The sequence below is a fragment of the Quercus suber genome, unplaced genomic scaffold (assembly GCF_002906115.3).
Source record: "Quercus suber isolate HL8 unplaced genomic scaffold, Cork oak 2.0 scaffold_81, whole genome shotgun sequence".
In the NCBI taxonomy this organism is placed as follows: Eukaryota; Viridiplantae; Streptophyta; class Magnoliopsida; order Fagales; family Fagaceae; genus Quercus; species Quercus suber.
Window position 1 is genome coordinate 1,631,859 of NW_027069546.1, and position 65,023 is coordinate 1,696,881.

Below are 65,023 nucleotides of genomic sequence, written 5' to 3' on the forward strand. Positions count from 1 at the left end.
CATCGTTACTGGCGCGATTGGCCGACATACAATTCAAGCTAAAATTGTACAAATCTAAGGAAAAAAGGAAAAGCAGGCAGCGCGTACACAAATAAGCAATTCAAATAAAGGGAGATTAAATTAGCATTACAATAATGAGTTCGTAAAAATTGCATGGCAAGAGCCACAGTACACAGAGGAGAAGCACAACAAAATAAAATAACAACGTGAAAGTAGGACTAGCCGAGATGCCGAGGAGCCTACTCCTTTTGCTCAGGCTGGACAGGGGCAACCCCTGACCCCTCTGAGCCCTGGCCTAAGGGGACGGTCTGCGGGGGTATGGTGAGAGCAGCCGCTTCCTCAGTGGCGGGGGCTGGATCATCGGAAAGGACCTCCACTATCTCTTGGGGCACCTCCTCACCCGAATGCTCCCCCAGTTCAACTGCCCACACCTCTTCAACAATCTCCCCAGCCTTAGGATCCACAGGGACGGCCTCACGGATAGCAAGGGGATAGTACACGTTCTCTGCCTTCCATAGGTCGGACGCGGCCTCCACCCCAGCTTGTTTGAGGGCCTCAGCCTAGACCTGGAAACAATATCGCCTACACACCCCCGAGACTTGAGCCTTGTAGGCGGCCTCTACCGAAGCCATCCCATCAGCATAGGCTGCGGTCTCAGCCTCCTCCTTAGCATGTTCGGCCATCTCCCAGCCATGGTCAGCCTCGTCCTTAGCCCGCCGAGCCTGGTCTCTGGCCAATTCGGCCTCCCTCTGGGACTCCTCGGCCTTTGTCACATTAGCCTGCAGATCAGCGATTAGACCCCTCGCAGTCCGCAATTACTCCTCCGCCTCGCCCAAGCGCCTCGTCTGCTCATTGGCCTGGGTCTGGGCACCCTTGAGACCTGACAGGGCATTGTCCCGCTCCCTGGTCACCGCCGTCAAAGCCTCTCGGGCCTTGGCGAGGTCAGCCTCGGAATTCTTCAGGGCCCTGGTGGCCTGGTAGCGCCAAGCACGCTCCCGTTTGAGGTCCTCCTTCTGGTCATTTGTCGCCCCCTCCAACCTAAAGATAGCTTGGACAGCCTGCCAGAATAACTAGTGTGCTATGAGCCCAATAAGAGGAAAAGAGTGGGAGAAGAGTTGAGGTTGTAGCCCTTACCATCCCCACATATCGCTTGAGGCTGAGGAAGACCTGCTCGCTCGTCAAAGAGTTAAGCTCAGCCATGTCCGCCGGGAGCAGCAGGCTCCTCTCTAGTGCGTCTGCCACGCGCGTACCTTCGCCCTCGTTGAAATCCCTGAGGGAGGCGTTATCCCTCAAGGGCTCCCCACAGAGCATCGGGGTTGGGAGCCAGGCTTGGACCTCGGAGGAGGTGGTGTCGACGAGCCGCCTCTCCTGGCTCTGGTCGCCTATCTTAAGCTGCTTGGACGGACGTAGAGTAGTGTCCTCCTCCTGTGAGGACACCATCCTATCCTCCACGATCCTTTTACCTTTATCCTTCTTCTTTTTAGGGCCAGCAGACATGGACCCAGAGGGCAAGCGCGTTTGAGAAGGAGAAGGAGGGAGCTTTTGCCAAGCGGAAGTCGACTTAGCCTTCGGAGGAGGAGTATGAGTTTTCTGTTGGGACTCCCCCGGCTGGCCCTCAAGCAGGTCCAGCAAGTTGGTGGTGGGCTTCCTCTTGTAACCCATTGTCGGCCGAGGAGGGGCTTCTGAAGCAAGGAAGCCTGCTTCGCTTAAATTGGGATCACCCAAGTCCCCGGGAGGATCCTCGGACTGATCAAGTTGAGCGAAAACATCAAACACGTCCCCTTTCCCCTCTGGAGCTTACTCGGCGGCCTCGGCAAACAGTTAGGAAGAGGAGGGGACGGCTAATGCGACAGCTTCCTAGTCGGAGGGCTCCTCGGGGAACGAAAATCCATCCTTGGTCATAGTAATCCTCTGAAGCCGAGGATCGTTGGCGAGGATGACGTGCTTCGGAACGGGGAACGATTTCTAGGTAGGTGTATAACCCAAAATTATGTGGGCGGCCCTAACCTGGTTGTCGTCCTCGTTTATATACACCGGCGCCCTCAGCACCTTTTGCAAATCTTCCCGGTTAACCAGATGGAAGTGACGTTGAAAGGCGTGCGGGTCTGCAAACGGAAAGCACCACCGCGTTAGTAAAAAAAAAAAAAAAAAGGGTAAAGAAAAAAGACGAGAGCTTGAAACCCTATCTGTCTCCCACTGCCCCACCTGGTGTTCCCTCTGTTGTTGGGCAGTGAAGGCCATCGTGCCACTCCCCTGACACGATGAGGAAATCCTCATAGAACCCCTTGCTGGACTCGGGGAGGCACTGAATGAGCCGCACCCTGTCGTCTCTCGCCTTCAGGTAATACGACTTGCCCTTAAGAAGCTGAAGGTTGTAACACCAGTTCACGTCATGGTGGGTCAACCTCAGCCCCATCTTCTCGTTCAGGGCGTCCACACAGCCCAGAATCCTAAAGACGTTTATCCCACACTGAGTGGGGGCCAACCGGAAGTGCATAAGGTAATCCCTCATCACCGGCCCCATGGGGATCGTCATCCCCCCTTCAAGGAAGGCGACTATAGAAATTACCACCTCGCCCTCCTGCCTGTATATGCGCCACTCCCCGTCCTCACAATGTCTCAGACTTACATTGCCGAGAATTTTGTAGTCGGTGATGAATTTCTCCATCGCCTCCTCAGTATCGACGTATTTCTTAAACCTACCCATCCCAGTAGACGCCTAAAAGAACTAAGAAAGAACAAGCGAAGTAGAAAAAAGGGTAAAGAGAAAAAGAGGCCAAAGAGAGACAGAGCGACTTACAGGAAAGAGGAAGGGCTCCTCGGACAAGCTTTTGTGCTGGAGGTGCTAGTAAGAGTGTGGCTGAACTCAGGAGGGGCGCACGAATGTTCTTGATTACAAATGAGGAACCGGAAGAAGCGGTTCGTACGGGTATTTATACCCCAAATCGAGAACCATGCGGGTTTTCCCGCTCATAAATGCAAGACGAATCTCCACCGTTGGATGGGTAACGCCTCATTGGACGTGGGGAGCACAGAGCCGCCTGAATTTAATGATGGACACGTTACGTGCTTCGAAACGTCAGTGTCGTGCCCTTGGCAGGTGAATGGACCCCAGCACTGATGAGGGGTGGGGGAGAGGGGTGAGGCCGAGGATGTCAAAATCCTTCTCCCCGCCCGAGGATGCGTGCAGCAAGATTTTGAGGGGCTATTGTGGGGCCAGAAAATCGAGTAGCCAAGGCCCACTTCAATCCAGGCCCAAATGGCCCACGCCGAGGACGCACGATGGGTCCAAGGATGACCCTATCCTCAGTCGTCCGAGACCTCGGTGCGGAGAAGGGCAAGCTCTGGGCGAACCGTCACCTCGCCATTGAATACGTTCACCTAACCCCTCTGGTCGCATTAATGGGGATGTAACCCCTTGCCAGGGCAACATCGATCAGGGTGAACCACTTGAGCACGGATATGACCTTTGATGGGATAGACGGTCAGGAGGAAGGCCAATAGATGATCAACAGGAGGAAGAAGATGAGGATATATAAGAAATGTGAGGAAAATGTATTGAGGGGGGGGGTTTTGGGGGAGAGAGGGAGAAAAGCCTTCTCGGCCATGGGCCGAGGAGCATCCCCCAATTGTAAACTGTTCTAAGTATTTTTTCAATAAAAGAGAAAGGACTTCATGTTTTGTGAACGCCGGCCAGCGCCTAAACCTTCGATCCACTCTCTATAAATTCATTATTCTGGGTTCGTTGGGCCTTTAACCCATATCCTTTGAGCTTGGGTTACAAAAACAGACCCCACAGTTTTAATTTTTAATTTGATCCTAAAGTTTTTATAATTTCATTTTAATTTTTATATTTTTAAATTTGTTGTCATTTTGGTCCTTATCATCATCTCACTTACAAAAAACACAATTTTAAGCTAGTAGTATAGTCCATTAATCATATAAGCCTTTTTATTTTTTAGTGAAATGACATTAGAAATCAAAATGACAGAAAGTTTAAAAATATAAGGACTAAAATAAAGTTATGAAAAACTAAGGACTAAATTGAAAACATGACCAAAATATAAGGACATACAAGGTATTTCCGTCTTTTTTTTTTTTTTTTATTTTTTTGTGTGGGTTTTAGAATAAGTCCATGGACACTTTCTTCTGCGTCCTGCTGTACCAGGTTGTAAGCAATTAAATTAAAGTGATGTTTTTGTCTCTCCTTTACTATTTGTTCTCTCCAAAGTTAGGCTAAATTTATAAAATACACCCTACAACTTTTTAAAAAAATTCAATTTAGTCCCTTAACGTCACTTTTGTTTATTCAGCCCTTACCCCTCTTAAGTTTCCAAGTATTTTCAATTTAGGCCTCCCATCCACTTCTATTAGATGGGTTGTGTCACAAAACAATGTTATTTTGGGTATCGTTTAGAGCAAAATTTTTATTTTACGGAGACTAAAGAGAAGCCTAAATTGAATAAACTTGAAAGTTATAGAATTGAATTGAATGAAAGTAGAGTTAGGTAATTGAATTGAATTTTAAGCAAAATTAGAAGTGAAATTTGTAATTTAGACAAAAAGTAATGTATATAGCATTTTTTTTTTGGCAGCTACGACTCTAATGATTGCTCTAAACTATATAATTATTATTATTATTTAAGTTTGGAGTCACCCAGGCTGTTTAATCAATTAAAAAACAAAAAAATTTAAAATTAAAACAAAATCTTTATCAGTGGAACTTATCTTACCAGCAATTTGTAGCATTAATGAAAGTAGCAAAATTCTTTGTGCATCAAACTGTATCTTATGCAGTCAAAATAATGAACAAAAATTTCTAGCAGGGTGATCCACATTGATGCCACTTGCTCCCATGATGCTAAGGATTGCAAAAGTCTAATGATTCTGATTTAAAAATAATAATAATAATAATAAATAAATTATCAAAGTAGGAATCAGTCTGAGCTGAATCCAGGCTTATCTCATTTTATGGAACTGAACTGGGTTAAATTTTGCTAAAGCCAATTAGCTGCAATTTTGTTTATTGTTAGTTTTTGTTTTTAGTGCTTCTAATTCATTCTGTTTTCAATTACAAGATTTAGGTGACACCTACTTTAACCCATGGTAGAACCATTGCATTATTGTTCAATTTTTTCTTCTTCTTCTTCTTCTTCTTCTTCTTCCTAAGAGTATGTTACCATTTACATATCAATATATGCACGGCCTTACCAGGGATAATTGGATATCATCTTCTTAGGAACATACGATATGGACTGCAATTGAGAGGGCAGAAGCTAAGTGATGAGTAGGTTTACGGCTTGCTCAAACTTGCAGACCTTGATTCCTCTTTTTACAGTAAGACTGGTGGTGAACTATCTGTTGGTCAAACACAAAGGGTTGCTCTTGCTAGGACCTTAGCTTATAAACCAGAGGTAACCCTTTACACATGATCTTGGACGATTTGCAATCAGCATTGTTAAATATTACTAGCATGATATCTTATCATTATGTGGTAGTCTAATGGCACTTTGAAATGTAGAAAACACTTGCCCAATAATTGGTATTGCGATTTCATGAAGGAAAATAGCAATTTTAAATGAAAATGTAAAATTTTTTAGGATAAATTTCACTAATTATCTCTAAGGTTTGGGGTAATGCCAAGCAGGTTCCAAGTACCACTTGATCTCTAAACAGACTTAACAGACATTATTTTTTAACTCTCCATTCTCTCTCTTCTCCCCTCTGACCTAAACTTCTCCTCTCCTGACCACTCTGTAAAGCTTCGATGGTTTTGGAGGGGAACCCGCTTGCTTCACTGGGATAGGTTTGGGACTCAAAAAGCTGAGGGTATTTGAAGAACAAGAACCATGTTGTGGCTGTTGATTTTGTGAGTAAAAGTGTTGGTTTTGGAGGTGGATCTGGTGGATCTGAGATGGGGTTAGTTGGTTTAGCCCAATCGAACGCGGTTGCTCGAAACCTATAAGGTTTTGAGTCAAGAACCCATCTGAAAACATGTGGGTCATCGAGGTGGAGCAACCATCTGGGTATGAAGAAGAGGGCTGGGTCTGGGTTGGGACTGAAGGAGAGAAAGAAAGATTGTTGTAAGAAGGAGAAGAGAGAGAAGTTGTTGAAGAAGAAGATCAGGTTTCAGAGGGAGAGCTTGTTGTCGGTGTTGAGGAAGTACTTTTCTTAAAAGGTTCAAGTGCTTCCATTAGCTCACCCCCAAAGGGTACTGATGACCGAAGAGGACTGCTACTGTAGAAATCCATCGTAGCTGCCATGCCTTCAAAACGCTCGGAATATTTAATTAGACCAAACAAAGATAAAATAACACCATCCTGGTTCTTATCAAAATTAAAGAACAGGTTTTTGGTTTCAAACACAAAACAGAAAATCAAAATCAAAATAGAAACGTCTGAGATAGAGTGAGAAGAGAGAAGAGAAGTTTGGGTCAGAGAGGAGAAGAGAGAGAATGGAGAGTTAAAAAAACAACTGTGTTTTTGTACTGCAATTTTTTATGACAGCAGCACTTTTCATAGATTTTACCTAGCATTTGTGTTTCTTACAAATCATATTTTCAAAATGCAATTTTTATTATCATTGCTATGTTTTCATACAGCTGACTCAAATGGACATATGTTGCTAGATTTGATCATGTGCTCTGTCTCACAGGTTCTGCTGCTTGATGAGCCTACAATTGCCTTGGATCCAATATCAACGGAAAACATAGAGGATGTCCTAGTGAACCTAAAGAAGAAACAGGGAATGACTATTATTACGGTCTCTCACAGCATCAAACAAATACAGAGGATTGCTGATATTGTCTGTCCCCTTGTGAAAGGTGAAATTGTTGTAGTGTCCTGATAAACTCTCAGAAGCCAAGCATCCTATGGCACTAAGGTTTCTTCAACTCAGCTCATAAATGCTTTTTTATTGTGTATTTTTGTGTGGGGTGCTCTTTAGTGATAACTAGAGAAAATGCCACCTATACCAAAAATCAATTAGTGTCTTAGTTTAATGATAAAAGACAATTATCATTATGGAGTAGATATCATAAATTGAAATTCTATAAAGTGGATGTCATAGCTTAATGATAAAAATCGTTGTTGTATTTTTTTCTTTCTCCATGTTGGTGTAGGCTATATTCCTATGAAGTCTGGACTATTATCAAGATAATATTATGGGTGCTTATCGCCAAACTCGGGCGAGTTATTATCTTGGCATCTCCATAGAGTCTTTTTGAGGAACCGTAAAGGCTAATTTGCTCTCAGGCCTAGTTACTTGCTGTTTAAAGAATCAAAATTTATAGAGCTCAAGAGCATTTCCCCATTGACAATCTTAGAAAAGACTGAAAATTTTATTAAAAGAGGACAGGTACAGAAGACATGCTATGTTTCTTAAATCCAAAATCCTTGAATGCATACATGTCATAAAGGTGATGAATTTAACTATGCTCACTTAATACTCCTAGTCTTAGATTGCACAAAGCATTCCACTTTTCTATTTAGGGATACCCAAGCGTTTGGGTTTTAAGACAAATGCTAACCTCTGTCTGGCCTCAGTCCATCTCCCATTTTTGGAGGCTGAAATACACAAAAGTATAGTGAATCTGGATCCCCAAAAAATAACTCAAACGAACCTAAGTTTAAGTTTGAATGCAGAACTGAGTTGAGTAATTAAAATAGAGATGAATGATGGATCGGAGCCTGCAAAAATGATGTCATTCACTTGAGCAATTAAAATGTAAGTGAAGGACCATATCTAATTATTAACATTGAGGAATCAGCATGAGATGGTTGAAAACTTGAAATCCAAGAGTATCTAAATGAGAGGCAAAACAATCAAACCAAGCTTGTGGAGCTGATTACTCAAGAAATGCAGTACCAACAAAACTACGAGGTTGAGGCTTGTACATCTCTTTGAGGAATCCATTAAGAATGACCAAAGAGAGAACAATGCAAACTGTAGCAGTATTGATAACTAAAAGTTTCCACAAAGCCTTGTTGCTGATGATATCCAATAGCAAAGAGCTTGGACTAATGCGGGCAATGGAACCTTCAGGGGGACGCTAAATTTTATAATCCTGGCGGCAACAAACTACATTCTTGTTAAGAGGGTGCAGGAACCCAGGTCCACATGACATGCCCTGATTTTGCAAGGCAGAAAATTCTTCAAGCATGGGCCATGGCAATGGTAGCATGCCAAACATCAAGCTTGGAAGCAACACTAAAAGAAGTAAATTCAATGGTGGGAGTAACCACGTAGCATCGCTTCTTTTTGGAAATTTCATACTTAGAATGAGTTTGCATAGATGTATGTTACAATGTTAGTAGGGGAAAACGAGAAGGGATCGGAGGGCCAGATGAAGAGGGAGGAAGAGTTGAAAGGGGAGAGGTAGAATGAGGAGAGGATGGGACATGGAGGTAGGTAGTTGTAGGAGTCAAAGAAATAGGGAAAATTATTGCATAGTCCAGGACTATGCTCCCTGCCTCTCACAAAGGGGTGGGCCCAATGGCCCCTATGTGAGAGAGAGGGAGCATAGTCTAAGATTATGCAATAATAGCCCAAGAAATAAATGGATAAGGACTAACAATGACAAGCACTATTTGAACAAAGTTACTCTCCAAAGTAGTTTGGAATAGTTTTGAGAGAAACTCTTCAAACTTATCGTATATTTCTTTTTTGAGTGTAAATTTTAAAAATCTAATCGTTGAATTTCATGTTCCTTATGTTCTTAACATGCATATCAAATTTTGTTCAAATCGGATGTTATTTACTATTCAATCAATAAACTTATTTTTTATACACAATTTTAGATTTCAAAAACTCAAAATTTTAACATTTATTTGATGACATATCACTTGATTTCTTATCTTCTTAAAATTTTGCAAGTGTGAAAGATATAATAAGAGCATGCGAAAGGTGATGACAAGAAACTAGTACTATTATAAGTAATAAATAAAAGAAATATTGGAAGCTCAAGGACAGGGCATTAACCCCATTCGCCTGCCCCCTAGCTCCACCAGTGATGACAAGAAAGGTGAGTGTAAACTAGGACTGTCCACATGTTGATCCAAGTTAGGTTTGGGCTCTACCTAGATTCAACCTGATTCCAGTGGGTGGTAGAATGGAAGACTTGCCACCAACTGATAACTTCAATAGGCCAAATCAAGTTCGTTGTTCCATGGTTTAGATCAGTTTCTATCGAAATCAACGAAAGCGACAACAATCTTGATTTTGATGGAAAACAGCAAAGTTTCAATGAGATATTGTCTGATTAGGTGGAAATCTCGTCAAATCTAGCAAATCTATTGACAGATCAGCTGAAACTCGCAGTATCTAGTGGAAAATTCACCAAATTTGGTGAGATCTCACTAGATCTGGCTGAGATTTTACTAGAGTTTGGTTGGGTTTTCAATTTGTTCAAGTGTTAGAGGAGAGAAATCAAACTCAACTTGTCAAAATCGGATCATGCCATCACCGACCACCACAGCCACTAGATCAAATTGGATTTGGTTGGGTCATTTGTGTCGGTTGGTGCGTCAAATCCCTTGGACAGCCCTAGTGTAACCACAAAATTTTAAATTTGGAAATCAAACAATTGAAAATATTTCACAAATGTAAATTTTTATTGATAAATGAGTGGGTATAATTCTCTATTTATATTCTATTACAATATAATAATCATCTTATTCAATCTTGGAAAAGTCAAGAGTAGTGCTGATGTAGTCTTGATTCAAATACAAAATATCCTCCTTTTTGTTGGAAGATGGATTGAAAGAAATTTGTAATGGAATTGTGATGAATCTCTGGTTGTGTGTTTGTTAGATACTTCTCATTCTTCATTTATTCTTTGAATGTCATTTGTGTGTTCTTCGTCTTTGAAGATTTGTGGCAAAAGTTTTTTGAGGTTCTAAAGCTTGAATTTGATGAATCTTCAATAGATTAGAGTCCTTGGAGTTTTGGGGACCTTAGAGCTTGACACCAATAGAGCTCTAAGACTTTAAAGGAATGTTCATTATATTTGAAGATCTTGATGTAGAACTTCTTCAGGGTTTTAGAGCTTGATCTGACATTGAATTAAAGGTCAAAATATTTTAAGTTCTTGGAGGCTTTAGAGCTTGATTCTAGTAGAAATTTAAAGCTCTGAAAGATGAATGTTCATCCTATTCAAAGATTTGATGTATAAGTTCTTTGATGCTTTTGAGCTTGAATTCAACAGAATTTTGACAATTAAATTTTTTGGACACTTTGGAGCTTGATTCTGACAAAGCTTTGAGACTTTTGAATGTGTCATTCTACAAGGCTAATGAGAGCCTTTATTTATAGGAGTCTTAAGGATGTTTAACAACACATGATTGGTTTTGATTGGTGACACATGTTATAATTTAAATGGAGGAACTCTCAATCTTGCTCTTTAAGGGATACATGACCTCATTTGATTAGCCAAAGTGTCTTAATTTTAAATAACACATGGAAATATTTGATTTAACTGCATGTCTTTGTTTTGAACTAAATTATTAGCATTTGTTGACGTGTGATTAGCTCTTAAATATTCTTTGTAATTTGATTCAATAACACTTGGAAAATATCTACTGCTCTCTGAATAATAACAGTGGTCAGTGGGATTGGGATCTATTAAGTAGCATGAGTACAAACTTAATAGTATGATGTGGATATTTGTGATTGGTCAAAAATTTTCCTTTCTATAGTGAGATAACCAAATACTTTGATGATGTGGAATCTGGAACAAAGAAGAAGAGGATGAGAGAGAAGAAGAGAGGAAAGGAAAAGATTTCTTATCAAAGATGATACGCCATGAGGTGTAAAGACGATTGGAAGATGATCAAGACAATAATAACCTTTAGAATAAACGTGGCATAATCAAAGAATGCACGTTGGTTCAATGATCAAACATAGTCTCTGAATAGGGACATAGTAAAGAGCAATAAGAACAGCCAAAGGCTTTAATGGAGAAATAATTGGGGGGAGATGACAAAGTGAATTTTTTACCAAAGGAAATGTGAATAAGTGCGTGTTTGGCTAGTAGATGAAAAAGTAGGAAAATAGAAAATTGTGAGGATAGAATAGCGGGAGATATAAAATATATATTTTAGTTTTCTCTCATGTATATTTGATTTGGGGAATGGAAAAGTAGAAGGGTTTAAAATTCTTTTATTTGGATGAAAAAAAAAAATGAGAGGATAAAAAATTAGGTTTATATAAATTTACTAACATGCTCCTATTACATTAAAAAAAATGTCTTTTACAAAAAGAAAAATAGAAACTAACATGAAGCGGGGGAGAGGTGAAAATTAGTAATTTCCCATCTTAAGCTCGTTTTCTCCCCAATTTGGGGAGAATACTTTCTTCACAAAATCACTGCCATTCTCTCTCCTATTCTCTCTCCTTCAAAAAACACATCCCAACCATTTTTTTTTAATCTTATTTTCTCTCCTGTCCACAAATCACTCAAATTTTCTCCCCAATCAAACGCACCCTAAAGGTGGCAACAAGTAAGACATTCATTAAAAAGGAAGAAGTGAAGAAAGCATAGTACCAAAATTGAAAAGGAATTAAAGCTCTTCTTTGACCCCTTAAACATTGGAATTTGGAGATCTTTATGAAATACAAATTTGTAGCCCTTTAAACTATCTTTCTCATCCAACTTCAATCACCTCAACTAGGTATCTGAGCTAAAGGTTATGTCAAAATTAATAAGGTTATGTAGTCTAAAATCCTAAAGCAAATTGTATTTGTATTTTTAATTTTTTTGCAAATTTCCTTTAATTCCTTACTTCATTTGGGCTTAAATCAAATCGGGATAAACTCTTTAACTTCATTAAGGTCCTATCAAAATTTAGTGGTTTCTATTAAGGCATCTCAATGAACGAATAATTGGTGGAAATAATAGCTTCCCCCCACAAGTTCTACGATAATCAAGAACTTATTACATTCATTGAGTTATTTCTCAACTTCATTCTTATAATGAATGAATATCTCTAATGCCTCATTCTTGCTTACTTAATAAGCACTCATAACAAACTCTTGTGCATTCCAAAACATTAGACAACTTAAGCATATCAACTAAGGCATGTAACAAATACTTCAACCAAAGAAATATAACAAAAATATATTGGGATTAAACACATTAATATCCAATCAAGCTCACACATGCCCAATATATATATATATATATACACACACACACACACACACATATATACATGTATGTAATTAAATAAGGCTATATGTGCTCGAATACAACAATCATGTGTCCTTCATATCAATACTAACAATTGAGCCTTAAATTTTATAAATAAATAACACATTTGGCCAAGGGATGAACTGTACACTCTCTAACTTAGAGTGAAACCCCATAATTACAACCCCACTAATGTGCAATTGGTCTCATTCTTGAGCTTAAATCCACACATTTGAAATTATTAATAATAGCTCTCATGATGCTATTTTAATTATCAAATAGAGGATCACTTGATGAATTAGTAAAGGCTAACCAAAAACTAAAAAATGGCAGCCACGCCCAAAATTGAATGCAATTAAATGGATTAAAATTTTTTTGCCTCCATCAAAATTTCCAATTTCCTTTATTCATCTAGCCTATACACCATTGCACATAAAAAGGCCAAAAACATCCTTTCGAACAAGCACCACCAAATGTGGTCGTCGTTATAAAGTTTAAGGTTAGATATCAATATAAATAATTTATCTAACAAATAATCATTAGCAAAGGCCAAATGAAAATAAGCATGTCATCATTTATATATACCAACATACATGACAATCTGAAACAATTTTAAAGAATCATATCTCTTAATCAAATTGTTAAATGCCAAAAATATATCAAATATCATTATCCTCACAGATTTACAGCACAATATCTATATCTCCAACCAAGATAATCTTTATTGATACATTCACAAACACAAGAGTATTTAACATCTTAAGAATTAAAAAAAAAAATTCTTAAGAATTACTAGCCAAGTTTAAGAAATAATTATAAATATATACTTTCAACCGTTACTGTGCAAAAGAAAGTCAAGGCAATTATCACACCGAATTGTAGAAAAGGAGCACGCACGGTACAAACAAACTAAACAACAGCCTGAACAAAACCCAGCCAAGCAATAATTCAAGTTTCACAAATATCCTAATATAATATAATTTAATTAAACCCACCACTACTGTCAAGCATCAAATCAACTTTATCACATGCTTAGAAAATATGACAAATATGACACAGAGCAAACACTAGCAAATATGACAAAAGTCCTCATCTAATAAAATAATCAAGGAGGAAATGTCAACAATAAAACAGTATATACAAACAAATTCTGCAGTCAAACACAAAATTCAGCGTTTTCAAATATTAAAGTTCACAGTTTTAATGGGCAAAATGGGCTTTTGTCATTTTTGGGCAAATTAATTAGTTATATATATATTTTTTCAAACTAAATAGGAAAATACTCTTCTTTTAAAACTCGATTAATGATAAATCAAGTTAGAAAAAAAAAATTAAAGTCTTATAGTGCGTTTTAATGAGCCTATAGTGACGTTTTTAAGACCTATAATGACATTTTTTAACTCGACTTCAATGAAATCGAGTTATAGGCAATTTTTTTACCTATAACTCGATTTCATTAATGTCGAGTTAAAAAACGTTACTATAGGCTCTTTAAACGTCACTATAGGGCTTATCTCAATTTATGATAAATCGAGTTTTAAAAGAAGAACATTTCCTTTCTTAGTTTAGGAAATAGAGTATAAAGCTAATTAATTTGCCTGAAAAGGGCAAAAGCCCATTTTGTCCCAATTTTAATAGATAGATATACACGACAACCGATAAACACAAACCCAGTTTTACCAAAATTTTGCGCAGATTAAAACCAATTGCTGATAAAGTGGTTTTAATAATCACAAAAATCATTTCACCGTGAATCACAAAAATAAATTAAAATAAATTTTTAAATTTTGCTTTAAGACAGTTGATTATATTTTAACAACTTACTTTTGTGATAAAAAAAAAAAAAAAAAAAAGAACAAAAAAAAGAACAAAACATAGATCTAAGAATAAGTAATAACATAAATAGATATGATAAGCAAAATCAATAAATAAATACTGAATATATATAAGAAGAAATTTGCAAATAATTAAAAACTCACAGACCAAATACATGAAGAATGAATTATTCAAATCAAGTTTTGTGTTTAACACAATCTCCTTAAAACAGATTTCACCTCTCACACAATCACTGTGATGCTTTGAGACTCATGGACATCTGCCTCCCAGAATAAAATGATCTATAGCAAGAAAATGAAACACACAAGGTCGTGCTCTGCGAACTACTCAATGTCTCTTTCTCTCTCTTTAACAAAAAATGAATGCACAAAATATTATCACTAGGAGAATTTTAGAATAATAAAATATTATTATTTTGACAAGTAGGCCTAGTCCACATATGCCCAATGCCCAACCTAATGTCCAACTCATGAGCATATAAACTCATATATTATCTCTTTCCTTTCTTGTGTGGGACTTAGGATTTTTACCACTTTTAATAACATTTTCAAGTGAACATAAAAAAATCAATTTCTTATTCACTCCATTCTATTTTTCCAACAATCCCCCACATGAATAGAAATTGATAATCACAATGCGAATGATGATGCAAACACAGAGAGAGTAAAAGAAAAGTTACTGTATCGGGAGAAGTAGTTTATGGCTTTGAACTTTCCTTTATGAAATACTATCGGATATACTAGCTAACCAGTGAACATGATGTCTTGAACTGTTTAGCCGTTTATGTATACCAAGACAATGGAATTCACACAACTCCTTTTCGGACATATTTCGTTCTTATAGTTGTGTTCATTTCGGTCCTGAACATATCTTGGTGAATTCATGAAGTGCTTTAGAGAATTTAGTCTTAAAAACTCTCATAGGAGCAACCCACTTCACACTCATATAGGTGACTCTTATTAAGAGTATCTTGCTATACCCCACTTGGAATTCCAAGATATAAGAATCATTAAAAGGAAAGCTTACTTTGAACATCGCTTACAGGCATCACTATTTCATCATAGGAATGGGTGAGAGATGTAACCTCCATAGTGATAAAAACTAGTCTCCACAATTTTGTTGTCCCTTTGAAAACCAAGATCTTGGGATCTCTAGTCAACTAGGTGGGGTTACCGTCATGGAAACTTTAGGTCATAGGCTTTTACCCCATTCCCCTCGATGAACACGTAGTTTATTTGCTCTCCACTCAAAATTGATTACGGATCTGTTTTATAATCTGGAAATACTTCCATTTGAGAGCAACTTGTTAGGTTCTAAAGGTTTAGGAATTTATGTATTTAGAACTCTAATTTGTAATATTGGCAAACCATGATCAAAACAATATGTTTAGTCTTGTTATAGTGTGCTCAAAGTTGTTTAATTATTGTAAAGTTGGAATCGAGAGACTGCAGATGCATTGGGGCATTTCGGTCTGGCTCGATCGATCGATCGAAAATCGACCATATTGCGTTTTCTGCAGAATTTCCAACTCAGCCCTAACTCATTAAACGTTTAAGGTTTTATGTTTTTGCCCTAGGTATATAAGGTAAAACCCTAGCCACGTTTTTAGAGTTGCTCCAGTTGTATTATTGCTCATATTGCTGTTTATGTGAATCTCTTGTGAGATCTTTGAGGAGCTTTCCTTCACATAAACTTAGGGTTTTCAAGGTAGAGATAGTATCAACATCTTGATGATCAACTTGGTTGCTACCATTGAAGCTTAAAGAATATCAAGCGTGGGTGCTTGTACTTGATTGAAAAGTCCAAGAAAGAAGGAGTCCATGGATTCGGAGCTTGCACGTGGTCGTGTCAGTAAGTTCTACTGGTGGGTAGCATTAGGAAGTCAAGTGGGGAGCTTGTAGTCCTTCTGTATGAACTTCGATTCTTTCACATAGTGAATTCAGATTTACCTTGAGGATAGCTAGGTCAAATCCTCCCCAGGTTTTTACCGTGTGGTTTCTTGGGTGATCATATCATTGTCTCTTTTATTATTTTGCTGCTTTATTATTTTGATATGATTATTTGATTGCTTTAATCTAGAATTGCATAATTTGACTAAGTAACAATTTGGCTAATTAATCTAGGCTAACCAATCTGGTTGTGTTTTAAGGGGTCTAAAACCTTACAAGTGGTATCAGAGCAGGTAGCTCTTTTGTTGGAGATTTCTTGATCTCTGAGCTGATCCTTGACCCCTGTTGTCATGGATTCTTGGAAAATCTTTGTGCTTAATTGTCAACTTGTCTACTTGCGGTCTTTGCCTTTTGTTGTTTTTGCTAAATCTTTCCTTAAGTATCTTGGCATAATCACATGTGATAAGAATTATGTATATTATACTGCTTTAACCGCCTTAAAGGCACGTGATTCTTGTCTTTGGTATTTGGATAGTGATTGTTCCAGGCACATGACAGGAAATAAAGGTTTATTCAAAACACTCTTCGAAGGAAAGATTGGGACAGTCACTTTTGGAGATGGAAGTAAATCTGTGATCAGAGGCATTGGTACTGTGGGCATTCCAGGATTGCCAATGTTTGAAGATGTTTGGTATGTTGATGGATTGAAGGCCAATTTACTCAGCATAAGTCAGATTTGCGACAATGGACTGAATGTTCTTTTCACCAAGTATGAATGTAAGATATTTGATGGAGAAGGTGACTGTATGTGCGTTGGTGTAAGGACAGCTGACAACTGTTATGGCATAACACCAAGTGCTTTAGTGCAAAGATTGATCAAGTTGATTTGTGGCATCAACGGTTGGGGCATGCCAGTCATAAGCAGTTAGAGAAGATTTTCAAGTGTGAGGCACTTATCGGTTTACCTAAATTTGAGAAGATTGATAAGTGCATTTGTGGACCATGTCAGATAGGTAAACAAATAAAATCCAAGCATCCCTTTGTGACTAGTGTTCAAACTTCAAGACCTTTAGAGTTATTACACATTGATCTCATGGGTCCTGCCAGAGTTCAAAGTTTGGGTGGAAAGAAGTATATTCTAGTTGTTGTGGATGACTTTACTAGATATACTTGGGTTGTGCTTTTGAAGGATAAAGCTGAGGCTCCTGAAAAGATGATATATCTATGCAAGAAATTGCAGGTTGAGAAAGATACTGTGATAGCCAGAATCAGAAGTGATCTTGGAAGAGAATTTGAGAATACCAAGCTGGCTACTTTCTGCAATGATCAAGGCATTCACCAAGAGTTCTCATCACCCAAGACACCTCAACAGAATGGGATTGTGGAAAGGAAAAACCGGGTTGTACAGGAGATGGCTCGAGTCATGATACACAACAAAACTTTGCCAAAATTCTTCTGAGGAGAAGCAGTTAACACTGCTTGCCATACACTCAACCGGGTGTATTTTAGACCTGACTCCAAGAAAACTCCCTATGAACTCTGGAGAGGGAAGAAACCTGTTGTCAAATATTTCAGGATATTTAGCAGTGACTGTTACATTTTGCGTGATAGAGAGAACCTAGAAAAATTTGATTCAAAGAATGACAAAGGATACTTTCTAGGATACTCTTCCACCAGTAGAGCTTATAGAATGTACAATCTGAGAACCAAAACAGTCATGGAATCTTCAAATGTTGTGATAAATGATGAAGTATGTGCAGAAGCATCTTCAGAAAGCACTGTTCCTGCTCAAGATAAGTCCCTAGAAGTTAATGATTCTTTTCCTACTGAGTATGTTGGGAAACTTAGTGAGGAAGAGCTGTTGGTGTTGAATGATACAGTCTCAGTACCATCAAGTTCAGAACCATCCACTCCGGTTCGTGACACTCGACAGATACAAAGTGAGCTCAGTCCTCCATCTGAACAGAAAGGGATCACAACGTCTCTTGTCAAACGTCTATCCTCTAGAGTGAGATTGAATCATCCTTCCACAAATATATTGGGTAGTCTGAATGATAACATGAGGTTGAGATCAAAAGCCTTGAATGTGATCACTCACTCATGTTATCTGTCCCAATTTGAACCGAAGAAGGTAGATGAAGCATTTCAAGATGATGATTGGGTAAATTCCATGCATGAAGAACTTCATCAATTCATTCGGAATGATGTGTGGGAACTAGTTCCTAGACCGGAAAATGTAAATGTGATTGGAACTAAATGGATCTTCAAGAACAAGTCAGATGAACATGGCACTGTGATCAGAAATAAATCAAGACTTGTTGCACAAGGGTACACACAAGTGGAGGGAATTGATTTTGATGAGACCTTTGCACCAGTGGCTAGGTTAGAGTCCATCCGGATATTGTTAGTCATAGCAAGTCATCTAAACTTCAAGCTATATCAGATGGATGTCAAGAGTGCTTTCTTGAATGGAATGCTACAAGAAGAAGTTTATGTTGAGCAACCTAAAGGCTTTGTTGATCCTCACAGACCTGATGATGTCTACAAATTTAAGAGAGCTCTCTATGGTTTGAAGCAAGCTCCTAGGGCTTGGTATGACAGATTGATTGCATATTTCACTGAGCATGGATTCAAAAGGGGATCTGTAGATACAACTCTCTTCATAAGAAAGGATAAGACTGGTTTTGTTGTAGCTCAAATTTATGTTGATGACATTGTTTTTGGTGCTACTAATGATTCTCTTGCTCATTCTTTTGCAGATGAAATGAAGGCAATGTTTGAAATGAGCATGGTTGGTGAATTGACTTATTTTTTGGGATTGCAGGTGAAGCAAACAGAGTCAGGAATCTACATCAATCAAGCTAAATATACAAGAAATTTAGTCAAGAGATTTGGCTTGGACAAGGCTGCTCATGCTAGAACACCAATGACTGCTAATGCAAAATTAACAATTGATCCATCAGGTGAGTCTGTTGATATTACTTTGTATAGAAGCATGATTGGATGTCTGTTATATTTGACTGCTAGTAGGCCTGATATATCGTTTAGTGTTGGTGTTTGCTCTAGATTTCAGTCCAACCCTAAGGTTTCTCATTTAAATGATGTTAAGAGAATTATAAAATATGTAAGTGGAACCTGTGATTATGGACTTTTTTATAGTAAGGAGTCTAATTTGTCTCTTGCTGGGTTTTTTGATTCTGATTGGGCTGGGAATGCTGATGACAGAAAAAGCACCATTGGGGGGTGTTTTTATGTTGGGGCCAATCTTGTGGCTTGGATGAGTAAGAAGCAAAATTCTGTTTCTTTATCCACTGCTGAGGCAGAATATATTGCTACTGGGAGTTGTTGTTCTCAGCTCCTTTGGATGAAAAAGTTGTTGAGTGATTACGGGATTCCTCAAGACACCATGGTTGTCTATTATGATAATTCCAGTGCTATAGATATATCTAAGAATCCTGTTCAGCATTCTAAGACCAAACACATTGAACTTAGATATCACTACATTAGGAATCTGGTTGAAAAGAAAATTGTTGTTCTTGAGTATATCCCTACTGATCGTCAAAATGCTGACATCTTTACCAAACCGCTTAATGGAAGTAAGTTTGAAACACTTCGTCAAGTGATTGGTGTTCTTCGGTGTCCTTAGTCTCTTTTGGCTTTCTTGGTCCTTGTGCTTCATTGCTCATTTCTCTGTGACCATTGTTCTTTGGTTTTTGTGTTTCTTTTATTTTGTTTCTAGAATTTGCATTGCATTACATTCATGCATTTCATTCTAGGATTTATTTGTTTTCTCTTAAATAAAAAAAATTTAAAAAAAAAAAGGAGAAAAGGAGAAAGCAAAAATTATGTTTGACACTATTTTTCTTGATTTTTGAAAAACAAGGTTGGTCTATCTTTTTACACATGTCATGTCTTGTGTACCTTGTTTAACTTTGATAAACTTATTCATTGCACTTGACTAGTTGAAACTTTGTAGTGCATGTTGTGTGGGAAAGATGTGTGTGGTTTTTAATCACTTTGTCTTAATCATGAAGTCATATGTTATTTGACTGTCGGACTTGATTCTTTTGAGAAAGGCATAAATAACCATCTCACCACTGTTCGCTAGCCAATCATGAACACCTTAGTGCATATCATAAGATTTTGTGCTCGAGAAAGTGTAGCACATGTACAAAAAGAATATAAGGTGTAGCCTCAATTAAATTAAAACTGGTGTGTACTATTAGGCTTGATGCCAATTCACTTAATTCAAACTGGTGTGTACTATTAGGCTGAATGCCCATTCATACAAATAAGAGGCAAAAATGCAAGAAACTTACATGATTGCAAGCTTTTGTTCTAGGAGATGTGGGAGTTATAGGATGTAACTCTTTAGGTGATAGTCTCTTTTAAATTCTATGTGATGAATTGTGTAGACTTTGTGGTTGATTGCTATTCACAAATCACCTCACATGTATCTCAAGTTTTTGCTAGTATCACACACTACACAAGTTACTCTTTGTTAAACACTGTACATGCTAGTGTGTGTGTTTTTGGTCTGACCAACCAAGTTTGAAAATATCTTGAGATTCGTGCACAACATATTTGTTGCTTGAGAAAATTCAATGGGAGAATGATTAAAACTTGTGTTTGACAAAATTGGGTTTAAAATTTTGGGTTTTTGAAAAAGCATTCCATGACATACTTATGCATTTTACTTTCATTGTTTAATGCTTTGAGGAGTTGTTTTTCAAAATTAGGTTTGTGTTTTTCAAAACTAGATTTTTCTCAAAATTTAGTGAGCCTCTGCCCATCTCGATCGATCCAGTCTGTTTTTCGATCGATCGAAAAAGTGCTCTAGTTTGTTTTAAAATGACTGGTTCATTCGATCGATCGAATGTAATTTTTGATCGATCGAAAATCATGGAGAAGTTTTTAAAAAAAGATCAGATTTGACCTTTTCAAACACTTTTCAAATCTTTTTCAAACTTTTTCTTTCTCTCTCCGACGAGGCAAGCTAAATAGTTCAGATTTTTGTCGTTTTCCTCCGAAGTTTTTGCAAAGTTTCTCTTTCCTCAAGCCGGTAAGACTCTTTTGCCCTTCCTTTTGATTTTATTTTCATGTTTTCATGCATAAATCCATGCATTTAAGGGAGATTTTCAGACTTTGCATATTGGGATTTTCTGATTGATTCAAGCTCTATTTTGTGCAATTGATCATTGGGTTTTTGTGAGGACACATCATAAACATGATTCTTACCTGTTAATTTGATCAATTTTGAGTTTGTTGAAAATTTGAAAATTCTAGGGTTTGTTCTTGATCCGATTTGGGGCTTTTGTTAAATTGGGTAGAATTTGATAAAATTGGCTTGTTGTATTGATGAAATTAAGCATTATAACCTATGTGCTGTGTTTTGTAATGCTCAATTCATCAATTTGTTTAAAAAATTTCAACAAGTGATTTTCAATTTTTGGGGTTTTTGATTAGAAATTCCCTGCTCAAGCCAATTTTGTCAATTTAATCTCAATTGAACTTAATTGCTTACTGCATTAGTATATGCATCATGGCATTGCATCTGTTCATGCATCATATAGATTTTCATTCTATTGTTTTTTTTACTAACTTGCAGTCTGTCCTTGGTTTTGTTTTCTTGTGTTCTTTTGGTTTTCTCTCACTACAAGAAAAGTGTCTACTAGCGAGAGTAAAATGCCCTTGCAAAAATTCAAATATCATCGCAAAAGGTTATTTGCGAGGGCATATGGCCCTCGAAGGCCGTCGTAGTTGCTCTTGTTGCTAAAAGAGATTTTGCGACCATACCTTTGCAAATAGATAATTTACGAGGGTAATTCACCGTCGTTATTGAAAAAATTTGCCCTCACAAATATATTACCAAACGATGAGAAAAGTCGACGACTTATTTTTAGCGAGGGGAAACAATCGTCGTTAACAACTATTTGTGAGGACCTTCACACCCTCACAATTAATTATTTGCAAATTCCAAATTGACGACATATGTTTTAGAGACAAATAGTGTCATTGCTAAAATTTACTTGTGAGGGCTTTAGCGGCGGGCAAAAAGCGCCGCTATAGGGCTTATTAAACAAATAAACTCTATACACCTTTTAGCGGCAGTTACACTAGCCGCAATATGTGTGAAGCTTTAGCAACGGGCTATAAATGCTGCTATAGGTCTTCAATTATATCATAATTTTAAACCTTTAGTGGTACTTTTTGTCCGCAACTATAGGCTAATTTTTTTTTTCTCCTGGGTTTTAAAACCACAGTTCCAAGCTAATACCGCAATCAAAGTTCCAAAGTGTTTAAAAACATCCTTTAACACTTCCAAAAAAACTGCAGTTGTTCAAATGTACTTCTTTGTACAGAAAAAGTCATCAAACACCAACATAAAACTTATAAGTAGCTTGGTTGATGGGACGTAGCTGATGATTTTTGGAGAGCTGGAGATTGTTGGACCGGGTGAATGTCCTACATACAACCAAGATTACTTAATAAGTGCATATAAATGGATCGAATAGAATGACAAGAAAATCTTAGAGATTTAGGACTTTTCATCTTGCTCATTGAATAAGTGCATACAAACCAAGATTACTCAATAAGTGCATATAAATATTAGCTCATCAAGCCTATTAAGACTTTTCCATGATTTTGTTTGGGACTTGATATGGTTCTATGTATTTAGTTGGGCTTCTTCATTTAATTTTATCAGCTATTTCTCCACTGCAACACCATTAGCATGTAATGAATATCTCAATACATTTGGTAACTATAACATCATTACTAACAACATTCTTTAGTAATAGATATCTCTTTAAATATCTCATTTCATTTTAGTGTTCCACATGTGTGAAAAAGATAGAGAGAAGCCCCTAAAATGAACTAATCAAATAAAAACAACTCAACAAGAATCATCCAAAATTGCCTAAAACAATCAACACTCCCAAATCAACTAAAACCACCTTATAACTTCATGCAAGCCACCTGTTTGCCCCAATTCAACAACTCACCACAAATAGAGAGAGAGAGAGAGAGAGTACCTGAAGCAAGAGGAGATAGATAGTTGCTCTAGAAGTGTGTAGTAGTAAGTAAATTAGGCAGGTGTTGCCTGTGGATGAACCAAATCCAAACTAGCACACAGACATGAAAAAAAGGCAGCAAGAGACAGAACACTCAAAATCCACAATACTCTTTTCATTTTTTTTCTTAGAACCCATTAGAAAAAGAAGCACAAAAAAAACAAAAACAAAAAAAAGACAAAGAGGGAGTACCTGAAGCAAAAGGAGATAGATAGCTGCTCAAGAAGTGTGTAGTAGTAAGTAAATTAGGCAGGCTGCCTGTGGATGAACCAAATGGAGAACATATTATTGGATGATTTTATTTTATTTTTGATAATCTATATTGCAGACAACATATTCTTAAATCCAACTCCTATGCAAATCAATTAGGACCAACAAAGACACAATACAAAAAACAAAACACATCCATCTGCAAAACTGGACAAAGAAATGAGGATGGTACCAACTTTGTTGAAATTTAGGGTAACGTTTTCACTTTTATTGAAGCCAATTGAAGTTGATTTTATTATGCGAACTTCAACCTACAAGAATGAACCAAATAAAATATAACTATTGGTTTGTGACAAAGACCCAGTATCTATATTTTTCTCTCTGCCAACCTTTGTTTTTCCCATGTTACTATTTCTTTGAATTTTTTTTTCAAAAGTTGAAAACATACTCTTGTTTGTGGGGAACCATATTAAACAACTTTCCAACCAAATTAAACTTACAAGTCCACTATCATCCATATTAATACCTAAAAATCTTTGGCTTACAATTGCTCTTTGCACATCTAACTACAGCACTGATTTCCCAGGGAATAAACTCCATTTACATAGTGTGCCCCACCCTCAGTATCAATTGAACTTCAATCAAAATTTGTAGTTATGAAACCTATTGATTCAAACTACCACATGAAATGAAAACTGAACATTGATATCCTTACCAAGCGCCAAATTTAGGCACAAGTGTTTGTCTAGGAGAAATTCACAACATGTTTGATCAGCCCTAAAGTGGCAGTATATGTGCATGTGCTTAAGATAGCTTAATAAAAAGACACTGATTTTAAAATGTATATTACACTCATCACAGTCTCATAACATTATTGTAATTGTTAGGATCGAAATGATTTTATTATATTATATAGTTAGCAAAGAAAAATTATATATTTATAGACATTAGCAACCAGTAAGACTTAAGGATACGGGAAGCAATTATTACAATTTCAGTTGGCATACCATCTAAAAGATACTCTGGGGCTACATAACCCAAAGTTCCTGAAAGCTTAATGTTGTTCCTGTTTTGGGCCCCATTGGACATTGCAAGACCAAAAATTGAAAGCTGATTCCAAACAATGTGAGAAAGAGAGAGAGCTTCAGTGAGTTAAATGGAAGATAATTAAAATGTTCAGTAGCAATATATAAGACAAATTCAAGAATTTTATAAAGGAAATCATAGACTACAATGTTTTTTTAAATAAATTTTACCTTAGCATTGAAGTTGGAATCCAAAAGTATAAAAGTTGGCATACCATCTAAAAGATACTCTGGGGCTACATAACCCAAAGTTCCTGAAAGCTTAATGTTGTTCCTGTTTTGGGCCCCATTGGACATTGCAAGACCAAAAATTGAAAGCTGATTCCAAACAATGTGAGAAAGAGAGAGAGCTTCAGTGAGTTAAATGGAAGATAATTAAAATGTTCAGTAGCAATATATAAGACAAATTCAAGAATTTTATAAAGGAAATCATAGACTACAATGTTTTTTTAAATAAATTTTACCTTAGCATTGAAGTTGGAATCCAAAAGTATAATTGGTCCTTGTTGCAAAGACTAATCCCTGTAGCCTAGGAGTCTACTCTACTTTCCATAGAAAATAATAGATGGACACTAAGAACTAAGAAGGCATCATCACAAACCTCTAACCTATGCTTGTTAGATTTAAATCAGACTACATATATCCCTACTCTAATCAAGCAAACCAAAACGTTCTTTATAAAATTAGAGCATTTTTACAAAAAAATTTATATAGACAATTCAAAGAACTATTTAAAAACTTGAGACCAAGAATAAAATAGCTTTCATCTAACGCTATACATAAAATGAGTTGACAGAAAATTGCAAATCAATTTTCATATTGGTTATCTCTAAAAAAGGGAACATGAATTGGCAGGTGTACTGCTTGTTAGACATTGAGCTTGAGTCCAAGCAAATGAGTGTCTATAGTATCAATGGAAAATAGTCAAGTCAAATCACTTTTGACACACTGATAACATATATGCTTTTTTATTTATTTTATATATATATATATATATATATAGGAAATAAAAATTTTATTGAATAAAATGAACATCGTGTTCATGATGATGAACACTCTGGACATGAAAACTGATAACATACATACAGATAGAGAGGACATCCAATTGGCACAGTCACTGCATGTGGGACTCAACTTTTATTATATAGTAGATGATATATAAAATAAGAAAACAGTCATACTTAAAATAAATAAATAAAAAGACAGTATTGATTATACATACTGGGAACATTAATATGTATCATGGGAAGTTGCTAAAACTCCAACAAAGTTTCTTAGCATTACAGCTTGCTTTAATGATGAAAACACAAGATATCCAAACCCAAATATTTCTGTTGAGTTCATTTCTTAAAAATCATCTCAAAAATATCCAAATAAATGTCTACCAAAAGCTCAAACAAAAGTGTATAAATGTCTACTAGAAGCTCAAACAAAAGTGTACATGGTGTTGTAGTCAATGATAGTGTTTGATGGTTTAACCAATTTATCTAGCGCGACTTGGAAAAATTTAGTCATGGCTAATTAGACATCCAAGAAAAATAACGTTGATTACCAAATCTTGTATATACTATAGGAAGAAATAAACACGTCCACGTAATAGACCTGCAAAATGGAAATTTTACAAAGTTAGATTCTACAAAAAGAAGAAAACATTCAGGTATTCTATCAAACAATTTCCGTGCATGTAATGAAAAAAGTTTGTTAGTTAAGTCCACCCCAGCAACAGCAAATTTTTTTGAGAAAAGGGGGTGATTGGCAGAGAGAGAAACAAATTAAACTTTATAGAATAGAAAATAATCAAACCTTGAATTAGAAGGTGAAATCAATGTGACCAAAACATGCTCCGACTGAGTTAGGGAAAGTAGCTATGAGAAGGAGATAAAACGCTCCAAGCAGAATGGCATCGAAGGAGTAAAATGCTTAAGTGTGATATATAATTGGCTGAAAGGATAAGGGAAAGTGGCTGGATTGAAGGCCAAAAGACCAAATACTGAAACCAAGTCGCACCTAACGGCGAGATTGGAGGTCGATGACGGTGGCTAGCATCGGTGGCAGAGGGTGGCTGTGCAGTGGGTGGCAGTGGCAGATGGGTGGCTGTGCAATGAGTGGCAGTGGAAGATGGGTCCGATGGAGGGGAAAAAGAGAGAAGAGGAGTGAGGGGAGAAAGAGAGATTACCGTGAGAGAGAGTGAAAATGAGAAGGAGAGAGCTCATGAAATCCTTAGTGAAAGATTGAGAGGGAAAAAATTTTGGGGAAATTTTGTGAGAGGGAAAGAGTGAGAGGGAAAATTTTGTTTATGGCAGGTGAAAAAGTAATTTCAGATTTTCAATAATATATTCAAATTATAACTAATAATAATTTATTATCTAAAATTTGTTGTAAAATATTGTAGGCAAAGCACTTCTCCTATAATAATAAGTAGGTATTAAACCCATCGACTTAATAAATTAGAGCCAACATGATCTAACTCAATACAACACTTTAAATTTGTTTTCATGAGTTGATAGATTCTCGTAAAAATGCACAAATTGGAGTTGTTGACAAAACTTTCAATCTAACCCATACCACGTTATTAATACTTCTAAAAAAATATGTATATTTGAAATCATTTAGTTTAATTTATTTAGCATTTAAATAAATAATAAATCACATAAAAATTAAAAAAAATTAATTTCTAATTTTTTTTTAAATAAAATAAGTTAATTAAATTAATTTTTTTATTCCTTTCATTATTATTAATTTTTTGGAAGAACATGTTTATGTTCTTTGTGTTCTTCCCAAAATATAACTCATATTCTTAAATCAATAAAAATTAATCAAAATAACATTTTATTAAGCATTTTCTCACACAATCACACACTCAAAAGAAAACTTTAGCCCTAAAACCTCATTCTCAAACCGGTTTTCCAACTCTTCTAAGACATTCTCAATCCTTCCTCTCTCTAACTTTTCCAAAAATATTAGATCTACTGGTGGGTAGCATTAGGAAATCGAGCGGGGAGCTTGTAGTCCTTCTGTAAGAACTTCAATTCTTTCATAGTGAATTCTGTTATGCCTTGAGGATCGGTGGGTCAAATCCTCCCCAGGTTTTTACCGAGTGGTTTCCTGGGTGATCATATCTTGTGTTATTTATTATTCCGCTGCTTTATATCTTGATATGATTATTTGATTGCTTTAACCTAGAATTGCATAATTTGACTAAGTAACAACTTGGCTAATTAATCTAGGCTACTCAATCTGTGTGTTTAAGGGGTCTAAATTCCCAACAGATCTCTCTCTAACTCCATGACTGAGAACCGCCACCTTCGCTCATCACATCGCCACCACTAGATCTCTCTTTAACTCCATGACCGAGCACTACCATCTTTGCTTTTCGCTCATTTCTCATCTATCCGCTCTCTCTATCTCTCAATTTTGCTCAAAATTAGACCCAAATGTCTCAAACTTCTCCTCTCTCAGATCGGTTTCTCTCTCTCTCTCTCTCTCTCTCTCTCTCTTAAACCGGTGGGTCTCTCTCTCGTTTAAATCGATGTCTCTCTCTCAAAGATCAGTGCTTCACTCTCTCTTTCACTTAAATAAATGTCTTTCTCGTAGTAGGGCTCTCTCTTGATGGATCTCTCTCTTTTTGCCTCGTCCTTCCATGGTGGTGGTGGTTGGTGGTTGTGGAAGTGGTGGTCAGTTGGGTCTGGTGGTGAGTCATGGGGTGGGTTTGTTGATTACTTGGTTTTGGTCTCAATGGGTTTTGGTGTTTTGGATTTGAGATGTTTTGGTGTTTTGGAGTTTGCTGGGTTTTGTTCTCAATAAGTTTTAGTGCTTGGTTGCTAAGAAAATGCAAGAAAAGAAACAAAAAATCAAACTCAAATGTCTCAAACTTCTCCTTTCTCAAATTAGTTTCTCTCTCTCAAACTGGTGGGTCTCTTTCTCGCTCAGATCGATGTCTCTCTCTCAAAGATTGGTGCTTCACTCTTTCTTTTGCTCAAATAAATGTCTCTCTTTTAGTGGGTTTCTCTCTCAATGAATCTCTCTCTTTTTGCCTCGTCCTTCCATGGTGGTGGTGGTTGGTGGTTATGGAAGTGGTGGTCAGATGGGTCCGGTGGTGAGTCGTGGGGTGGGTTTGTTGATTGCTTGATTTTGGTCTCAATGGGTTTTGGTCTTTTGGATTTGAGATGTTTTGGTGTTTGTTGGGTTTTGTTCTGAATGGGTTTTGGTGTTTGGTTGCTAAGAAAATGCAAGAAAAGAAACAAAAAATTGACTAATCCAATTTTATATCCGTGGCAATGAGGATGCATGGTGGTGTTTGGTTCCGATGAGACTTTTTGGAATTTTACGTGTACCTTTGTCATTTTAATTTTTTTACCGATATTTTAATCTTTTTGAACTTTTCAATGTATTTTGCATGTTTTGGGGAGTATTTTGGAATTTTTTGAGGTTTTGAGGATATTTTGATCATATTAGGCATATCAAAGGTATTTGAATCATTTTAGTCATTTGTGTAGTATTGTTGTTGTACGTGCCTGAATTCCCTTAGTAGAATTTGAATCATTTTAGTCATTTGTGTAGTATTGTTGTTGTACGTGCCTGAATTCCCTTAGTGGACTGGATTTGGAATTGAGCTGACAATTAATTTATAATGTGGGCTATGGATTTCCTATTATGGGTAATTCCTAGCCAAGCCTAGATTATGTGTTGCTTTTCCTTAGTAGAGCCCTCTTCTCCCTTTACTAGTGTTCTCTCTCTTTCTCTTGCTCTCTCTTTCGCTCAGAATGACCAACCCCTTCTCTCTACTCCTTTTTCCTATTTATAGCTTGAGGTTGGTGGGGTGCTCATGATTACCGTCTGGTCTCACTCGTGTGGGTGGGGCTTGATTTAATTATTCCTGATAAGGAATATGGTTCCTTGGAAATAGTGGTAATGATGTTGGAACTAGTTCCAACCTCCAAAAAGTTGTTCGACAACGATATTCTCCAAGGCAATAATGAGTTGTCGAGGTCACAGTATGCCCTTGGTAAGTACTTCCCCCGACCAATCCATACATGATCGGCATGAGCCTATCTAACTTGCGATCAATGGAACGGGCATACCATTGGGCTTGTGCTTAAGAAAGTCTTAGGGGTGTGTCTGGAGCAAGGCCCAAGAACCAATGGGCCTGAGGCTGTATGCCGTATAGTGGTTATTTTGAAGAGTTAGTGTTATTGAGTAAAATCAATTATTTAAAAGTTATTGAATGATAAACCATTTAATGCCCACTTCAAATGGGTAATAAAATAGTGAATGTCATTAAACCAATTTATCAAAAGATAAAATTTAGGTACAATACATTAGGTGCACTATATTAGGATCTCCAATTGAATTCAAATGTTTGGCTGCATTGAATTTAATTGTCATTGGAAAAGACAAGACTATTTTTATTTTTATTTTGTTAATGCCCCAAGGTTTTGAATTCAATTAAAAAAAAAAAAAAAAAAAAAAAAAAACCTAATGTACTACACCTAAAAGACTATACCTAAAATTTGCCCTTTATTACATGGGCAAATTATTACCAGACATAAATTTATCTTGAATCTTTTGTAGAAAAATATTTTCAACTAGTCTATTATATTTATTAGAAAAAAACATATTACTAGAAACATAGTAATCATTTAGTTCTATTTCGGTTTAATTTAACAAAATATTTCATTCTAGTCACTAAACCAATACACTTAACCCCCTTTTTTCCACTTTGACTCAAATTCCAATCGATTTTTGTTGTCTTAGCCATTTTTAATCAATTTGGTAGGTATGCATTTGAAATATTATTTTTGTTTAAGTTATAGCTTCACATCTAATCATTTTACTTATTAATTTTTTTTTTTAAAAAAAGATAAAATAAAAACTACAATGAATAAATGTTTGGTAAATGTGTTATGAGAAGCATTAATTTATAATTTGATATTCTAATGATTAATTCGAAAGGCTAATCTTGGTCATTAAAAAGATTTATTATTAGTGGGTGTATATTTTTAACCATCACAAATAATACACTTTTTGTGAGGAAATTCTATTGTCCCTAGCAAAAAGTATGGAGGGAAAAATTTCCCTCCAAAAGTTTTGATATTTTAATGATTATTTGCAAGGCCAATCTTAGTCCTCACAAATAATTATTATTAGTGAGGGCATTTTATTAACCCTCACAAATAATATCCTTTTCACGAGGGATTTTCATTGCCCCTTGCAAATAATTTGATGAAAACTTTTATCTCCAAAAAAAGTTTTTATTTTAATGATTATTTTTGAAGGCCAATCCTGGTCCTTGCAAATAATATAGTATTAGTGAGGGCATATTTTTAACCCACAAAAAAAATAAACTTTCAACGAGGGATTTTTATTGTCCCTCGGAAATAATTTGGTGGGAACATTTCCCTCCAAAAATTTTGACATTTTAATGATTATTTGTGAAGGTCAATCTTGGCCCTCACAAATAATTTAGTATTAGTGACAGCATATTTTTAACCGTCACAAATAATACACTTTTTGCGAGAGAATTTTAATTGTCCTTCGCAAATAATATGGAGGGAAAATTTCCCTCCAAAATATTAGCATTTGTGACGGTTGCAACACATAATTGCGACAGCTTTTTTTGTTGGTCACAAATGTTTTATATTTTTCCAAGTATTTGCGAGGGCTTTATTTTGCCATCGGAAATAGGATTTTTTGAGAGGGCTTTTTGGGTCCGTCAAAAATTCTTCGTCGCTAAAAGACATTTTTTTTGTAGTGTAGTTACAGTACTTAAGTGATGTTTTTTAAATTTTTCTCTTAATTAAGATTTTGCCATGTGAATTTTTTCTTATAAGATGAAAGTGTATTTTTTAGTTAAGTAGCCACATAGCTGAATTTTAAGAGAAAAACTTAAGGAAGAACACCTAATGTACCATACCTAAGTTTTGTCATTGTCAAAATAATGCCTAAAATGACATTTTTCTGCTTTCTTCGATCTTCTTACTCCTCCTTTTTTTTCTTTGGTACTTCTATGTATAATAATACAATTATAAATAGTGCTAACAAAGCTAGAAGGTGAAAATAGTCAAATACTACGTTTTGGCAAAATTTTGTTTTTTCTTTGATTCTTGTTGCTTTGTGATTCACTGCTTATTGATTTATATTTATGAGTTGTTCATTCATATATGTCTTTATTTTGTGTTGTGTGAATCTTACAAGAATGTTATACCTGTTGATTTACACTTTTTTGTCACACATGTGTTTATGCGTTTGTTGAGTATTTCAGGAATATACAGGTTGATTCAACTAAGCTGCTGTCTACACTTGCAACCGATGGATAGTAGTTAGGGTTGAATTTGAAGTTTATGAGCATTATCTTTGTAAAGGGCTTTTTACTTGCAAAACTTTGAGCTTTTAATTAGGTTTTGTCACGGATTGCCAAAGGGGGAGTTTGTTAGGTTCTAAAGGTTTAAGAATTTATGTATTTAGAACTCTAATTTGTAATATTGGCAAACCATGATCAAAACAATATGTTAGTCTATTTATAATGTGCTCAAAGTTGTTTAATTATTGTAAAGTTGGAATCGAGAGACTGCAGATGCATTAGGGCATTTCGGTCTGGCTCGATCGATCGAAGAATAAATTCGATCGATCGAAAATCGACCAGATTGCGTTTTCTTCAGAATTTCCAACTCAGCCCTAACTCATTAAACGTTTAGGGTTTTATGTTTTTGCCCTAGGTATATAAGGTAAAACCCTAGCCACGTTTTTAGAGTTGCTCCAGTTGCATTGTTGCTCATATTGCTGTTTATGTGAATCTCTTGTGAGATCTTTGAGGAGCTTTCCTTCACATAAACTTAAGGTTTTTAAGGTAGAGATAGTATCAACATCTTGATGATCAACTTGGTTGCTACCATTGAAGCTTGAACGGTTTTAGACCCCTTAAACACACAGATTGCGTAGCCTAGATTAATTAGCCAAGTTGTTACTTAGTCAAATTAAGAAATTCTAGGTTAAAACAATCCAAACAATCATATCAAGAATATAAAGCAGCGGAAAATAAATAACACAAGATATGATCACCCAGGAAACCACACGGTAAAAACCTGGGGAGGATTTGACCCACCGATCCTCAAGGCTAACCTGAATTCACTATGAAGGAATTGAAGTTCATACAAAAGGACTACAAGCTCCCCGCTCGACTTCCTAATGCTACCCACCAGTAGAACTTCCTGACACGACCACGCGCAGGTTCCGAATCCACGGACTACTTCTTTCTTGAATTCCTCAATCAGCTACAAGCTCCCCGCTTGCTTTTCTTTTAAGTTCCAATGGTTGCAACAGTATTGATCTTCAAGATGTTGAAATCATCTCCACCATGAAAACCCTAAGTTTTGTGTAAAGGAAAGCTCCTCAAAGATCTCACACGAGATTCACACAAAACAGCAATGTATGAGCAACAATATAATATGGACAACCTTCAAAAACGTGGCTAGGGTTTTGTTTATATACCTAGGGTAAAAACATAAAACCCTAAANTATGTTAAACTAGTACTGTTTCGAAAATATGTAATAATATACCACTTTTTTAGTACTCAAATTTCACAAAATTGAGTTCTAAATAGTACTCGAGTTCTTAGGTGAGTCGCCACATGAAATTTGATCAATTAAAAAAGCAATGTGGTACTCGATATTACGAAAATCAAGTACTCTTTTTAAGGTACTTGAGCTTATAAAACTCAAGTACCTTATAAAACTTGGTAGGGCATTTCAAACACCCATTTTCAGTTTTTAAACAATATTACACACCTTTTCACCTACACGTATTTCAAAAAATTACAAACAACACTACTCAAACTCTTCTACCAAATGGCCTTTAAGTATCCTGATTTTCCTTTCCTTTTCTTTTATTTTATTGCAGCATAGGATTTAACAAAGAGTATGCGTTTGTTAACTTCACTAACCCACAAGCAGTGTGGAGTTTTACACTGCCACTAACGAGCAAAGTTGGGATCATTTTAATTCACACAAGAAGCGTCAGATAGCCCTAGTTAGAATCCAGGAATAGACCTAATTATTATTTGTGTAAAAAGTCAAAAAAATTTAGTATACCCCCATGCTACCAGAGAAAGAATAACATATTTTGATAATACTAACTCAGTATCTGTTTTGGTATTTTCTACTCAATAACTGACTATCACTTATTTCAAAAACTACATCAGACTACTCCAATAAATTAATCACAATCTTTTATACTATCGGGAAGATAAATTAATCATTTATTGGAGTAGTCTTATGTGATTTTTTGAAACAGGTATCAATTATTTATTAAGTAAAAAATACCAAAATAAATGTTAAGTTAATATTACCGAAATATGATATACTTTCTCCACACTACCATCATTATCTTATCTTCTCAAAGCATAGTGGGAAAATGTACCGGCATAGAGGTGTACTGAGAGGTGCTTGGGACTATCCAAATCTAGCTTTGTTGGATTTGGTGGCTTTGATTTGACAAAGTTCTATCTATGCTTGTCATTTCTCATTATGGGTCTGTTAGTCAGCCAGTTTTTTACTTTTAAAAGTTGAACTCTTTGGTTTGGTTCATTTTCTTCTATTTCAGTCAAGTGCTGTAACTTCTAGTTAGTATGGAGCTTAGGTAACTGTGCTACTATGGTGTAAGCTAGGAAGGACCTAGGGTAAAAACATAAAACCCTAAACGTTTAATGAAGTAGGGCTGAGTTGGAAATTCTGCAGAAATTCAACCTGTGCGATTTTCGATCGATCGAGTCTATTCTTCGATCGATCGAGCCAGGCCGAGAGTCCCAAGTACTTCTGCAGCCACTCGATTCCAACTTTACAATATTAAACCAACTTTGAGCAAGTCTAAATAAGACTAAATACAATGTTTTGATCATGGTTTGCCAACATTACAAATTAGAGTTCTAAATACATAAAATCCTAAGGCCTTAGAACCTAACAAAGCTTAAAGAATATCAAGCGTGGGTGCTTGTACTTGATTGAAGAGTCCAAGAAAGAAGGAGTCCGTGGATTCAGAGCTTGCACGTAGTCGTGTCAGTAAGTTCTACTGGTGGGTAGCATTAGGAAGTCAAGCAGGGAGCTTATAGTCCTTCTGTATGAACTTCGATTCTTTCGCATAGTGGATTCAGGTTTACCTTGAGAATAGCTAGGTCAAATCCTCCCCAGGTTTTTACCGTATGGTTTCCTAGGTGATCGTATCATTGCGTCTTTTATTATTCCGCTGCTTTATTATTTTGATATGATTATTTGATTGCTTTAACCTAGAATTGCATAATTTGACTAAGTAACAACTTGGCTAATTAATCTGGGCTAACCAATCTGATTGTGTTTTAAGGGGTCTAAAACCTTACACAACTGTCTCATGGTATTATGTCTCTAACAAATATTTTGAGACCTACCATAACTCTGTGCCCCTACCTATATATACAAATAAGAGGTATGAGTATCCAACAATGCATGTCTGTTTAGATTTATTAACTTCCCAAAAAATACATATGCTCTTTGCATAAGGTGTTCTCACTAGACTGTAGTCACATTTCTCATGTGATTGAGACAAGACAAGTCCATTAGATGTATTAGAAATTTTCATTTCTTGTATCACATCTACAACACTTACACGAGCATATCCCATAACAACATAGCCTCACGTGATATATTTCACATCACACACTAATTGCATTAAATCTAAACTCAGTTGACATCATCTCATTATCAAATTTTTCATGTCATTGGATTGAAACTTGCTTCAATCTATACAAAGATTTAACAAGTTTAATCACTTTTTTTCCTTGTACAAGAACCATAAATCCCTTTGGTCTATTGTGTATCAAGAAAACTCACATCTTCCTTTTATTTGTAGCCTTCTAAAATAAGTCTTGCATTGTAATAGTCAATAATTTCATCAACTCTCAAACTCTTAGGTGGTAGATCCACCAATTACTATGCATAGATTTCAAAGATAGATTTATTGCACTATTGACAATATCTTTTCCAAGAAGGCACTTTAGGATTTTGCTTCTTTGAAGCTTTAGGTTCATCTTCTAATATATAAATTAGAAAATTTGGACCAAACAACCATGACGTTGTCCTTGTACTATGCTTAGGCTCAACCTCTCTTCCATCAACTCTTGATCATGAGAGGTACTAAACGTAGACTCAAACTTTTTTAAAAAAATTTTAACACTTGAAATATATTTTAATTAATTTCCATGCATATAAAAATAATAGATTCATTAATTAGAAAGCATTATGCACTACTGTTATGACTATAACCAATGAACACACAATCAATGGTTCTTTATCATTTAGGAATAGGAACCACAACCTTCATTAAACAACCCCACGTTTAAAGAATTTATAGAAAGGCGATTACTCTTTCCATAATTCACTCTTTCCCTCCAAAAGTTCTACAATAATCAAGAACTTATTACATTCATTGAATTATTTCTCAACTTCATTCTTATAATAAATGAATATCTATAATGTCTCATCCTTGCATACTTAATAAGCACTCATAACAAACTCTTGTGTGTTTCAAAACATTAGACAACTTAAGCATATCAACTAAGGCATGTAACAAATACTTCAACCAAAGAAATATTACAAACATATATTGGGATTAAACACGTTAATATCCAATTAAGCTCACACATGCCCAAAAAAAAAAAAAATATATATATTATATATATATATGTACAATGTAATTAAATAAGGCTATATGTGCTCAAATACAACAATCATGTGTCCTTCATATCAGTACAAACAATTGAGCCTTAAACTTTATATATAAATACACCTTTGACCAAGGGGTGAACTGTATACTCTCTAACTTAGAGTGAAATCCCATAATTACAGCCGCACTAATGGAGTCCAAATCTTCTGTCCTACTCTTTCTGCTTCACTATATACTTCACAAATAAAAACATGCTACATGTCCATCTAATTTATTAATTGCTAAATTTATGCCTTCTGTTATTTCAATTTTCTAAAATAAATAAATAAATAACTCGTCATATTTAGAAAATTGAAATAATAAAAGGCATAAATTTAGCATTTAATAAATTAGATGGACATATGACATGTTTTTATTTGTGGAGTATATAGCGGAGCAGGAAGAGTGAGACAGAAGATTTGGACTCCCACTAATGTGCAATTGGTCTCATTTTTGGGCTTATATACACACATTTGAAATGATTAATAGTAGCTCTTTTAATGCTATTTTAATTATCAAATAGAGGATCACTTGATGAATTAGTAAAGGCTAACCAAAAACTAAAAAATGGCAGCCACGCTCAAAATTGAATGCAATTAAATGGATTAAATTTTTTTTTGCCTCCATCAAAATTTCCAATTTCTTTTATTCATCTAGCCCATACATCATTGCACATAAAAAGGGCAAAAACATCCTTTTGAACAAGCACCACCAAACGTGGTCATCGTTATAAAGTTTAAGGTTAGATATAAATATAAATAATTCATCTAACAAATAATCATTGAAATATCTCGTAAGCAAAGGCCAAATGAAAATAAGCATATCATCATTTATATAAACCAACATAGATGACAACTTGAAACAATTTTAAAGAATCGTATCTCTTAATTAAACTGTTAAATGCCAAAAATATATAAAATATTATTATCCTCAAAGATTTACAGCACAGTATCTATATCTCCAACCAAGATAATCTTTATTGATACATTCACAAACACAAGAGTCTTTAACATCTTAAGAATTACTAGCCAAGTTTAAGAAATAATTATAAATATATAGTTTCAACCGTTACTGTGCAAAAGAGAGTCAAGCCAACTATCACACCCAATTGCAGAAAAGAAGTACGCACAGTACAAACAAACTAATCAACAGCCTGAACAAAACCCAGCCAAGCAATAATTCAAGTTTCACAAATATCCTAATATAATATAATTTAATTAAACCCACCACTACTTTCAAGTATCAAATTAACTTTATCACATGCTTAGAAAATATGAAAAATATGACACAGAGCACACACAAGTAAATATGACAAAAGTCCTAATCTAATAAAATAATCAAGAAGGAAGATCAACAATAAAACAGTATATACAAACAAATTCTGCAATCAAACACGAAATTCAACGTTTTCAAATATTAAAGTTCACAGTTTTTAACAGATAGATATACATGACAACCGACAAACACAAACCCAGTTTTGCCAAAATTTTATGCAGGTTAAAACCAATTGCCGATAAAGTGTTTTTAACAATCACAAAAATCCTTTCACCGTGAATCACAAAAATAAATTAAAATATATTTTTAAAAATTGTTTTAGGACTGTTGGTTATATTTTAACAATTTACTTTTGCGGTAAAGTAAAAGGAACAAAATACATATTTAAGAATAAACAATAATACAAATAGATATGATAGGCAAAAACAATAAATAAATACTGAATATATAGAATGAATGATTCATATCAAGTTTTGTGTTTGACACAATCTCCTTAAAGATAAAATAATTTACAGCACGAAAACGAAATACACAAGGTCATGCTCTGCAAACTACTCAATGTCAATATCTCATTGGGAGAGTTTTAATAACTGCAGTGCACAAACTAACTGACTCAACAAATAAAATAATAAAATATTATTATTTGAACAAGTAAGCCCAGTCCACATATGCCAAAGGCTCAACCCAATGTCCAACTCATGAGTATATAAACTCATATATTATCTATTTCCTTTCCTATGTGAGACTCAGGATTTTTACCACTTTTAATAATATCTTCAAGTGAACATAGAAAACATCAATTTCTTATTCACTCTCTGCTATTTTTCCAACACATGCATGCATGCCGATCACAAATAAGTGAATGTATTACACAACTAGTTTGGGGAACAATCGACCGATAACAGATAAGTGAGAACTAGCTACCACATTCTTTGTCTTTGTATAGGTGGGACTCTGGCTTCATGCATGCATTATCATGCTGTCATAAACAGTGAAAGAACCACTTGCATGGTTGGTAATAAAAAGACAAGCACAAATTAAAAACAATAGAAGGAAAGAGAAGAAGATATATATTGTAGGAAAAATATAGATCAAACAAAAAAAAATGATCAAACGTCATATATACTTTACTTGTAAATTGAATTTTTATTTTTTTTTATTTTTATAGGAACTTATAAATTGAATTGGTAATGGATATAGGGAAANCAAAAAAAAAAAACCTTTTACATTTCCTTAGAATTATTTTTAAATTTTTTTATAAAACCTTTGACATACCACTAACCTAACCACTTCATGCATTAAAAAATTTAAGGCTCATTAATACTTCCGTTAATATATTATGGATATCTTAATTAATTGAGACCAAACTAGAGAAATGTCTTTCATATTTCCTTGAAAATTCAGATTAAAAAAAAAAAAACCCTTTGACATACCACTAACGTAACTACATCTATAACTATTTAAGTCATCCATGATATCTATTTCTTATTGATAACCACAAAATTTACAACTAGTAAGGGAACATACAAAGTAATAAAGAATAAATAAAGGAAGAAAAAAAGAAATGAAATCAAACTTCAATTAATAACCGTTATTTGAAAAATAAAAAGGTGGTCAAGAGGAGTAAGAAATAAAATAAAGATGGCTATACAGAGATCAGAGAACATTAAAAATTTTATAGTGCGATAAAATCAACAATTAAATATAATAATACAAAATTTAAACTTAAAATTAATCAAACTTTAACTAGGAAAATTATATATATATATATATAATCATAATCTTCATAACTTAAAAAAATTTAATGAATAGTTCTACTTCTTATTTAATGTCTATGTTATACAAATCATCAACCAATAAATATAAGATAATGGTACAAAATGTTATAGACAAGATTATGAAAAATATGATAAAACTATTATAAAAAAAAATAAAAAAAACAAAAAAAAACTCTTTATAAAGTCTAGGGTGTAAAGTAGTATTTTATTTAAAATATTATCACGCGTAACGCACAGGTCTACGACTAGTTGAGTTTAAAAAAAGACATTCTAATCACTTACTCTTGAGAAATTAAATTGTACAGACACGCAGCTCCTCAACTCAAATTGAAATTGAAATCGGGGGAAATGTCTTTTAACACCAGGGCACATGACACGCTCCATTAGAGACCACCTCAAACTGTCGTCGAAGTCTGCATTCCATTCTCCTCCGCCAGCGACCACCTCCAACCCCAACTCTCCTCTAAACGACTAGTCGTAGCTTTGAGCAAAGGTTAGTTTTCTTTTTTATTAGTGTATATTATAGTGACATGCCTGGACCAAATTGACTCATTTTTCACAGAATGAAGTACTAAATTTACTAAAAATAAATCTTAAGAACTAATTTGACAATTGAAGTAAAAGTCAAGAGACTAAAATTATAATTTTAGCATTTATTATTTTTTTTAAAAAAATCATTTGATTTTAGACATGTTTTTAAAATTTTTTATAGTAATATTTTATTTTTAAAACTTAAATTAAACATAAAATATGCCTATAAATGAGGATTTAATTATTTATTTAATTAATTACTGTATTTGTTATATCAATCTCGTCCTAATTTTTTAAGAGTTATGCTTCTTAGATAGTAACTTGTACTCTCTCTGATTTATTAATATGTGTGTGTTGGTGACTGATGATGGTGTTTTATCATGGTTCATGTACCAAAAGCTTCTGGAGCTTTTGGAGTCCAAGCTGAAGGAAGTGATTTTGAGGGAACCTACTCTACTTGTTTTGGTGGTTGGCGTTCCTAACATTGGCAAGTCTACTTTAATTAATTCAATCCTTCAAATGGCTTCATCTCGCTTTCCTGGTAAGTTGATACCATGTTTTTGTGAAATTATAATTAGATGTCATTGTCGTAAAATGGAACTGTGGTGAAGGTTATTAAATTTTATTGAACATTAACGTCTTTGGTTTTCTTTCATAGTGCAGGAGAAGATGAAGCGAGCCACAGTCGATTCATTGCCTGGTGTTACTCAATATATTGCTGGATACAAGGTCAACTGATTCTGACTTTTAAAGGAACTGAACTTCTAGTTTCATACTTAGCATTCAATAATTAAGTCCTCGTATTTGAGATTGGACCCTGATATGGATATTGTTGGTAGAAAGATGTTGTAGGTTTGGTTGTGAATTGTTTGATTGATCATTATCACTTAACGAATAGTTGATGTTGTTGCTTTTTTGATAAGTGAACTGATTGCAAAGAGTTTATTTATAATTTGTGATATATTATTTTACTACAGATAAAGTGAAGGGGATTACAATGACTTGTGTTATATTTACTGCGATGCCGTGGCCAATTTCAGCCATGTTCTTGGGGGTGGTGAAGAGCAAAGATAGTCAAATGTGGAGATGAATGAGTGCTCACTGCTCAGTGGTGAGAATGGTAAATATATCACAAGTCAGAAATAATTCCTTGCCATCAGTTTGCTTCTCACAAAAGCAACAACATCAAATATACGTTAAGTGATAATGGCCAATCAAACAATTCACAACCAAACCTACAATCTCGGGGTCCAATCTCAAATACCAAGTCTTAATAATTGAATGCTAACAAGTATGAAAAATAACATGAAGCTAGAAATTCAGTTTCTTTTTACTTTTCAAGGTATATAAACCACAAGATGTAGAATCTCCTGACTTTTAGTTCTATTGTCTAATTAGTCGTTATTAGCATTCAATTTTTGTCAATTGAGTACCTTACTTTGTCAAAATGAGTCAATCCAGCCCTTCTGTCCAAATCTTTTATACTGACTCGTTTTTACAAAGGGAGCGACTAAATTGAATTTTAAACATATATTTCCTCTAAAAAAAAAACAAAAAAAAAAAACAAAAACAAAAACAAAAACAAAAAGGACATGCGTGCAGAGTGAGTGAATGTCCGACACGGACACTTGTTGGACACGTTCGGAAGGTGTGGGTGTTTCTTAGTTAGTCAGAATAGTATTGACTAACTTACCTTGTGAACAGAACAGAAGTGTTGCTATGGGCATTAATAGCGATGCAGTCTTGTTTGTTAGTACTCTCTTTGTCTCTCCCAATAGCATCTTTTGTCACACCATTAAAGTTCAGGGCTTGGCCGCTTTGGGGGAATAATGATCACATTTGTTCATTTCAGTTCACAATTTGGTCTCCGCAAATTGATAGTCGGACTCGGAAGGGTTTGAAGCTAGCATAATTTTAAGGCGAAAATGCACTTTTCGTTCCTACATTTTGGGTCGATTTCTATTTTGGTCCCAAAATTAATTTCTTTGCAAATTTCATCCCTAAAATTTGAAAATCGTTTTTAAAATCGTCCTTCCCGTCAACCAACAGACGGAACCCTCCTATGTGGCAGACAGAAATCCACGTGTCAAGCCCACCTATTAAAATAATAATATGTTAACCTACGTGGCAAGCCCAGTCACCCTAAACTGCACATGCCCCTCACGTGAGGGACTTTTCAGCTTCCCGCGCTCCCAGTCCTCCCACGTGACCCCACGTGACCCCAGCTCTCCAACTACCTCAGTCATCCCACATTAAAATCCCCAAATTGCACTGAAAACCCTAAAATCCTCTCGTCGTCTTCCTCAGCTCGTTCCTGAAATCTCTGAATCTAACCCAGGACAACACTAACAGACACCCCTAAGACAACGAAATCCCTAGGAACAAAAATCAATTTCTCTATAGCAGTTTCAAGATTGTAGCACTGAGAATTGAAGAAAACGAGGGAGACTGTGATAAGGTTGGAGCTTCAATCCAAAACCTGCAGCAGTTTCAAGATTGTAGCAGTGGGTTTAAGCTCGAAAAGGTAGCTCTATCCACTTTATCTCTCTCTCTCTCTGTGCATGTATCTTTGTCACTCAGTCTCTTTCTGTATCTTTTGCACATTATATATGTCTCTCTCTAACTTTTTTGACACACTCAATATGCGTAGGGACCACTATTTAATTGGTTATTTATGACTTTATCACTATTTGCATGAAGATGTAGTTTACTAAGATGTAGCCTTTAGTGGTCTTCAGTGGTTTAATTAAATAATGTTGGTTTGGTTTTCTGAGTAGTTGATTATATAATGTTGATTAAATAATGTTGATTAAATAATGTTGACTATTTGGTTTGGTTTTCTGAGTAGTTGATTATATAATGTTGATTAAATAATGTTGACTGTTTGGTTTGGTTTGGTTTTAAATAATGTTGACTATATATCTCATGCATGCAGAATGGACGAGCTCTTTACTTTGTATGTGCATCATGGTGGGTATTTTGATGTAAATCCTCAGAAGTATGTGGGGGGTGAGGTGGGGGTAGTAGATGATTGTGATCCTGACAAGTGGTCTAAGGTAGAAATTGAGTCCATCTGTAGAGAGTTTGGGTATACACATGTGAGTAGGCTATGGTATAGAAGCCCTGAGTCCCCCCCCCCCCCCCCCCCCTCCCCAAAATAAAAATGAAAAAAGAAACCTTAGAAGTTACAACGCAGGATACAACATTTGCATCATAGACATTATCAAAGATGAAAGGACCAAGTTTGCCTTCCCTAAATAAAGTCAAAAACACTTTTGATACCATCAAACGAGCTTGTTAGGCCTTGTGAGGTATCTTAAATGCCTACTGTAGTGCTTCAAACTGCTTTTCTATAAGACCTTCCAAGTCACTCTCAGTTCTGTATTACCAATGAATTCTGACAGAGTTAAATACAAAGCACATTGAACTTCCGTCTAAGCTACAACAATAAGAACTAAAAATGACATAAAATAAAACAAGGTATTCAAAGGTCACATGGAGATCCATCTAAGCTACAACAATAAGAACTACAAATGGCATTTAACGTGCAAAAGAGCTAGACTTTATATATCTTAACATAACCATTTAAAATCATTTCAGAAAAGCTTTAGGTGTACAAGCATAAGCCTATTAGCAATCAAAATGAAATTTTATTCTTGATAATTATTTAAGAGTTTAAATTGAAAGATAAACCGTATTTTTCATACTTCATATTCATGCATTAAATCATCATTGATCAATCCTAATTCCAATTTTTTTTTAATCACCATTACCCAAAGATTGGGCACCTACCTTCTGCAAAAATTATAGAAAAAGGGGGTCATTTAGATGGATCCTATAGGATAAAAATACTCTCATAAGAGCTTACTCACAAACATTTGTCAGTTCTCCTATCTTTTATCACTACTCCCATTTATTCTTTTTAAAACCATTTCATTGAAATCAAAATATCCACATCAAGCAACACAATCTTACTCAATGATACTACCAAATGTGTGAATTTACACTTCCTCCATATATGGATTGTTTATAGGGTTACCTGTGAGTTTTCCCCATTTAATTCTTCTAAAACAATTACTATCTTTTTGCTTACCTTGGCATCATCTCAACCACCCTGAACATGCTTTTCTTGTTTGCTTATTTCTCTTTGTTAGGTTTTTAGACCCCTTAAAACACAACAATTGGATTAACCTAGTTTATTAGCCAAGTGATTAACTTAGTCAAATTATGCAAATCTAGGTTAACACAATCAAATAATCATATCAAGATATAAAGCAGCGGAAATATAAAAAACACAAAGATATGATCACCCAGGAAAACCAAACTGGTAAAAAACCTGGGGAGGATTTAACCTACCTATCCTCAAGGTAAACTTGAATTCACTATATGAAAGAATTGAAGTTCATACAAAAGGACTTACAAGCACTCACACTCGACTTCCTAATGCTACCCACCAGTAGAACTTACTGACACGACCACGTGCAAACTCCGAATCCACAGACTCCTTCTTTCTTGGATTCTCCAATCAAGTACAAGCACTCCTGCTTGTGTTTCTTTAAGCTCCAATGGCAGCAACTGAGTTGATCATCAAGGTGTTGATAATATCTCTACCTTGAAAACCCTAAGTTTATGTGAAGGAAAGCTCTTCAAGGATCTCACAAGAGATTCACACAAATCGCAAAATATGAGCAACAATACAACCAGAGCAACTCTCAAAATATGGCTAGGGTTTTGCCTTATATAACTAGGGCAAAAACATAAAACCCTAAACGTTTAATGAGATAGGGCTGAGTTGGAAATTCTATAGAAAAAACATTCTGGCCGACTTTCGATCGATCGAGTCTAGCCTTCGATCGATCGAGCCAGGCCAAAATGCACTAATACATCTGCAGCCTCTTGATTCCAACTTTACATGAATTACACAACTTTGAGCAATCCTAAACAAGACTAAACATATTGTTTTGATCATGGTTTGCCAACATTACACATTAGAGTTATAAATACATCAAATCCTAAGTCTTTAGAACCTAACACTCTCTACTAAATTATTTTCATTCACTAGTATTAACAAAAGAACATTACTGTTACAGAAAAAAAAAAAAAAAAATTTGACCAGTCTAGCATTTGCAAACATTTCTAAATTTACATGCTCCTTTTTTTTTTTTTTTTTTTTTTTTGCCTGGCCATAAAAACCTTCTTCATACACAAAGCTTAATAGAATAACTTTATGATGTCCTACATGAATGTCCATAACCAGTAAGCAAAATCTTTTATTGAAACTTAGGCTCACTGCAAATCATTCATGACCAGAAAATACGATATCAAAACTTAATCTTCATTCATGGCAAGAAAACTCTTTTTCACTTACTGTCCTAAAAACAAATTTCTGATTTGATCATTTGCCATCCATTCGGAAGAATGAAAATGGTGTCATACCTGTATAATAATTCTATGACCAAACTTCTCATAAAGCTCATTCGGTTCTATGTTGTTTCTAGAGCAATGTTTCTTTTGCCCATAGTTTGTCTCCTTTCAGATTTGTGATGTGACAAAATTTTAAGGTACTTTGGGTCATCCTGCATAAACTGATTAAATGAGAGCGATCCTATATTACCTCAATGTAGAACATATCAGAGTCAAATGGCGGCTTCCTTCTCTTTGGCTGCAGATCTTTAAGATTATACTCATGTTTTTCCTTATAATCATATCGAATCCCTTTCCAGCCACCTGTTGTTCCAGTGCTTACATTTTACAGACCCTTCATGTGCATTTAAAAGTTTGGTAAGCTTAGTTAGATAGAATAAGCAGTACAATGTGACAAAAGTAATTTCAAGTTGACTTGAACAACTCCCCCCAACCCCCCAAAAAAACCACATATACACAAAAATAAAAGAAAAAAGACTAATAAATTCCAAGACTCCAAGAATAATATTTTAGAAGCTGCAGCTTGGGCAACCTGCGTTGCTTGGAGGTCAACAAGAGGGTTTAAGTCTCATCCCTAACCGACACATCTTGAGGCATAAAACTTATAACAACATAACTGAAGATGAATCCAGTTGGGTTTGGTGCAACCAAATCAGCTCAGGTTGAGTGGTCTATGGCTTCTCTTAATAGTGAATGGAGTCACTTATTTTTGTCTGTTTACAACAGTGATCTTTCAAGCAAGATTAGCACATCTAAAACTAAAAAAGCATGCAGGTAGCTGTGTGTATATGTGTGTGCACATTCACATGTGTACTGTAAGAAATCTCATAATAAACTAAAGAGAAATTATTTGTAAGAGGATGATACCTGCAAGAGCCAGCTTCAGTTCTGTCTCTATGTTAGGGATACTTGGAACCAATACACCTGGAATGTCTAGGACATATATGCTAGGCTGATGTGCAATCTGCAGATTCACAATTCAATGTCAGCATTTAAACATACATTGATGTTGAAACAGAAGTTTTCAGTAGCAGATCAACATCAGAAGGAGAAAGGAAACAGTAGATAGAACAAACAAATTAAGACTTTAAAAAGAAAAGGAAAGAGGCAAATGCTTGATGATTTGGGCCGACCTTCAAAACATGTTTGAGTTATTTCTTAGAAACTTTTGATATTTAAACCAGATACATAAGCCTGATAGTATATTCCCCTATTCATATAAACCCACAGACACTTGCCAGCCTAAAAAGAAAATCGAAAGTATATAAAAAAAAAAGGATAAATAAATTAGTAAGACTGTGAGCAAAATAGGGGTTGAATGAATCAATATTAATAAAGCGAGAAATATAACACAACTCATTGTAACCCCTTCACTTTATCTGTGGTAAAATAATATACCACAAGTCAGAAATAACTTCCTTGCAATCAGTTTGCTTCTCATAAAAGCAACAACATCAACTATACGTTAAGTGACAATGGCCAATCAAACAATTCACAACCAAACCTACAATATCGGGGTCCAATCTCAAATACCAAGTCTTAATAATTGAATGTTAACAAGTATGAAAAATAACATGAAGCTAGAAATTCAGTTTCTTTTTACTTTTCAAGGTATAGAAACCACAAGATGCAGAATCACCTGACCTTGGACCCAGCAATTAATATCTTGAGTAATACTGGGTAATGGGCCGACTGTAGCTCGCTTCATCTTCTCCTGCACTATGAGAGATAACTACAGCTGTCATTGTTCAATAATTTAATAACCTTCACTACAGTTCCATTTAAAGACACTAATTGACACTGACACTACCATTGAAACAGACAAGAAAACACCATAATTCATGAAAAATTAGGACACGATTGACACAACAAATAATTAATTAAATGAATATTTTTAGAATTTAAAATGAAAATGCTAAAATTTAATTTAGTCGCTTGACTTTTAGTTCTATCGTCTAATTTGTCGTTACTAGCATTCAATTTTTGTCAATTGAGTACCTTACTTTGTCAAAAATGAGTCAATCCAGTCCTTCTGTCCAAATCTGTTATATTGACTCGTTTTTACAAAGGGAGCGACTAAATTGAATTTTAAACATATTTTTCCTCTCAACCAAAAAAACAAAAAGGACATGCGTGCAGAGTGAGTGAGTGTCCGACACGGACACTTGTCGGACACGTTTGGAAGGTGTCGGTATTTCTTAGCTAGTCAGAATAGTATTGACTAACTTACCTTGTAAACATATTAATAGCGATGCAGTCTTGTTTGTTAGTACTCTCTTCTCTTTGCCTCTCCCAATCCCATCTTTTATCACTCGCAAACTCTTATCACACTATCACAGTTCAGAGCTTGACCGCTTTGGGGGAATATTGATCACAATTGTTCAATTCAGCTCACAATTCTCTACATTCAGTCACTGCAAATTGATAGTTGGACTCGGAAAGGGTTTGAAGGGTAAAAAAATGCGAAAATGGGGGCTGTCCATGGACTTAATTGGGTTGGGCTGGGATTAAAAAAATAAGTAATTAAAATAAATACTAAATTGCAAATTATATCCCCAAATTTGTATTAATTTTTATTTTATCTACTAAACTTTCAAAATTTTGGTATGATCCCCAAATGTTATGTATCATTACGATTTGCTACCTTCCAAGTTCCAATGCCACATGCCTAATTGTCTGTTAAGCGTCAAATGTGTAGCCCAACCACACCCTCTATATTTTTTTTAATTTATTTTGATTAATTTAGTGCTTAATGGATAGGTAACCACAATACATTGGTAGAAGTGGGTAAATCCATACGATACAAAGCATTAAGAGAGTAGATCAAATTTTGAAATTGATCCAAATTATCTAGAGCCAATTTAGATTTAGACTAAGCAAAATAAAGTAAAAACCCAATTTGACTTCTTCGCCTTGAGAAATATTCACTCATGATAATTCTAAAAATTAACTTAATTTAACCCATAGAGATTGAGTTGAGTTGTCTTAAGAGATTCTTGGAGTACATAAATGGTTATGGTTTGTGTGGTGAAAATCACTATAGAAATATTCCAAAGGTTCTTGAACTACTGTAGTAGAAAGGCAAGTGGGTCGTTTATAGAAGTTGAGTAAAGGGTTTAGACTTCAAAGTTTTTGTGAGTCCTAACTATTTGTAGCTATTCTTTTATATTAAATTTTATAAGTTTTTTCATCCCAAAAAAAAAATATATATATATATATATATATATGAGTTTGTTTGTGTACTCGGAGTGGTATTTACTTTTAAGAGGATTTTCACTAGTTTTTTTACTTTGTTACTAATTTTTGTGTTGCACTTTATTGTTTTTATATTTTATAATTTGTTATAACACTAAATTGTGGTGAAATATAATTATATTGTTATCACCTAACTAAGGTAATTAGATAATTAATTAATAATTTTATTGTGTATTTATCAAATTGCCATCTTTTGTTTGTAGTCCAACTGATTACTGAGTGAGGTTTTATTAGTTTGGTACGTTATAAACGTTTAAAAATTCTAATTGTTAATTATATTGCTCTTGTTCGTAAAAAGGTAGGTGCTCCAGATTTGGAGGACTATACACATCCCCTAAAATAAATAAATAAATAAATGCTTCAAATGTTACTCAACCCAATTTAACATCCCAGGTAACTGGATGGATTAAAATACCAACAAAGCTCGACCACATTTTTGCACCCCAAAAGACAGCCCACATTTTCCTCAAAAACAAAGCAAAGCCCTACGTGAAATGGAGAGGATCCGGATCCCTACAAAACCCAGCCCACAACGAAAAAGCCTTTTTTTTAAACCCCCACCGCTCAAACTCACTCCGACTCTCACCGTCTCATATATACAAGACCAAATAGAACGAAAAGACCGGTCTGGACCGAAATAGACCGAAATGGACCGAACGGTCTCCCACTCACAGACACACTTCCGTCTCTCTCACTCACAGTCACAGCAAGAAGAGCAAAATTTCTTGTTCCCTATATTGCATGCATTTCATATTTTATATATATATATATATATATGTAAATTTGTAATTCGATTATCTACCACAAAGCCATTGTTAAAAATGGCTACACATCCTCTTCCATTTATGTCCTTATTAATTAGTCTATATGTTATGCCGTGTATAGGCTATCAATCCTCACTCCTTCGTTATTTAGGCTGTGTTTGTTTCGTGTAAAACGTTTTTCAGAAAATACATATTTTTCGAAAATGCTATTTTTCGGAAAAGAAAAATATTTTTAAGTGTTTGGTTAAATTATGAAAATTATTGTGGAAAATATTTTCATGTGTTTGGATGTATTCTAAAAATGCTATTTTCCGGAAATTTTTTCACATTTTCTCAGCATCCAAACAAATTTTATTACAAAAAATTTCAACATCACACCCAATTCAACAACAAATTCCGGCAACAAAAACACAACACAACAACAACAACAAATTCCAGCAACAACAATCAGTTCATCCAAAAAAAAAACAACAACAACAACAACAACACAACGCAAATTCCGGCAACAATCCTTGCGGTCAAGCCACTGGGTTCGATCGAATTGTTGTGGTGCGACTCGCTTGGTCTCGCCGGCCACTGGGTTCGATCGGATCGTTGCGGTGCAACTCGCTTGGTCTTGCTGGCGCGGTGCGACTCGTGGGTCTCGCGGTGCGACTCACTGGGTCTCGCCGGCGCGGTGCGACTCGTGGGTCTGGACCGGAGCTTGGAGGTCGTCGGACTGGACCGGAGCTTGGAGCTTGGAGCTTGGAGCTTCCTCGTCGGTATGATCCTTACCTTAAGCTATCGGTCTGGACCGGTCTGGGTCTCGCCGGCGCGGTGCGACTCGTGGGTCTGGACCGGAGCTTGGAGGTCGTCGGACTGGACCGGAGCTTGGAGCTTGGAGCTTGGAGCTTCCTCGTCGGTATGATCCTTACCTTAAGCTATCGGTCTGGACCGGATCAGAGCTTGTGTGGACCGGAGCTTGGAGCTTGGAGCTTAGAGCTTGGAGACTCGCTGCTGAGTGCGTGTGAGAGAGCTTGGAGAGTTGCTGTGTGAGCTGTGTGAGAGAGAGTTGTTGTGTGAGAGAGCTTGGAGAGTTAAGAGAGCTTGGAGAGTTGCTGTGTGAGAGAGCTCTCTTTTCCGGAAATTGGTTTAAGGGAAAATAAAAGGTGAAATGGTTTTCCGCATGAGGAGGGGTTATTTTCGGTCAAGGCTGTAATTATTTTCCGTTGACTCAATTTTCCTAAGCAGCCAAACACCCAAATTTTACGGAAATTGTTTTCCGGAAGTAGTTTGAAGTCAAAACAAACACAGCCTTAAAGAAATCTTGTTGGTTTTTTTTTTTTTGCTCATGTGTATTATATCTCAGGTTAAGCGTCACATATTTTGCATAATATGCTCCTCGTGTTCATTTACTTGTATGTAGATCACCAACTAAAGGCTTCCAAAGCAATGCAAGATATAAGGTGAGTTTTGGTGGGCCTTCCTTAATGTTGTTCTTTTGAAGCTATCATTGCATATATACCTTCTTCATAAGACACTCATGATAAATCATTTTACATTGCTTATAATGAATGTAAAATTTGTTGCCACAACAATATTATAAATTTATGTCCTATTAATTTACTCATCAAATAAGCGAAAATGTCATAACCTGTTAATGGAACATCTGACTGAAGTTTTTGTTTGTGCTACTCAGTCTCATTATCAGTTTGCGTCTCATACCATATATAAAGCGTAGTGAAACTTCTCAGTATCTGAAAGATTGTCTTCCTCCTTTTTCTAGCTTCCTAGTTATTTATCTATTAATTTATAGTTTGTTTTGATGTAAATCTATCCTTGTTCCTTTATCCTTTTTTTTCCCCTGCCACATGCTCCGTAGTAATTTCATGGGACCTTCCAGTTGAATCTATCTGTATTGTTTTCATTTAGTGCCATGTATGTTTTCGCTCTACTGTGTTGTAATTTTTTGTATTTTGCATAATTGGCTTCTAATAGATGAGGACACGCACTTTTATGATAGTGTCTAGTTGTAAATGAAGTATACCATGTGCTTTCCTCTTCACTGCTGTTGTTTGATGATGTGAAAATTGCTGTCAGGCTTTTGTAGATTTTTGATAATTGTCTTGGGATGAAGGAACTCAAATTTTTGCTACTACGATCTTTTTGAAGCATTCCTCTATTTTTTTCCTTATGCTCTAAAATATAATATATATTTTTTTAACACAAAACCCCGTCTTAATTATTATTTTTCCTTTTGTGAGCAAATAGATTGATGGTGAAGTGATCATAGGTTCAATCTTGTATTGATGCACGAGTTGGCCTATCAGGGGTGGGGGAAAGAAGAGGGCACACAAATTTCCCACATCCTCATAGATGCCACTAGGGATATTGATGGAACCATTTGGTCCAGCGACAAAGATTAGAAGCATAGGCTGCTTGATCTGGATGGTACATGGGTTTGGAACTGTTGAAAAAATGATTAAATAAATAATTTCCTATCAGCTTGAGCATTTGAGACAGGAGTTAGTTTATTATGGTATTAGAGTAGGTGATTTTGAGTTCAAACCTTGTGTCTATTCTACCTCTTTTTTTGAGAAAAAATAGAATTCACGTGTTGGACTCCACTTATTTAGGGGGAGCTTGGGCCTATACATGAGTGGAAGTATTAAAATAATTATTAAATAATTAAACTAACTCATTTCCTAGTAGTTTAAAGTTTTTGGATATGTGGTTTATCAGATACATACGACCCGTATAGTTGGAATTTGATGAGTTAATTTAAAATGCAGGTTCCTATGGATTTATAATAAAGTTATTGATATTTAAAATCATCTCTGAATTCATATTTTCTCTAGATATTGGGAAAACTTGTTTTATATGGATTTTGGAAAATTTGACATGCTTGTTGTTTACATTTAGGTCTTGATGAATTGGGCCTTGCATGTCTCCCGACTCCCGAGAAGCCCACTTTAGTGATTTTCATATTATTGTGTTCTAATTTCTAAAGCCTTTTGTTTACCTTAATATCATTATTCATCTTTCCCTTCTTCTTCCTTTATTTTGTCTCTTCATCTTTCACTCTCTTATTTTTTCATCTCCCCACTATCCTCAACTTTAATATCATTATTCATCTTTTTCTCTTCATCTTTCTTTATTGTCTCTTCATATTCACATCATCTTATTATAAATTTGTCATTCTCTCTTCCATTCTTTGCATAATTTTCCCTCACAAAAGGTTCTCTCACTCTCTCTCTCCCTCTCTCTCTCTCAATATTTTTTGGAGTATTTTTTTTTCCTGCATCTCTACTTTAAGTTAATAAATTTTTGTGTTCTTTATAACTCTATTTTGGGTTGATGCGATCTAGTTTTGTATTTTAAGTTTTTTTGTGCTGTTTGATTGTTATATGTTATCCTATTGCATTATAAAAAATTAAAGATAATATATATGAATATAATATATATTATTCTATTACATAACATGATTTGGGCAATTTGATGTTTATTATTATTATTATTTTTACATTTTTTTTTCTTTTCATCTTATTTTATTCAATATTTAAACTCAGCCACATCCTCCATATAATTAAATTATTTATATTTTCTTATTTTTTATTTTAAAAAATTAAACATATAATATTTTATTTAAATTCAAATAAATAAAATTGTATTCATTTTTTTAACATTTACACTTTCTCCAACCTTTCTTATTCCCTTTACATTTTTATCTCCCTACTACCCTCTATCTTAATATCACTCCTCATCTTTCCCTTCGTCTTTTTTATTATTTTACTCATTTTATTTCTTCTTATTATCATCCTTTTAGTAGAAATTTGACATTCTCTCTTCCATTATATGCATAATTTTTCCTCACAAGAAATTTTATTTCTCTTTCAATTTTTTGGTGGATTTTTTTTTTTTTTAAGCATCTCTACTTTAGGTTGATAAATTTTTGTGCTTTTTAGAACTCCACTTTAGGTTGCTACGATTTAATTGTGTTTTAAGTTGGTTTTTTTTTTTTTTTTGGTTCACTTTGATTGTTAAATTTTATTATTTTTATATATTTAATTTTGACTTTTTTTTCTTCTCATATTATTTTATTCAACATATTGCATTATAAAAAATGATAACACTAATTAGCCACTATCATTATGGACTAGTAGTTTATGGTTTTACGTATATAAAGAAATGGAATATATAGAGTTTATATTTATATATGTAAACATTCACACTAAGTAAATTATATATATATATATATAAAGGTTTAAGAAAAAGTATGTATGGTTTTTATTAACTTAAAAGATAAAGAAAAACCAACTGTTAATAAATAATAACTAAAACAATAATATTATTATGTGCAACGTATGGGTCTGCAACTAGTATTATTAATATTGCACTTAGCAGATGGTAGTGCATTGTAACGTGTAGGAAGGTAGTCTTGCTTATAACAACATTTCTTACACAATCTTTAGTGTGATGCCCAGCATAGAAGTGATAAAACTTTCATATTTTTACCTCAATTACCTAATAATTTCTATTATTTAAATTTTCTAGTGAGAGCCACTTCAAAGAATGTTAAATCTCATTTATGCCATTGTTTAAACCTTGTGTCTTTATGGGACTTGCAATGACCCTCTGCCTTGACTTTAATTATAGGCCACTGTCAATTTCTTGGTAGTGGCTAAAAAGTCAGTTTGTGGTAGTCTTTTTTGGCTGCCTTTTCGCTGGTGAATTATGTAGTAATGAACAACTTGTATGTGAGTTTTCAACTTCCTGAATGTTTGCTTAACAGGTTGATTATCGCGAATGTTTCAGAGTGTACAACAATCCAAATATCACCGTGCACTTTAATACAGAGACCATGGATATTGTTAGCAATACAAAAGGCCAGATGTCTGGAATTTTACTTCAAAATCTGCGGCCAAGTTGGATGGCCAAGTTGAGCTCGACTGATCTGGGTACGTGTTAGTCGAAGAAGGTACTGCAAAAACTTCAGTTGAAGGTTTATTTGCTGCTGGAGATGTGCAGGTAATCCTCTCCAGAGTTAGCTTTTTTATTTCTTCAGTTTTCAATTAGTCCTGGACCTGTCAAGATTTATTGTGTCGGCCCAGATACCTTACCCAAGACTCTGGTCCAAATGTTGCAACAATTCAACTAGTGGTCATCTTATTGGTTCAGAAATTGTATTGATTATATATGTAATGACAGAGCTTGTGCCTATTAATTATTGCTTGTTGGATTTATGAAGAATTGGGATACATCCAAGGAAATTCTGATAACTAGTTGGGGAAAATCTTGTATGAATGGAAGTGATGCATGTTACAATCTTTGTCATCTAATCAGTTTCTTGGCATGTCCCGTTTAAACAGGAAAGAGATAGTGCAAGGAATTAGGTTTTAGCCTTCTGTTACATTTGTATTGGAAGCTGTGAATCTTCACAATGGCAAGAAAAACCTCTCTATTAATATTTCTGAACAACAGAAATAATTGAATTTTATAGCTAAGCTGTAATCACATCTGCTTATCAAGTTCAATCACATTGATATTTGGCTTTATAAGTCCAATTTCATCTTGTGAATTTGATATTACCCTATGTTTGTGAATCCTTGTCATAGTGGACAATCTTGTAATTCGAATTCTTGTTATCTTAATAGGACCATGAATGGAGGCAAGCTGTAACTGCTGCTGGATCTGGATGCGTTGCTGCTTTATCAGTTGAGAGATATCTTGTGAGCAAAGATCTCCTTATTGAGTTTCACCAGGTATTTGATGAAGTTCAAATTCATCTGTTCTACTTGTCTATAGACTCTAGAGATAAGAGTACCTTAACATGTGCTTATCCCCATGCATTGGAAAACTGTTGTTAACATGACTCTGGTAGAGAACTTATCAAAAAAAAAAGTTCTGGTAGATAAGGGAATTTTGATTGCTAAAATACACAGACAGAGCTGAACATAGGATGTGCAATTAATTATTTTGTGTTAAGAGAATTTGGTGCACATAGTTTTTGTTAGCTTAATCCTTATACAACTTTTGTTGGGACAAATATTGGTTAACCCAGTGGTCAAGTCAATGCATTATCTTTCTTAAAGGTGGTCAATTGGTTTAACTTAACCATAGGCATATTTTAGTTAATGGTTGTATAGTAAAATGATGTCGCGGAAGCCTGAAGAGAAACACACACGATGCTCTCTTGATGGAACAGAAACTAAACTGTTAGTTTCTGATAGTAAACCTCGAATCCACGAGGGGTTTCCCTGAATCCACAAGGAGATAAAACTGGAATCCACCAGAAGAAAATTTGACAAAAGTCTGTGTTTATTGATAATAGTCTAATTTTCCTCTGACGGCTACAAAACATATAAATACTAAGGAAAAACGTTTAAAACCCTAATTCGCGCTAATTAAGCGATTAGGGGACAAAATTACCGAATTTTACCAAAAATGGCAAAATTGAGTTAACTGCAGAATCATAAACTACTGACCTTAAGGGTCGTCCCAAAACAGACGGGACCTTATTCTGACTTTTAAACTAAAAGTTATTAAGGAAAAACAAATATTACTATAAATAGCAAAAACGCTGTTATCGGGGCCTTAATGAAGGAATTCGCCTAAATTTTGGCGACATTCATAGTAATGAATCTGGATCAGAACGTCGTTTCCCTTCAACCTGCCAAATTTCATACAATTCCGATACTGTTACCCCGATGCCCCCTACTGGCACCCCCCTTTGATCTTGCGTTGTGACTTCCTGCGCCCCTGCTGTTCAAGGAAGGCATGTGCTGTCTGTTCTACATCATAAAAATATCAAGTTATCGCAGCAAACCCCGAGACTTTATTACAGCCAGTGAAGCCATGGAGAGCAAAAGAAGTCTGCAGACCACCTAAATGTAGCAATGAGTAAAATCTCCTTGTGCTTTTGGATCCATGCCCATATTAACTACAAAGAGTGCTAAACTATTAGCATGAGTAGAAATTGTCATGGTTTAGAAGTTGCAGTCTCATGTACAAAGTTGCCAATCACTATGCATACTATGAAGCTACAAAGGTTGTACCTGTTAACCATCACTGTAATGTGAAATTGGCACAAGGAAGAGCAATAGAGCGGACCAACTATCTTTTAGATCATGTATTGACCAATAAACCTTGTAAAATACATGGTAGGGTATTATGCATCTATAATCAAGATGGTGGATGGGTCTCTCTTCCAAATACTAATGGCTTATTCAAAAAGAAAGGAAAATGTTTGCTTATTTACAGAGCAAGATTTCAGATCCTTTTGGTTAAATTTGGCTCGTTTCATACTCGACTAGTCCATGGAAGGTTTATCTCTTATTATATTTTAATTGGTAAGTACACATTGACGTGGGACAAAACAAATCCATTACACAAATAAAATTGAATGGACAGAAAAATAAAAAAATAGATAACCTAGGAGTCAACACCATTGGAAGATTCCAAGAGAAATTTTATTAATCAATCAAATTGTAAATTGTCTCCATAGGAGGACAATTCTATGTTTATATAGACTATAGACTAGTAGGACTAAACCTTAATTTTAACTGACTTAGGAAAACACTAGTTCTAATTTAATCGGGAAATCCCAATTATTGAATCACAAAAATGCCCTTGATTCTAGGAATTAAATAATTAACTAGTAACCTAATTAACTATGAAGATCTAAAATAAAATCCAATTGACTTCCAAAATTAAAATAAATTTCTTTGCACTTACCACATCAAAAATATACCTATTTTGAACCCATGACCTCATCTCTCATCTTTCATCCCATTCTTGTTGGATGAGGAAGTGCCATTTGGCTAGAGCTCATTGGCTCCTAGGAAGTTCAGAATGAATCAAGTAATTTTGGTTTAAAGGTTCTACGTGTTGACCAGGGATGTTGATAAATTTTGAGCAAATTAATCCTGCGAACTCTATTCAAGTGTGTCGTCACTTTATATTTTGAGCATATAACATAGTCTGTTATAAAACTAGTCCTCGTGAATTTTCTTCTGACAGCCTCAAACTGAAGAGGTTAAGAAGGAACTTACTGATAGGGATGTCCAAGCAGGCTTTGACATTACACGTACAAAGCATAAGAGCCAGGTACAAGTTATTCCCAAAATGCTTGCTTGAATGTGAACTTTTATGTTAATTGAAATCTCATGTCAATGAAGCTTTTCCATTTTTGGTTTTTCTGTATAAGTTGGCTCAGTGCTTACATTTTTCCCTCTCTTTCTTCAGTATGAAAGTCCAAGGCTTATATGTGTACTATATACCGCACCAACCTGTGCTCCATGCAGGACTTTGAAGCCAATTCCTAGTAAGGTACACTGTTTGAAACTTGTTCTGCTTTTGCATAATAGTTCAACATCAATGCTAGCTTAAGCTAATTTGTTGTGGTTAATGATATCTCAGTTATGATACACATGATAGGAACCCATTCTAGCCATGTGAAATTTTGGTAAAAGAAATTCATTATGTTATATAAAATCTTGACATGTATGCAGCATGTGTTTTTTTGATAGGTAACATTATGCAGCATGTTGCAGATGAAAATCTGTTAATAAAAGAGGAGATGGTAATTTAAAGAAAATTTGCGTGTTTCATATGTTGGGCATAATACAAATTAAATTCTGATCCTAGTGAGTCCGATAAAGTGCCTTAGGATAAATGACAGACATATGGAAAAATAATGTGCCTTTCACTTAGAGCTTGCACAACATGAAAGGACAGTTGCAAAATATATCTATGTTATTTTTTCTTCTAGCATGGTTGACTCTAGGGGGTAGCACAATCAGTTGGGAACTGCATCTCATAAAGCGGAGGTCACTGATTTGAATATTACTTCCTTAGGGCCATAGTCATTCATCCCAAAAAAAAACATTTATGGTTGAGTTTGAATATTTTATAGGAATTAAAAAAAAAATTTTAAGTTGTGAAAATTTATATATAAGATATATATAAATATAAAATATCCCTTCCTTAGGGCCAAAGTCATTCGTCTAAAAAAAACACATTTATGGTTGAGTATGAATATTTATAGGAATTTAAAAAAAAAAAAATTAATTGTGAAAATTAAAATATATACACACACATATATGTTGCGGTTAAGTTACACCTAGTGTAATTCTTTCTTATTATTATACCTCTTAATAACTTTGCATCGAGTTCATATTTTGAAAATTCTAATGTTGGATTACGCATTCTCTTTGTTTTTAACATGCCAAATTTGTCAAATGGATGTTGGTTACTATCCAATCCAAAAACTCATCTTATATTTATAATTTTTTAAAGTACAAAGAACTTTGAACTATAAACATTTTAAACATGAGATAGTTTTTGATCTCTGGTCACTTTGATATTTTGCATGCATGAAATGTGAAAAGAGAAAATGTAATTGAGCGATGGATTTGTCAAAAAACTAATCCAATACAAAGTTTGAAAGTGGTGTAATATTGACAAAAGTTACACTAGGTGTAACTTGCATGAGACTGAACTTGTGATCTCATCCTTCATCCCCTTTTTTAAGCAGGGAGGAGATGCCAATTGATCTAGGATCATTATACCAACTGATGTTTTTGTTTTCAGAAGATAGAAACATATTTTTGTCTTTTTGAACTGAAGTTTTCGTTAATATATAGTTTCAGAACGCAAGTTTGACTGGGGTCTATATTGTGGATAACAATATATATTTTAATAGAGCTTTTCACTGTTCGCATGCCACCCAAGATTATCAAACAACCAGTGTGACTGAAAGCAAAGTTCCATGTTACTCTTGGTTCTTTGTTAATACATTATTTTGCCATGACCTAAGAACAAATATATATATATGGGGAAATATAAATGACCCCAGGGACTAAGGCTTTTTTGTTTGTTTTTTGTTGTTTTATATATATATGTATGGGAAATGTGTTGCAGTGCTTTTGGAATGAAATTTGGTCGTTTCTGATATTAACTTGGGTAACCAAAAGACAGAAAAATACTAATTATGGAGCTGTGGTGGGTGTTAGTTTAATAAGTAAAAGCATGAGCCTAAGGCAGTAGCATTAGTATAATAGGTTTCATCATGTATGGAGTTTTGGCTTTATAGATGGAAGATGAAGTCCCAAGTACGTGTAAATATGACATGTCTTGATTTTCTGCATTGAATGCCACATATTTTCCACCAGAAAAACAAGCCATTTTATAATCCTTAATGAATAAGATGACATCTCCAAAAATTTCTTACATCAGAACATAGTGAACTGCAGTACCAATATCCCTAATGGCCAATGTATCACTTCGAACCTTTCCACTATTGCAATTGGTCCATACTTAACTGTGGATTGTGAGTGGAAGTTGCATCTTGTAAGTGATTCACATATTCTGATTAAATTGCATAGAATATGTTATAGCCAAGTCAACTCAAGACCAGATATAGAGTATTACTGGGAAGAAGTTACCAACGTTGTGTGAAGAGAATAAACGAGCAATGCTTCTCATGCGTGATGGAAACTTTACTTTATGTTTCACGATTAATGATTCATGCTTTATATTGTTGAATGATTTTCTAAGAATATGTCAAACTTATACATAAACTTCTGGTGGCAGGTGATAGACGAATTTGATCAGAATGTATATTTTGTTGAAATTGATATTGAGGAAGATCCAGAAATAGCAGAAGCAGCTGGAATTATGGGTACACCATGTGTGCAGTTTTTAAAAAATAAGGAAATGCTGAGGTTGGTTATATATTGTCCTTTCATTTGTCCCACTGCATGTGTTTTCTTGGATTTTTATTTTTTTCCTGCCCTCTCAGACTTAATTCTTGCTATCCAGTTATGTTTTTCTAAGTAAGTCTTCTTATTTGATTGGTCCAACTAAATATTGAAATTCATCAGATCTCCTGTTTTCTTCTTTTTCTTCGTGGGACTATGACTGACAAACTCATTGTGTTAACCAATTTTTGTCATTACATGGAGGTGTTTCATTTGGCAAAATTTTGCATATTGATGTGAAATGTTATGATATTGATACACAGCACAAAAGTGGTTCTATTTCTTGTGTTTTAGTGGTTGAGTGATTTTGACTTTGGAAAGCTTTCTTTTCAATTTATGGAGAGGGAATTGGGGAAATTATCATCTTGTATCGACTCTCTGAGAATGTCTTTTGGATGAATCTAGTCCCTATTTACTTGGTTTGTGGTTCTCGGCTGCCACTTACTGTTTCTATTCTGGTTATGCAGGACTATGTCAGGGTGAAAATGAAGAGAGAGTACAAAGAATTTGTTGAAGAAAATAAATGAGAGAATTTCAAATTGGGTGATGCTCTCATTTCGTGATCCAATTTTGTTCCTTCTAAAGAATCTAGTTGAATAATGCCTTCAATTTTTTCAGTGATGTCTCATATTGATCAACTACACTGTAAATTATACAAGCAGAGCAACCAATGCATTGGTTACGGGTTTTGAATATCTTTCTTTTGAATTTCAATGATTTTGTAAATTGGATTTAGCTTTGAATTTTGTAAGCATGTGGATGTAGGCAGGAGTTTTATGGCCACAACAAAATCTTACAACATTTTATCAAGATGTGAGATGTCAATCCACCATAGGTCAAAATAAAATGTAAAAAAAAAAATAATTATAATGGAACTCACTGGAGCTCAAAACGAGGATGTTGTAAAAATGTTGATAGATTTTATTGTCCCTTGACTTTCTCTATAAAAATAGTCTTACACTAGTGTAGTGAGATGCAATTTTTTGTTTGTGCAGTCTGAAACATACTATCAATTGCAATAGAGTAGAAGATTGATGATAAATCATTCTCTACTAGAGAAATTTCTTTGTAATTATTTTTTTGCTCATTTTTCACTTCCCTTGTAACATTAACATTACTAGCCAAAAAAAGAAGAAAAGAAAAAAGAAATCGATAAAATATCCTTAATTGAAAGGAGAGAAATACTCAAATTAGTTAAAATTGCTAGGGAAAGGAAGAGTAGATAGAGTAGTTGGTTGTTTCATTGTAGGCTCTGCTACAAGCCCCTTAATGGAAGTTATCTTATTGGAGCAAGCTCATTTTGTAGGTAGGGAAAGGAAGAGAAAGGAAAAGACATGGAAAAGAAATTGATAAGATGTGTGTGTGTGTATATATATATATATATTTTAATATGATAGAATTTTAGTATATGGTGTCTGCTAAATGATGGTTGTCTTTTATTATCAAGCCAAGGCACAAAAAATGGTTTATTCAAAGACGAGATTTTACCAGTTGAGCTAACTGAAAATCATTGATAAAATATTCTTTACTTTATTTGATAAGTTGACATTTTCTTTTTAAATACTCATTTACTTATTTATTTTTGATCCCAAAACGTTGGAAACACCAGTGGTTTGATGATGATTTTCTTTAGGTTTCCTTTGGTAAGTTCGATGATTCTCTCCCTTGCTTTTAGATTCAATTGAGGCCCTAGCAATACAAGCTAGATTCAATAAATTAATTGCTTTTGTAATAATCCTTCATTTGAATTGACAGTAAGGAATCCCCTCCTATTTAAATCTTCTAGTTCTCTCCATTTTCTTTTTAATTAAACTAGTGGATATTTTGCACAATGCACGGTGCATTTTGATAAATTTAGTAAAAAATTATTTATGATCAAATGATTTCATGAACACTATTATTGTTTGTCATAATTAAACTAAGAAGTTTTCTAGTAAAACAAAATTGAAACTAAATAAATTGGGGGAGAAATTCTTGTAATTCATGCAACTAACAAATGTCTCCATATTACGTTCACATTGTCACCTACAAACCTGGTGGTTCTTAGGTATCTTTCTTGTATGATTTATTCTTTATATATAGATTTTATAGTGTTAATTTCTATATTTCTTATGCCACTAAAGTCTCTATCTCCACCATATCAACACCTATAATTTGTATGTCAGTGAAAGTAGCTTTTCTTTAGTTTCAGAATTGGTATGAGATAAAATTAAGGCCCATTAATATTTTAATTAAACAAAAGTTTGATTTTCTAAGACCTTAACTATAACAGGGTGAAAATTGAAAGAGTGATATCTTAATAAATTAGCTATAAAATTTGCTAAAATACAACAACAAAAACAACAATGTCATAATGACGCAATAATATCACAATTTAATCTCCAAATTTTAATTGAACTAGAAGCAGCCAAAACACCAAATATACTACGAATCCTTACCAGGTATATGCATCATACAGAAAACCCAAAATCTAAATTAGCACATAATATGGAAAAACCATCCCAACCACATTACAAAGCTACATCAATAAAAACAAATACTTTAAATCTAAACAAAATATTAAAGACGAACATAATATTTTGGAAGTTAACATACCTCTCAGAAAGGGAACCAAAGATATTGTAAAAGAAATTATGGAAGTTTGAATTTTAAGTCCAAAGGAAATGGGGATTTATATTTGACAAATGTGGAGATAAATAATCATAAGACAAAACTTAAGTACAGTACTTTAGGTGTTGTTCCTTAGGTTCCTCTCTTAAGATTCAGCCATGTGGTTAATTAAAAAATACACTTTCATTCCATGAAAAAAAAATCCATATGACAAAATCTTAAAAGGAAAACCTAAAAAACAACACCTAAGTACTATACCTAAGTCTTGCTCATAATCATATTACTCAATATTCATTGAATCTGACTCTTGCAATTTTGCATTGAAGTTAGTCTTATGCATAAAATTGAAAAGTTTTCTTAATTCCTATCTTTTCCATGACTTTTTAGATCTACTCGTATCTATCCAAAGCATTTCAAATAATAAATGTATACACATTCTTTGAATTTTATTAATGCATCGAAATAAATGCATATGTCATTACCTAATAGTTTGATATAAATGCTAAATTTAGATGAGGGGGAAGCCCAAATGAAAAAAAAAAAAAAAAATGTCATACAATATGCCACTTGGCAGAATCTCGTGCTCTTGCACATGAAGTCTCTGCTTTTATATATATACTAGCTGCGAACTTGCACGTTGCACGTGATAATTATTTTTTTGATGGTTTTATTAAAAAAAATTTACAATTTAAACTAATCTAATAATGAGTATGTATTTCATAATTATATTTTTATTTATTATAGGAACAATCATAAATGTAATATAGGAATAATCCAAAACGCCAAAAAAACGTAAACTAAAAAAAATTACTTAACAATGATTAATTGAATCAATATTAGGATAAAATTTTGTTTTTGATAATCTATTAAGGTTATTTTCTTTGTAGAAATTATAATTTCGGCCGCCCAAAACATATTATCAAATAAACAATTATTAGCAAAATCTAATAATTAAATTTCTATACATGCATTGTTATAAAATAATAATAATTAAAATAAAATTGTAAAAGTTAAAATTTGTCATCTATCTGATTATTTTCCTTTGGCTAACCTTTGCTTTTCTTTAAATAAATGGCATTATAAAGTACTTCTAATACAACTATTAAGAGTACTTTGTCCACCACAAAGGATTAGAAAATAAACAAAAATTAGTAAAGTTTCATAGTTTAACATCTAAATTTAGCACTATAAAAAATCATACTATGTAATAGAATAAATAACAAATTATCCAAATCATGCTATGTAATAGAATAATATTATATTTTTATATGCTATGTTTAATTCTTTAGAACGCAATAGAATAACATTTAACAATCAAAGAGAATAAATAAATAAATAAATAAAAAAACAACAACAACAACAACAACAATTTAGAAAACAAAACTAAATCACAATTTAAAAAACAAAACTAAATCGCATTAACCCAAAATAAAGTTTTAAAGAATATAAAAAATTATCAACCTAAAGTAGAGATGCAAGAAAAATAAAAAAAATCCACCAAAAAATTTAGAGAGAGAGAGAGAGAGAGAGAGAGAGAGAGAGAGAGAGAGAGAGAGAGAGAGAGGAACCTTTTTTGTGAGAGAAAACTATGCATAGAATAAAAGAGATAGGTAATGAATTATAGTAAGAGCGTGTGAATAAGAAGAGACAAAACTAAAGAAAATGAAGGGAAAGAGGAAGAATGATATTAATGTAGAGGGTAGTGGGAAGATGAAAAGGTAAGGGGGGGAGAAAGATTGAAGAAGTAGTGGGGAGATGAAATGATAAGGGAGAGAGAAAGGTTGGAGAAATGTAAATATTAAAAAAAATAAATCTTAAAAACAATTATAGGAAAATTGAAAAAAAAAAAAAAAAAAAAAAAACCCTAAAGCTTGAAAGCTTCAACGTTGTGTTGTTGTTGTTGTTTTTTTTTTTTTTTTTTTTTTTTTTTTTTTTTTTTTTTTTTTTTTTTTTCCTTCTTTTCTTTAAGCTGAAAAGGCTCACACAAAACCCTAAATCTAAACTGAAAATATTTGGGTTGGGCTTGATAGTGGAACTAAATAAATAAGAGGTGGGTTGGATTAATTATACAGATTTATTATAGGGTGATAATGAAAGTAAATAAATAAGTAGTGGGCTAGATTTATTATAGGTGATAGTGGAAGTAAATAAATAAGTAGTGGCTACATTTATAGGGCTAAAAATTGTAAAAACCATTTTAAATTGTAAGAAAATTATATTTTAAAAAAGAAAAAAAAAATGACGTGCAACTGATGCAGCGTAACGTGAGAGCAGCAGTATTAAACGCTATGCTTCAACTTTTAGTAATATATAGATAGATTGATATGATGTGAGACATGTTGATACTTATTGATTTGTGTGGTTTTCATCTCTTTATGTACTTATCTAAGTGACCTTTGACAGTCAAGGCTTACTCTAAGTATTAATCATTTAGGCAATTGTCCAAGGCTTCCAAATGGAAGAATGACTCATAATTTTGATCCTAAACTAAATTACATCTTGAACTCTTCTAACTTTTTTTTTTTTTTTAAATAATTTTTTCACTTTATTTTTAAAGTGGTCCACATCTAGCTAAAAATGTTAAGAAACTGTAGATTTGCTTATTTTCAATAGCTTTTTTAAACTAGATATCTCTTTTT

At 34.5% G+C, this 65,023-nt stretch overlaps 2 long non-coding RNA genes and 3 pseudogenes across 5 annotated transcripts; 2 read left to right on the forward strand and 3 right to left on the reverse strand.

Moving 5' to 3' along the window:
• The window catches only part of LOC111984568 (ABC transporter I family member 17-like), a 13,908-nt pseudogene extending 6,709 nt beyond the window's left edge, over positions 1-7,199 (forward strand).
• LOC111984555 (ethylene-responsive transcription factor RAP2-4-like) lies at positions 5,642-6,286 on the reverse strand (annotated as a pseudogene).
• Positions 7,200-24,497: 17,298 nt separating the features above from the next.
• LOC136067659 (uncharacterized) lies at positions 24,498-26,571 on the reverse strand. Its single transcript, XR_010629085.1, has 3 exons — positions 26,084-26,571; positions 25,833-25,882; positions 24,498-24,598 (listed from the first exon to the last, which is right to left on the reverse strand). It is a non-coding gene; the product is annotated as an uncharacterized LOC136067659 (long non-coding RNA).
• Positions 26,572-44,752: 18,181 nt separating this feature from the next.
• LOC136067660 (uncharacterized) lies at positions 44,753-47,488 on the reverse strand. Of its 4 annotated transcripts, none has more exons than XR_010629089.1 (4): positions 47,247-47,488; positions 46,661-46,730; positions 45,884-45,980; positions 44,753-45,350 (listed from the first exon to the last, which is right to left on the reverse strand). It is a non-coding gene; the product is annotated as an uncharacterized LOC136067660 (long non-coding RNA). The 4 variants fall into 4 exon arrangements; XR_010629088.1 differs by having other exon boundaries at positions 46,656-46,730; XR_010629086.1 differs by having other exon boundaries at positions 46,661-46,735.
• Positions 47,489-51,390: 3,902 nt separating this feature from the next.
• Positions 51,391-60,488, forward strand: LOC111994428 (thioredoxin reductase NTRC-like; annotated as a pseudogene).
• The last annotated feature ends 4,535 nt before the right edge of the window (positions 60,489-65,023 follow it).